The 72,089-nt window shown below is 32.6% G+C and overlaps 1 protein-coding gene across 2 annotated transcripts; it reads right to left on the bottom strand.

Moving 5' to 3' along the window:
• Positions 1-40,253: 40,253 nt before the first annotated feature.
• Positions 40,254-48,533, bottom strand: LOC127707905 (uncharacterized). 2 transcript variants are annotated; one of them, XM_052212668.1, is made up of 4 exons: positions 48,312-48,533; positions 45,143-45,307; positions 43,197-43,517; positions 40,254-41,074 (listed from the first exon to the last, which is right to left on the bottom strand). In XM_052212668.1, the coding sequence occupies exons 2-4, from the start codon at positions 45,239-45,241 to the stop codon at positions 40,466-40,468; spliced, it is 1,029 nt and encodes a 342-aa protein (XP_052068628.1). In that variant the 5' UTR covers positions 45,242-45,307; positions 48,312-48,533; the 3' UTR covers positions 40,254-40,465. The 2 variants fall into 2 exon arrangements, with proteins under 2 accessions (XP_052068628.1, XP_052068627.1); XM_052212667.1 differs by lacking the exon at positions 48,312-48,533 and adding an exon at positions 47,722-47,789.
• Between the last annotated feature and the right edge of the window lie 23,556 nt (positions 48,534-72,089).

Below are 72,089 nucleotides of genomic sequence, written 5' to 3' on the forward strand. Positions count from 1 at the left end.
TACATTTGTATTTTTGTCTATAAAGTTTTCATTAAAATCTGGTATAAATTTCAAAGATATTTTAATTTTTTGTGTAAAGCTTAAAAAAAAAATAATCATAGAACATTCATATTTTTGTCTAAGTTTTCATTAAAATCTAGTAAAAAATTCAAGTAATTCAACTTTTTTTATTTAGTTTACCAAAAAAAAAATCATAAAACTTTCGTATTTTTGAATATATTTTTAATGGTACGAGTTTGCAGTGGTACGAGTTCTGATTGGTACGACTTCCCAGTGGTACGAGTTTACGTTGGTACGAGTTTACGTGGTACAAGTTTACAATGGTACGAGTTAACTTGCTTCTGTACAAAGTATGCATTGCTAATGGTAGTTCATTTAATTATAAAAAAAACTTAAGTTTTATAACCTTTTTCAGGGCACAAACCCATCATACAGAGACTTAAGTCTACTGCCAATCCCAGCCTATTTTCCTGGACCAAGCAAGAGACTGAATCGTCCGCAAAAAGAAAAATCAGGGCAGTTTACTGTGAAAACAAAAGAACTAAACTTGATGAATATTGTAGTAGAAATCTAGAGGAAAGTTTTGATTGTAAAGTTGGTTTTCCTGAAGAAGTAATTCATACTGCAGTCAGGATTTATGACTGTCCACCACCAACTGCCGAGCTAATGTTGAGCTTCACAGATGGAATTACGCAAACACCATCAATGCCTATATTTTCAGCAGAGAATTTTGAAATGAAGACACGTGACACAGCCATGCATTTTTATACCGGTTTAGAGTTGTATACTAAATTTTTATTTGTTTTGACCACACTTGGTCCAACAGCACATTGTTTGAGATACATATATTTTCAAATTGATAGGGTGTCATTTGAAAATCAGTTTTTATACGACCGCAAAAATTAAAAAATTTTTGTTATACGACCGCAAAAATTAAAAATTTTTTGGTCGTATATTGGTATGACGTTGGCGTCGTCGTCGTCGTCGTCGTCGTCGTCGTCCGAAGACACATTGGTTTTCGCACTCTAACTTTAGTTTAAGTGAATGGATCTCCATGAAATTTCACCATAAGGTTCAATACCACGAAAGGAAGGTTGGGATTGATTTTGGGGGTTATGGTACCAACAGTTAAGGAATTAGGGGCCAAAAAGGGGCCAAAAATAAGCATTTTTGTAACTTTCAGACAATAACTTGTGTGTAAGTGTATGGATCTCTCTGACATTGTACCACAAGGTTCCATATCACAAAGGGAAGGCTGTAATTGATTTTGGGGGTAATTGCCTCAAAATTTTAGGAATAAGGGCCCAAAAAAGGGGCAAAAAACAAGCATTTTTCTAGTTTCATGACAATAACTTGTGTGTAAGTGTTTGGATATTTCTGAAATTGTACTACAAGGTTCCATATCACAAAGGGAAAGCTGGAACTGAGTTTGGGGGTAATTGCCCGAAACGTTTAGGAATTGGGGGCCAAAAAGGGGCCAAAAATAAGCATTTTTCTAGTTTCCAGACAATAACTTGTGTTCAAGTGTATGGATCTCTCTGAAATTGTACTGCAAGGTACCATACCACAAAGGGAAGGCTGGGATTGAGTTTGGGGGTGATGAATCATAAGGGGGTTCAAAAAATTTGGGGGGGGGGGGATTTTTTTTTTTTTTTTTTTCTTTTTTTCCTTTTTTTTTCTTTTAAAATTTTCCATTTTAAGTTGGTTATTTCTGATTTATATTTAAAAGCAAATAATAATGATATGGTAGGAGATACACACCAAACAGGATGTGTAAATTATTATATAATAAGTATTGTGCAATAGCAAGAAATTTTCAATTGCACAGTATTGCACAATAGCAAGAAATCTTCAATTGCACAGTATTGCGCAATAGCAAGAAATCTTCAATTGCACAGTATTGCGCAATAGCAAGAAATATCCAAAAGCACAATATTGCGCAATAGCAAGAAATTGTCAATTGTACAGTATTGTGCAATAGCAAGAAATATTCAATTGCACAGTATTGTGCAAAAGAAGATACTTCGTATAAATTGCTTATTTCTTGATCAATTTCAATGGGGTTTTATTCTTGAATTCTTGGGGTTCTTTAATATGCTGAATCTAACCGTGTATTAAGTTTTTGGATTTTGGGTCCCGTTTTTAAATTGGTCCACATTGAGGTCCAAAGGGTCCAAAATTTAACTTTGTTTGATTTCATCAAAAATTGAATTATTGGGGTTCTTTGATATGCCGAATCTAACCGTGTATTTAGATTTTTAATTTTGGGTCCCGTTTTTATACGCCCGTTTACGGGACGTATTATGGTATACTGTTGTCCGTCTGTCCGTCCGTCCGTCTGTCCGTCCGTCTGTCCGTCGTCAACATGTCGGACATTAACTCAAGAATGCTTTAACCAATTTGCATAAAACTTTGGTGAATTGTTTATATCTATTGACGTGAGCTCCCTTTCGTTTTTTATAAAATTTAGATTTTACGTTTCCGAGTTTACGGTTTTATTCATTAAAAAAAGGGGGATTTTCCAGTTTTCGGACAATAAGTCAAGAATGCTTTCACCAACTTGCAAGAAATTGTGGTGAATTGTTTATATCTATTAACATGAGCTCTCTTTTGATTTTTATAAATTTTAGATTTTACGTTTCCGAGTTACAGGGTTTTATCCATAAAAAAAGGGGGGATTTTTCAGTTTTCGGACAAAAACTCAAAAATGCTTTCAGCAATTCTTATGAAACTTTGGTGAATTGTTTGTATGTATTGATGTAAACTCTCTTTAGAATTTTATAAATTTTACATTTAACATTTCTGAGTTATGGGGTTTTATTCATTAAAAAAAGGGTGATTTTCCAGTTTTCAAACAATAACTCAAAAATGCTGTCACCAATTCTTATGAAACTTTGGTGAATTGTTTATATCTATTGATGTAAGCTCCCTTTTTATTTTCATAAATTTCTAATATGGCATTGAGAATTAATTGAACTTTATTTGTTTATAGTCTTGACAACAGATTTACTAAGTGTTGCACAACAGCAAGAAATTTTTAATTGAATATAAATTCAATTCATATAACCAATTTAAGTTCTTTGAATACATTTATTCAGAAACCTATAATATGTCAAATATTTAATTACAATCCAAATTCAGACCTGAATCAAGCTTGAATATTGTGTCCATTTCTGCCCCAACTGTTCAGGGTCGGACCTCTGCGGGCGTATCTAGCTGCGCTCAGCAAAGCAGTTTATTTTATGACTTTGATGAAATTGATGCATTATACAACCAACTTTGAACTGTCTAGATTCTAGATTGAAACTAGTGTTAAGAATATTGTGTCAACATGGATTGTTTTTATGTCTAAACAGTGGCGTGAGGCTAACACTTGGCCATTTAGTGGTTTAGTCAGGTATTTTTCGCCATCCAACTTAGAATTAAAGTTTCCTACAACTTGGATTATTATTGACAGCACAGAATATCCCGTGATAAAAGCTAAAGCTCCTAGAGCTCAGGCAACCTTTTCATCACATAAAAACAGAAACACTGAAAATACTTGTATGTTGAGACCTGGTGGTTTAGTCAACTATGTCTTTAATGCATATGTTGGTTGTACCAGTGACTGTGAAATAGTTGAAAGATGTAGAATAGTTCAATTATGTGATCCAGGTGACAGTGTGATGGCAGACAAAGGTTTAAACGTGCAAGATTTGTTTGCTCACTTTTTTCAAAAAAAGAAACAGAATTAGTTCCAAAACTCTTATACGGGATAGAAAAGTCTCCAATTAACACGTGCACATAGAGCTAATTATTGGACTTGGCAAAACATACAAAATTCTAATAAATCCTATGAATGGAACTGAAACAAAACTTTCATCTGAAATAACATTTAGTTGTTTTATGTTGTGTAATTTTAGAACTTGTATTGTGCCAAAGGATGCATAAATAAAAGTGACGCAATGAAGTTTGTTCTGATATATATATATAAATATTATTTACAATCACATGCACATGTAAATTGTAATGCATATAAAAATAAGGAGATGTGGTATGATATTCAGTGAGTTTATCGAACCAAAGTGCATAAGAAATGGGTTAAGCAGTTACAGGTGTTACTGTCACCATACAATCTCCAACAAATAGAAAAACTTGTACCGTGTAAAAAATTTCAGAGATCTTACAACTAAGTTTTGTTGTCTCACCTTGACTTTGGTGAATTGTTTATATCTGTTGATGTAAATATAAAAAAGAAGATGTGGTATGATTGCCAATGAGACAACTCTCCACAAGAGACCAAATGACACAGAAATTAACAGCTATAGGTCACAGTACGGCCTTCAACAATGAGCAAAGCACATACCGCACAGTGAGCTATAAAAGGCCCTGAAATGACAATGTAAAACAATTCAAACAAGAAAACTAACGGCCTAATTTATGTACAAAAAATTAACGAATAACAAATATGCAACACATAAACAAACGACAACCACTGAATTACAGGCTCCTGACTTGGGACAGGCACAAACATGTACATACAGAATGTGGCGGGGTTAAACATGTTCGCGGGATCCCAACCCACCCCCTAACCTGGGACAGTGGTGTAACAGTACAATATAAGAGCGAACTATAAAAATCAGTTGAAAGAGGCTTAACTCATCAGATGGATAAATACAAATACAAGTGGACGTGGCCGGGTAGTTGTACATCCAAACAACAAAAAGACACTAAGTACAGATCTGAGAGTACTCGCATTTACTGACAGCTAGTTCAAAGCCACAAACAACCGATAAAAAAATCTTGCATCTAAGACTAAATTATCAATCCGTAAGCTCCCTTTAGAATTTTATAAATTTTAGATTTTACATTTCTTAGTTATAGGGTTTTATTCATTAAAAAGGGGGGGGGGGGGATTTTCCAGTTTTTGGACAACAACTCAAAAATGCTTTAAGCAGTTCGCATGAAACTTTGGTGAATTATTTATAGCTATTGATGTAATCTCCCTATTGATTTTCATAAATTTCAAATATGACATTGAGAAGAAATTGAACTTTATTTGTTTATAGTCTGGCAACAGATTTATTAAGTATTGCGCAACAGCACAGTGTATTGCACAACAGCAAGAAATCTTTAATTGAATATAAATTCAATTCATATAACCGATTTCAAGTTCTTTGACTACATTTATTCAGAAACTATAATATGTCAAATATTAAATTACAATCCAAATTCAGACCTGTATCAAGCTTGAATATTGTGTCCATTTTTGCCCCAACTGTTCAGGGTTGGACCTCTGTGGGTGTATCCAGCTGCGCTCAGCGAATCAGTTTATTACCTAATTAAGAACTCCTTTTTGTCGAGCCTGCGACTTTTGTCGCAGAAAGCTCGACATAGGGATAGTGATCCGGCGGCGGCGTTAGCTAACTTCTTAAAAGCTTTATATTTTAGAAGGTGGAAGTCTGGATGCTTCATACTTTGTATATGGATGCCTCATGTTACGAAGTTTCCGTCAGTCACATGTCCAATGTCCTTGACCTCATTTTCATGGTTCGGTGACTTCTTGAAAAAAAAGTTAAGATTTTTTGTAATGATGAATTCTCTCTTATTATAAGTAATAGGATAACTATATTTGGTATGTGCATACCTTGCAAGGTCCTCATGCCCGTCAGACAGTTTTCACTTGACCTCGACCTCATTTCATGGATCAGTGAACAAGGTTAAGTTTTGGTGGTCAAGTCCATATCTCAGATACTATAAGCAATAGGTCTAGTATATTCGGTGTATGGAAGGACTGTAAGGTGTACATGTCCAACTGGCAGGTGTCATCTGATCTTGACCTCATTTTCATGGTTCAGTGGTTATAGTTAAGTTTTTGTGTTTCTTATACTGTATGCAATAGGTCTACTATATTTGGTGTATGGAATGATTGTAAGGTGTACATGTCTAGCTGGCAGGTGTCATCTGACCTTGACCTCATTTTCACGGTTCAGTGGTCAAAGTTAAGTTTTGAGTTTTGTCTTTTTTTCTAATACTATATGCAATAGTTCAACTATATTTGGTGTATGGAAATATTTTATGATCTATATGTCAGTCACGCAGGTTTTTTTTTACCTTGACCTCATTTTCAAGGTTCATTGCTCAGATTTAAGTTTTTGTGTTTTGGTCTTTTTTTCTTAAACTATAAGCAATAGGTCAACTATATTTGTTGTATGGAAGAATTGTTAGCTGTACATGCCTGCCTAGCATGGTTCATCTGACCTTGACCTCATTTTCTTGGTTCATTGGTCAATGTTTAGTTTACTTGGTTAATGTTAAGTTTATGTGACAGTTGTAATAAAGCTTTATATTTAGGACTATCAACATAATATCAATGATTAGTAAAGAAGGCGAGACATTTCAGCGTGTGCACTCTTGTTTCGTTCATAAATTACTTTATACTTGGAAATATAATTTTGCTTGGAGTTATAGTTTCTAAAAAAAGTATTGTCATTGAAAGAGTTGACATGTTGCAATGTACATTTATTCTACATAGTTCTATGGTACCAAATCAAAAGTTTATATTAAAGAAAGAAGTCAAAGGTTTCCCATCATAGTTTAGTTACATACATTTTTTTTGTACCTGAGGTCGTTGAATATAGATCATTATATAAATAAGGAGATGTGTTATGATTGCCAATGAAACAACTATCATCCATACATTGTACTTACCAGTAACAAACCACATTTGCAAAGTTGAATAAAATACAGTTGATAACATTTACTTATTACTTAAAAGAAAATGCCAAACTATTTTAAACAGTATTTGACTATAAACATAGATAAAAAAAGGTACAAACTGGACATAATGCACTAGTTCATAAACAAGTGAGAACAATCGCCTTCATATAGTGCTCAGAATATGACATTCATAAAACTTGTTCAATATCATTAGAGAACTCTAAATCTTAAATACTGAAAGCCACCTCTGATAAGTACAATGTACTATGCAAGATAATGATATAACTGGACTAAAAATACACACAACCTGTAATTAACTGCCTTTACAGCGCTTTCGCGCTTTGATTCTATGTTGTGATGTTATACTATTGTTTCAGAAAAGGGAGAAGGTTTGGTACCATTAAAACGTTTAATACCGCTGCAAATGTTTGCACCTGTCCTAAGTCAGGAATCTGATTACAGTAGTTGTCGTCTGTTTGCGTAGTTCATACGTGTTTCTCGTAACTCGTATCTATATAGATTAGACCGTTGGTGTTTCCGTTTGAATGGTTTTACACTAGTAATTTTTTGGGGCCCTTTATAGCTTGCTGTTCGGTGTGAGCCAATGCTCCGTGTTGAAGGCCATACCTTGACCTATAGTGGTTTACTTTTATAAATTGTAACTTGGATGTAGAGTTGTCTCATTGGCACTCATACCACATCTTCCTATATCTATTGACAGGTCCTATAACAAAGTTAAATGTATTTTGTGTTTTAGAAAAGTTTGAGAATCATTTCCTTTTCTTCTTCATGGCAACAGATCATGATGGTACTATTAAAATACACGTATTGCTGTGTGTTTGTTTATTCTACATTGGCTAGAGGTATAGGGGGAGGGTTGAGATCTCTCAAACGGCGCCGCATTTTTGCGCCTGTCCCAAGTCAAGAGCCTCTGGCCTTTGTAAGTCTTGTATGTTTTTTAATTTTAATTCATTTATATGTTTTGGAGTTTAGTGTGACGTCCATTTTCACTGAACTATTACACATTTTTATTTAGGGGCCAGCTGAAGCCGGATTCTGTGTGCGGGATTTTCTCGCTGTGTTAAAGACCCATTGGTGGCCTTCGGCTGTTTTCTACTCTTTGGTCGGGTTGTTGTCTCTTTGACACATTCCCCATTTCCATTCTCAATTTTATATGAATTTTATACGGTTCAATCATTTACACAGTTTAAATCACCTATTTTCTGTGGAGATATCTATTTCCGTTGCAATACATTTTTAACCTTATGGGAACATTAGTTTATTTTCACATCTTCAACAGACATTGGAAAATGCATATATAAAAAGGGAAGTCTGTTTTTTTTTTTGCTAGGTATTCTATTTCTATATATATTGGATCTGCAATGCAATAACCTGTTTCTGAGTTTTGTCAGTTGCTGGTCCGAAGGGAAAGCGCCCAAATAAGGGGACGACACTATATCTTAATAAAATATGCACTTTTAAAAAATAAAAAAAGTTGAGACACAATTGATTGTGTAATACATCAAAATACAAGCAACTATACAGCTTCAAAGTATTAGGAAACAAACCGGTTTATGCCATCGTGCTTTCAGCTCAGTAGCTGATCAATCTGCAGCCAAATATCCTACACGACCTCATTGACCATACATGGAAATGAAAAACAAATCATAAACTCCTACTTTGTCAAACTTTTCCAACTCTTTGAACTAAATAAACCATGTATGTTAAACAAATATTTGTTTTGGTATGACTAGGGCAGAGATCTAACCCACGACCTCCCACACTCAAGGCGAGCACGCTTCAAAGTGCACGAGACCATCCATGCGGTTCGTCCGTTTGGCTGTGTGGAATAATTAAAGCAACCACTTCCTGTCTGAATGGGGACCTTAAATCCGATACCCCTTTAAGGCATAATTCACGTTAAAGAACCCTTGTAACAACTCTTTGATTTTCCGTAGGTTGCCTGGTACGAGGCTAAATTTTACCTATCAACACACTCTTATTTTCCGGTTGCAGTCCACAGTTTCGCCCTTCATCCCAGTCGACCAACTTTTCAGAACTTATATTATTGTACTTATTTTTAATTTGTTTTCGTAAATACCAAAATATGCATGGGATATTTTCCGCTGGTCGTTAACCAAAGCAATAATAAATCTCACATTCCACTAGTCGTTGATATGCCATCGTAAATAAATCGAATTATGTACCGTGTACAAGATCTGAAGGTCTCATCTAAAATGGCATTCCTTGTAGTTTAATGTTAAATTGACTAATTTTGAAAAAAAATATCAAATAACAAAATGGAATTAACCTAGTATGGCCATGATACATATTTAACAGCTATACTTTAATTAACTGTTTGCTATTAATTTATTACCAAATAAGGAAAATAAGAAAAATTCAGTTTCAAATATTGCCGTAAACACGAGACCACTTTACACAAAAGCGTTTGAAATTTACTGCTATTTATTTAATGCGACCCTTGTTGCTGAACACGATTTCATGTTTTGTTAGAAATCATTACTAAATCTTTTATCTTTTTTACGATTTATGAGACGTATGGAAAATTAGATAGCTAATAAATTGGTTTCTTCTAAATACCTAGCAGCTATGAATTATTTTAGTATTATTTTCTAGTAAAACAGTTTGTGCAGCTATTTAGTGAGAGCGTCCAGATGGACATGCGGTTTCAATAAAAAAAGAATAATTATATTTTCATAAACGTTACATTTTTGTGTGTTAAACATGATATATCACCATATAATTATGCAGAAGACAATACTTTGTCTCTGAAATCCGGATTTTGATTAATTTTAAATATCTACTTTAAAAGCTGATTGGAATACATTCATCGGGTAAAATGCGTACAAATCATGATAAATTTCAAATTTTTGCAGTTGGTAAGAAAACCTGTGATAAAAATTGCTGTTAAACTTTTGAGAATTGACATTGACGATCAGCTGAGTTTTGATACACATTTTATTTCGATCTACATGGAGGCATCCCAGCAACTGAATATATTGAAACCGTTTTAACCTTATTTAAATAGCCTCGATTAAACCGACTTTTGTTCATACTTTATACAGAGTAATGCGCCCTATGGCATGGAATTTTTTAAAATGAAGAATTCCAAAAAAAATAGAAAAAGTGCAGGAAAGATTACTTCGTTTTTTTCCACGATGGCTTTACAAATTAATATGAGGATATTCTGAAGAAAACAATTCTAAAGTGCCTTCTTTGCAGAATAAATTAAAGCACTGTGAGCGGTGTGAGACAGATTATTGAAAAACAGGATACAAGTAATTATGATGAGCATCACATTATTATCATAGTTTAAAATTCATACAAAATTGAGAATGGAAATGGGGAATGTGTCAAAGAGACAACCAACCCGACCAAAGAGCAGAAAACAGCCGAAGGCCACCAATGGGTCTTTAACACAGCGAGAAAATCCCACACCCGGAGGCGGGCTTCAGCTGGCCCCTAAAAAAAATGTGTACTAGTACAGTGAAAATGGATATACATGTAGATCTAAACTACGTGTATCAATAAAAAATTGTAATGTATTTACGGCAATTATCTATTTTGCCTAATGTTTGTTAACCAAGGTACAACTATCCACCAAAGTTCAAATAAAGTGGATGTAAGCAATTATAGGCAACCGTACAGCCTTCAACAATGAGAAAAACCCATACCGTATAGTCGGCTATAAAAGGCCCCGACATGAAAAATATGAAACAAATCAATTAAGAAAACTAACGGCCTGATTTATAACAAAACAATTTACGAAAAACAAATATGACAGACGTCAACAAACGACAACCACTGAACTACAGGCTCCTGACTTGGGACAGGCACATACAGAATGTGGCGGGGTTAGACATGTTTGTGAGCGCTCAACCCTGGGACAGTGGTGTAACAGAACAACATATAAACTATAAAAATCAGTTGAAAAAAGGCTTAACTCATCAGATCGATACAAAGAAAAACATCAAACAAAAACACAGACAGGACGTGGCAGGCTATATATCCGTCCCGCATCCCTAACAACAAAAAAAGACACTAAGTACAGTTCTGAGAGTACTCGCAGTTACTGACAGTTAGTTTAAAGCCAATAACAACTGATAAAAAAAAATCATGTATCTAAGACTAAAATATCAATCAGTACACATTCAACATCCAATGGATTTAGTGTAAAGACGTCATTAACAGTCAGAGAAAAACATGACCTTGTGCAATGCCAAATATAGGTATCGACAGATTGTAGTATCTTGAAAGTACATATTTAGTATGGTTTTAATTTACTGATAACAAAATCAATATTTATACCAATAAAAACAATATTCAAAGATTTAATTATAGTGTTTAATAGGTAACCTTTTAGAATAAGTTTATTAAAAGGATTTATAAGTTTACCCAGATCGTATCTAAATTTGCGGGCTCGGTTAACAACATCACCGTAAAATTTAGGATGTGCTATTCCGTGTGAAATAAGATACTATCCAATTAAAATTATGAGATAGGTGTTGTTTCATTTTCTATTCTATTGCATTAATCGCACATTTTTTATTTCAGCAAGTCAACATGGCGACTCCTTAGTTACGAAATCGAATACGGAAAAAATTGTAAATAAAAAATTACATTTGCTGGTGTTGAAAATTAAAGGATTAAACACATTTATAAGAGGTTATGTAAGAAATAATTCATGCAAGATACATATTTATTGGAAATTTTCAATTTTCTCTAACAGGGGATATAACAGACACACACACACTGCATTCTTATTTTTTTGAATAACCGTATTTGTCCTATTCGAATCGAAATGAACCATGCAAACCATGAGTTGTTATCATTTTCACATGGCCTGGTCCATGTTTAAATTTCCAACAAATCTATGGCTGCATGAATTAGTTCTTCAACTACGGAAGCCGTAAGGGGACACACAATTTTATTTTTTTTTCAATTCGAGATCATGATAAAACATTACCGTTTTATCAAGATCTCGATAAAAAATAAATCATTATCTCGATAAAACGAAATTGTTTTATCGTGTTCTCGGATTATTATATTTTTTATCGAGATCTTGATAAAACGGTAGGTATGCCCAAGTATCCAAGTGTTTACCTTACAATACATGAAATATGTTACGTACCCACGTTGTGTTCGCGCCGTATTTACAACATTCTGTGGGCCGCAAAAGGTTAAAATCCAAAATACAGCACAATCTCAAATATGTAAAAGAAATATCATATTTAAAAATGTATTTTTATATCTTACGCTTCTCTTTAACCAGTGCATATATTAATGCAAATATTTAAAGATTATCGTTGGTCATCTCAATGAGATTGATTTTCTCGCTTGAGCCGGTACGGCGAAAGTTAGAAAAGCAATCGAGTTGAGATGACCAATGATAATCTGTTTATCGCTATTTTACCTATGACAACGTTGTTAATTTCATTGACAGCGGCATGTGCGCCCTTAGTTTTCATATCACTCTACTGTGCTGAGAATGGAAATTATCAGTCAGTAAGATCAAAGGAAAATTTCGTAAAATAGCGATTTATTCCATTCAATGATTAAATTACCAACAAAAATATAACTTATTTAAAGCGAAGAAATGGATATAAACAAAATAATTTACCTCATTAAATAACTCATCAAAGATATCATGCTTATAATTCTGTACGCCAGATGCGCGTTTCGTTTACATAAGACTCATCGGTTACCCAAATAAAAGTACGAAGTTTAAGAGCATTAAGGGCCAAAAACTCCTTAAGGTTTTGCCAAATTCAGCTAAGGTAATCTATTCCTATTTTACTTCATAAATGGTTTACATTTTTGACCTTTTTATCTATTCTTGTAGGCTTCTTTGGTATTGATAGAAGAAATCATCAAGCAAACAAGCACTACAATTAAAACCAGATCTTCTCACTGTCACTTAATAAAAAGCGCATTCGCTTCTCCCTATGATGCTAAAATAGTGTGAGCCCTATAAAGAAATGTCAGTCGATGCAATATCGGAATCCTGTTTTTGAAAATGACTTCAAGTTATTATTGTTGACGTTACCAAATCCTTGTGTTATCATTTAAAAGAAATTGTGCCCAACACAAATTTACATTTTTGGCCTGTCTTAAATGTCTTACAGAAGTTTGTATCATAAAAAAATATTGAAAAACATCAAAAAACATGGTCGGTGAAAATATCTGATCAGCTAAATAAATCGAGACCCTTTTCTTGATATAACAATCTTGTAGATTGCCAATTCAATCTCATGTATCGAAAATAAGGAGCAATTGACATATACAAATTGAAAATAAAAAAATGTGGTATAGTTGTTAAAAAGACACATCCACAAAAGATTACTAAACTGGTTATTATGCTTCATTTTAATAACAAATTCTGCTAGAATAAGATCTATAAATAAGGACGCATTTGAATCAAGTTACATGTTTATTCCTTTCGGTACTTGGAAAGAGATCTTCCAACAAGAGCTGCTTCAAATCACACATTGGAAAATATATTATTTATTCTTAAAGTTTACATTGTAGATGTTTAAGGTAGACTGGCTGGATCAAAGCTAAGTCAATACTTTGATTTGTGTGTCAAACTTTTGGACCCTTTGGATCTTAATGAGGACCAATTTGAAAACCGGACCCAAAATTTAAAATACAAATACACTGTTAGATTCAGCATATCAAAGCACACAAAGAACTCAATTTTTGTTGAAAATCAAACAAATTTTGATTTTGAACCCTTTTGTCCTTAATGTGGACCAATTTGAAAACGGGGCCTAAAATTAAACATCAAAATAAACAGTTAGATTCAGCATGTAAAAGAACACCAATAACTCAATTTTTGATGAAATCAAACAAAGTTTCATTTTGACCCTTTGGACCTCAATGTGGACCATTTTAAAGATAGGACAAAAAATCCAAAATCTGTACACGGTTAGATTTGCCATGTCAAGCACCCCAAGATTTTAAGATTTTGAATTGAAATTGGTCATGAAATGAGCAATTTATACAAAGAATAAGAAAAGTATTGTCTTTGGCCCCTTTTTCCTAAGCGGTTAGGGCCATAACCCCCAAAATCAATCACAACCTTTCTTTTTTTATATGAAACTGTGTGGTACAATTTCATTGAGAATCATAGACTTATACTCAAGTTTATTGTCTGGAAAACAGAAAATCCTTGCTTTATTTTTTTGTGTCTTTTTTGCTCCGAATTCCTAAACAGTTTGGGCCATAACCCCCAAAATCAAACCCAATTTTCTTTTTGAGGAACTTTGTGGTACAATTTCATAGAGATCGATAGACTTATACTCAAGTTATTGTCCTAAAACAAGAAAATGCTTGATGTTTCCCCTTTTTTGCCCCTAATTCCTAAACAGTTAAGACAATGACCCCCAAACTCAACACGGACTTCCTTTTGTGTTATGAAACCTTGTTGTACAATTTCATAGAGATCAATACACTAATACTCAAGTTATTGTCTGGAAACCAATTGTAAGTTGGACGACGGCGACAACGACGACAACGTCATACCATTATAATTTGTGATCGCATAAAATGGACAAAAATTATCCATCAAGTGTAATAACTACTATAAGATGTCGGTTGTCAATTTCTGACATGATGACTGATTTGTAGATCGCATTCTGCTGAACACTGGCTTATTTAATGTCTCATATCCAACTAAGTCAGACATCACGTGACTTTTGTGACGTATACTAGCCGCCATTTTGTATTATATTGCCCCATATAAAATGCATAGGTGCTTCAATAAAGTTGAGTTTTCTCATGAACCTGACCCGTTTTCTAACTTTTGCAAATCAATCCTTGATATTCAAACATATTTCTATCAAACAATGTTGGTCCTAACAGTTTAATTTTTGATTAAATTCTGTCACTGGAGAATCGTAAAAACATGTACTTTTTCTCGTTATTTCTCCGTTGACTCAATGCTAAATTACCGATACCCATGTCTACTTGTATAACAAATAAAGAAATTCCGTTAATAAAAATAAAACTTTGCAACTCGATTAAGTATATTCAAACATATATCTGGCGAAAAATACTATTTAAAACAGTTTAATTTCTGGGCAATTTCGGTCAAAAATCGATTTAAAAAAGTGAATATTTCGGGATTTTTCAAAATGGCGGATGATGTATATGGAAATGTTGCATCAAATCGAGGATTTGTATAGTAAGACTTTCCTTGATTTAATTTAATTTTCATGTAGAATCTCTGATGTTTCTGTTATTTTCTTTGGTGATATTTCGATATGATGGATTTCAAAATTTATTGATTAAAAAAATATTATTTTAAGTGTGACACGGGAAAATTTTATTTTGACAGATATCCAGGATATACTGTTACCAGAAAATAGTTAACAATAAAATTTATAATAAAAAATTTTTCTCTTCTTTTTTTAAAAGGTTTTTTTCCTGTTTTCTGTATAATTTATCTTTCTTTAGAAATATATTTATACATTCCTTTTAGAACAAAAAAATATTTACGTCCAAAGAGAGAAAAAAATCCCAACAATTATTATAGATAAATATTCCATACCTTCAAAATCCCATCACTTGACGAACAGGTGAACTCTGACTTTGGATGTAATGTTACATAACAATATATTGTCAGGTAGACGTGCAAACCAAAAGCAACCAGGTGACATTAAACATCCTGTGTATACATGTATTACCAGAGTTTAAATTTTGTGATATACAAAAGTTTTCATAACTGTACAAATAAATATCTTCTCTTCCCCGTGTCAAACCAGAAGAAGTATGTATCATAATAAACTTAAAGAAAATATGAATATTATAAAAAAAAATCTTTAAAAAAATAATTTTTGCTTTAAAAGATAATCAAACTAATATTTATGTTTCTATAATTATTTTAAAGAAATATTTTGATTCAAATTTTAATTTAAATGGATTTGTATTATTTCGTAAAAAATTAAACGAGATTTCATTGAATATGATTTTATTATTTATTTTTTTAATTCAATATTTTAAGCAAAATCCAGGCATTCAATAAATCGATATAAAGTTAAACTTGTGTAAAAAAAATTGTTATTGTATACATTTCAACAGAGACATATAATACAATTGCTCTGATTTCAACAACATTGTATACCCGACAATATTTATCGACAGAGTTATCGGTCCTGAATAGGACTGATATAGTTGGGTATGCAATCAATCTATTATAGATTGTACAGAAACTGTAAAAATGGAAAAATCTTCTTTTGAGGGTAAACAACCCTCTCGGCCGCAAAGTTCAATTGACAATTTCAACCATGTTGACCTATTTGTGCATCGTATTTTGCTATGTATTTTTGTTATGTATTGTTGCTTTCTATCTGTCTTTGTTTCTGCAAAAACTCCATAAAATGGGTAAAAATACGAAACAACACTTTATAACTTTCATGCGTCCGAAGTGCTTTTCTGGATTTCCCTAAGAAATTCCGGTCAGAATCTATGACAACCGAGACGATTTCAATTTTAAATTATGAATTTCCCCCACCTTAGACGCAATATACCAACTACACCTGCATATGGGATATACATTGTCAAACTCATTCGGTATTTAAGAACTTTCAGCTGCTACTCGGACTTTAGAAAACGCCACCAGTGTCTGAGCAGAAAGTTGATAAACCAGGGTTATTTCAAAGAACGTCTCGTCCTTTTTCTAAAAAAAGACGGATGATACCAAGACCTTTTGATAAATATTCCGTATCAACTTCACAAATAAAACATGATGGTCTTGAAGTATAGATTCTAGGTACTGACGTTACTTATCAACTTAATGGAATTTAAGTAAATAGTGATAGTCGAGTTTGGCATATTTTTACACCGTTATTGCTAGGATTTCAAACTCCTGTGGTCTAACAATTGTATTTGCGCTGTAACAGATCATGCAGGTTAGTAACGTGTCTTTAATGTTTATGTGTTGTGGGGCAGGCGTTATCTGATGAACTCCCGAATTATAATTAAATTTTCCTTAAAAGGGTATACATCGGTAATTGTGTATCTAGATCTTTCATAGCACATATACAGCAAATATTCCATGAAAGGATATGAACGTACAAAGGTGTAAAAGGGACGTACCCTTTGGGGCGAAAGGACCCAGGTTCGTAACCGGAAGTTCAACTTTCGATACAAATAAACAAAAATCTTGGAAATCTTACACATAGACCATGCCCAGAGTTAAGAAGCAGTAGCCAAAAATCGTCATGTCTAAATATTAGCTTGCTGGTGGAGTTAAGCAAACATATATCATTATCTGTATATATCCTGCTATAAATTTTGCGTGTACCTTCTTTCTTTTCTTTTCTTCGTATAAGCTTCCTCTGTTAGGAACACCCCTCTTTTGAGGGTAGTATGGATAAAAAGTCTTTTAACTATGTACACACTCCGTGAATATATATACACTTACTAAAATCTAAAATAGACTAAGTTTCTAAGTTGAGTGATAATTGTCAACAGCCATTACACACTTATCAGTTTTAGTCTCGAGTTATGCATCTTGTAGCACATATCTCTTGTGAGCATTTCTAGTTCTTCTATTTTGAGCTTGCTTTCACTAAATATATATGTGAAGTTTGTACAGTCAATTATAAGGACTGTAATTTTATGTCTATCAATGAATGTCTCTTTCCACTTCATTTCTCCAATGAATTTGGTTACATAAGTTTTTATTGGGTTGAAAGTTTCTTTTCTTGTCTCACTTAATGCTGAGCAGGTAGTAAGCATATGAATAAGGTCTTCTGGTTCTTGGTTGCACATTTGACAAGTTGGAGTAATTTCATATCTGCTGAATTTATGCCGATCAGCTTGTAGTGTATACGTTCGTGTCATCATCCTACTTTTGATTATACCTTTTCGAACATCAAGGATTGTAGGTTGCAATGTGGTGTAGGAGATATGCGGATTTCCCTTCTTAATTTGGTTTATAGATAGATATTTAAGTGATGTCTTTTGGACTGTGTCAATTTGAAGAGCATTATTCCAGTAATTTGACATATTAAAATTCACTAATGTTTTCCACTTATTTTTAGTAGGCAGACTGCTTTGGAGTTCCCATATATTTGGAAGCTTGTACAATTGTAGGGTTTCCATTGCACAAAAGAAGAAGCTTTTTGGATTATCAAAATTGATTGATGATTGGCGTTGTACAAGATCTTGAATAGTTTGGTTTTTAGCCGATAATAAAGAGTAGAGCATAGATAGTTGCCGCTTGTGAAGCTCTCCTTCAACTGGTATTGCTCCTAAGAGTAGATATATTGCTGATGTAGCTGTTCTTTGTGGCAGAGATTGAATATGTCTCAAGGTATTTTTATGAAATTTTTCCAGTATTTCAATTTGTCCTTTTGTAAGTGGTAGTATTTCTAAACCATATAAAAGTCTAGGGAGAATATATGTCTTATAGATGTTATATCCTGTAATTGGGTCAACCCCATTTGTTCCATGAAGACCGGAGCTCATTAAGGAGTATTTTGTTCTTCTTGCTAATTTAATGCGGTCATCAATGTTAATTTCATTTTCTCTTTTGTTTGTTCTTTGAAGACCTAAATGTGTTGTGGCATCTGTTGGTTCTATAGTTTTTCCTTTTAATACCCAACTGTTATCTTTTTCTTGCGTATTACACTGTACGACTTTAGTTTTTATTGGATGGATGTTATATTGATGCTGATCAGCATATCTACCTATAATGTCAAGCATTAATTGCATTTCTGATGTGTCCGAGCTCAATAAGGCAATGTCATCTGCACAAGTAGGTGCACCTATGTAAATATTTCCTAGATGGAAGCCAATAGAGTTGTTTTTGAGTTCTTCAAGTAGATCTTGGACATACAATTTATAGAGGTGTGTAGATAAAATGCCTCCTTGTCTTACTCCTTGTTTTATATTAAAACTATCACTGATATCCCCCATCCACTTTACTTTTGATTCTAAATCTGTATATAGGCCCTTAATAAGTTGTAATAGATCTGGAGGAATATTTTGGTCTAGTAGTTTGTCCATTAGTATAATATGTTTGACTACATCAAACGCTGATTGTACGTCAATTGTTGTTATAAATAATGGTATGTTGTTTTTTAGTTTTTCACATTTTGCTTCTGTTATAAGTAAGCTTGCCATAAGGGGACATAATCCTTCTGTGAAGCCAAATTGTAAATCTGGACCCGGGTGTAATTGGAGTTTCTTAAGAATACACAGTTCATGTACTTTTCCAATGATGGGAGTAACAGTAATTCCTCTGTAACTCTTGACATCTAGAGGGTTTTTGCCACTCTTTATAACAGGAGTAAGGATTCCTGTTTTAAAGGCTCTTGGCATAGAGTTGGTCTCTTTGATTTTGTTAAATAGAGTTGTTAATACTGGTGTTAATACTGATTTGGCATTCTTAAGATGTTCGGCAGTGAGCCCGTATTCATCTGGTGATTTCCCTACATTTAGAGTTTCTATTGATTTTTGAATTTCTGTTTCTGTGTATGGGTCAGATGTTACTGGATTTTCTTTATAAAATTTTTCAATTAGATTTTGACGTGTTTGACAGAGATCTAAATAGGAGTTGTCATATTCCAAGTTTTTTGGCGTACTTAAGTCTTCATAATAATTAGCAAATACTTTTCTTTGGTTTGAATGACAGTATTCCTTTTCACCATCTATTTCTATACAAGTTGTAGTACTAGTTCTGGAATTTCGGTTTCTATTTATCAGTCTATAGAAAAGTTTTGTTGTTGGTTTTTCCATGATTTGTTGGTAGAGTTGTTTTCTAGCAATAGCTTGCTCTATTCTTTGTGAGTTTCTCAAAAGTTTCTTTGCTGTTTTTAATTCAGTATGTGATGGATGGTTTTGTGGCCGTCCCTGATTTTTCCATTGTGAATATAGTAATTTACATGATTTCAGATGTTTTCGTACGGTTGGCGTTGCTTTCCATTTTGGCCCTTGTAATTTGATAGGTTTTGCTGGAACAGCTACCTTTGTTGCTTTCAGTAATTCATTTGTAATGGTTTGAAGTTGGTCTGAAGTTGAATCCTCAGATTTAATTTTAAGGAGCCCCTCTGATAAATTTGAGTTATATATTTCAGTGTTTATTTCATCCCAGAGAAGTTTTTTGTATGATGTTCCTTCAGATGGTTTTCTATTTGCAACACTTGGAATTGTTACAGTGGTGTTTGTTTCTACTGGCACATGAGCTGAGCTATTTGTCGCTGAACGGTCCCAAATTTTGTGTTCTTTGAAGATTGATATATTTCTTGTTAAAATGTAATCAATTTGAGAGGATGATTGTCCAGAGTGATGAAAGAAAGTCATTTTTGAGTCATAATTTCCAGCTGTTTGAAGGCCTAGTTCCTGTACAAAGTTTTTCAGTAATTTATCATGCTTGTTTGATCTTGAATGTAATAAAGTTCCATTGAGATCCCCACAGAAAATTATTTCATAAAGGTCCTGATATTTTTGTATTATATCAAAGATTATATCTAGACATTCTGAGTACTCATATGCCGAGTCTTTGTCATTTGTTGGAAGATACGCATTGATTATGCAGATATCATAGTTAGAGGATAGGGTGATAGCTACAATTCTTTCGTTTCCCTCTTTTAATTTCTTAACGTTCCCACTCCATGAATCTGGCCATAAAATTGAGACCCCTGATTGTCCTTTTGGTAGTTTTGATCCGTCTAGTGGATCGTTTGAGTCGTGACAGCGTGTGAAGTTGTCAAAATTTGGTAGTATATCAGAGAGAAATTGTTTTTGAAAATCCCACAAAAAATGTTCTTGAATACATATAATCTTGTTATCCGATGCCAAAGAGACCAGAAATGCAGTGTTAGATTTAACGCCTTCAATGTTACATGTAACTATATCGATCGTCTCTTCCCGGATTCCATCATTTCTTCGAGTAGAGTTGTATTGTCTGGTGGTTTGTATTTGAGGCCTTTTTGCCGAAAAGGATGACTTTGGATTTGTGTGATTTTAGTTAGTTCATCCTGATTGTTCATGTCTTCCAAATGGGTGTGTGAAATGTGATCTAATATTTCAGCCCCACTATTTTTAGTCTGATGCTCGATGTTAATCTTTGTAGTACTGAATGTATGGTTTGAATTGGTAGTTTGTAGTTTTTCCTGTTGGTTGAGGTAAGTAGTACTGTCTTTGAGTTGTTCAGAAGTATTTGCTATATTTATACTTGAACTACAGGCATTTTTGTTCATAGGCTGAATATTTTGGCTTACTTGAGGGGTTGATCTCAATGTTGTTGTTGGTTGAACAATTGATGATGATTGCCTTTGTTGGTAATTTACATGAATTGGCCTAGTTTGCTGTGAATGTTGTTGGTCATGTTGATATATAGGCGGTTGATGTGTTGGCGGACGGTATGCTGGCGGACAGAATGTTGGCGCTTGATGATATGTTGGTACTTGTTGAACTGTATGATGTCTTAATACATTGATATTATGATTTGGTAATGTGCCAGAGTGTGGCATCCCTCCTTGATTTAAATGGTAGGGGTTGTTGTATGTAGGATATACAAATTGTGGAACACCTTGTTGGTACATCTGTCCTCCATAAAAATTGTTAGGGTGCTGTGTATTATACCCCATTTGATTTGGATAGGCGTAATGTCCTTGAAATTGTGGGGGTTGCGCATAAGGTATATGAGTTGGTTGTTGGTTTACTATTCTCGATTGTAATGAGATATGGAGATTTAGAGCCGTGCTGAGACTAATGTGGTTTTCTAGAGAGCGTAGACGTTGTTCCATTAGCTCTTGTTGATGGTTGGAAGATTGTTGTCTATCATTGCACGAATGGTGGTGGCAAGTATTACAGCTACTATATTGCTGATTTGGTATAATGTTGTTTTGGCAGTTGTTTGTTATAGAGTTGTTTCCATGTATAGTGTTTGGAGCTTCTATATTGTTGTTTGTGCCATTTGATGTGTTTTGTATAGTCTCAATGACTCTCTTCAGTTGTAGAATTTCGTTTTCTAGACTCAAAATTCTTGCTCTTTGAGAGTTAGTAATATTTCTTTCCTCTATTTTTGATTGGTTTTTCCTTATGTTCTTCCTATTTTGGACATTCGTATTTGGTGTAACAGTATTAGCTGGTTTGAATGTGATACCAGTTGTATTATTGTCTTGTGATATTGTGGGCATTGTGTCTGGCTCAGAAGATATATTTTGTATCAGTATCTCTGTGTCAGGATTTTGTGATACCCGAATATTTGACTGTCTCAAATTTTCTAATTCTCTATCCTGCTCTTGTGCAGGACAGTTTGGCATATTATTGTCTACATGCTTTGGTGTTGTTTCATGTGTATCTAGATCTCTATCATGCTCTTGAGTAGGACAATTTGGTGTGTTTTTGTCTAAATGTACATGCTTTGGTGTAGTTTCATGTATATCAATGTTATCAAACAATAACTGTTCATTACACTGTGCACAGTGAAATCCAGTTTCTTTGTATATATTATCAACGGCTGATGGAAGTATATTGGCACAATTGAAGTGAAACCAGTGATCACAGGAGTCACATGCTATACCCTCAACAGTTACATCGGATTCACAGATAGGACATATGCATGAATTGTTACTGTTCGTATTTAATGTTGTATTTGTATCTATTATACAATTTGTGTTGTTATCCTTGTATTCTAATAGTTGTCTAGATTTTGACATTGTTGTAACTGTTAGTTGCTCTTGCGAGTCGTTATCTTTGATAGCTAATTGATCAGATGTACTTGTTCTTGAAACAGTATTCTCTTTAATATTTTGGTTGTTCAACTGTGTTGAGATGTTTTGGTTTATCACATCCAATGTTTTCAAATTTACTTTAAGAATATTGCATAATATTTCTAATATGTCATTGACAAATATATCTACATGATTTCCATTAACGGTCATTGTATTGGTGGAATTATAACAGTTTATTGTGAATTTTAACTGATTTCCAGGATGACCGTTGTTTTTTCTATTGAAAACTTTGAAGCAATGATCTATGATTGAGTTTGAGTTGTCTATGCCAGTTTGTGTTTGGATAGTATAAGGGTCACTAAATTCCTCTGAATTTAAGATATCCATAATAGATGTTCTTGCTAGCTCATATGCCGCTGTACTATATATAAGGACAAAGTTTTTGCCTGCTTTCATTTCATATTTGATATGCTCACGGTGGCAATTGTCATGCTTTTTATCTAGAGCTTTTTGTTTGTTCAAGTTGTATGGTCTGTTATGGGTTACAGAGTTTGTAGGCAATAGGCTGCTTGTAGATAGCGCTTTTGAGAGCTGTCTAGTCATTGAGCGTGACATCGTGATACCTGATGTGGACAATATATTAATTGTGCAGGGACGTAGTGGAAAGTCCCACGGTCGCCCTGCCAATATATATGTAACAAAGAAATCAGGAGATTCACTAAATGGTTCTTTTTCAGGGTCGTAGTGGAAATCCCACAGTCGCCCTGTGAACAATTGAATTGTCTACCAGCAGTCAGCTTTTATTTGAGTGCTAAATTTTCGCAGCCAAACCCTAGACAGGTTTCTATTAGGATGTACACCGTCCTTATGAAGTGTCCAATTATATTGGTCTCTAATCCTTTTATGTTGATTTTTAGAGCTTTTCAGATTTGAGCGTTTTAAATCAGCATTTATGTTTGGAGCTCTACTATTTAAGGTTGTATTTAATTCTCTGATTTTGTCATTTACTCTAAGGACTTTTTCTAATAGTTTTTCGTCTTGAGCTAGAAATTGGTTTGGGTCAGTATGATTTCGACTTTTATTCCATTCGTATATTGAATAAACTGGAATTTCAATAAAAGTTATTTTGCTCTCTGGATATCTTTGAAATAGTTCAACAATTTTATCTAAATTGCTCAGTAGTGAGTTGATTGCTTCATCAGATTCAGTTTTAAGAGAAATCACCCCTTTGTTGTATTGGGTTAAATCACATGTCCCTAGCCAGACGTATGCAGAGATGTTATGTAAATGTTGTATTTTCTGGTCAAGATTTTGTGTGAGCCAACTTAACCCTTGTGCGGAAGTTCTTGATTTTGCGCACCACCACTTAATTTGGGTCTCAAAGTTAGATGTTGTTGCTCTTTGTAAATATAAACCCTTGCTGTCTGAAATGACCACAGGGGTCAATTTTCTTTTTCCCGTAGGAAGTTCAAATGGCTTGCTCAAATATTTCAATAGTTTATGCTCAGTCATTAATTAATCTTTGGTGTTATAATTGTTGTACTTAAATGTCAATCTCAAGGGATAACTTAAATGTTTTCTGAAAATTCCAAGATGGCTGCCGACAACGATCACTCACACATGTTCCATAATAAAACTATCGGGGTAAAAAATATTTAGTCATAAAAGCTAAGAGAAAAAGTTTGTGCGTTGGTAATTATATACACTGGTACTTAAAAGGAAGTGTGTAAATGTTAAAAATGTTCGTGATAAAACAATACAATAGGATAAAATGCGCTCCCACAATTTTCACATCCACTCTTCTTGCTGCCTCGTTTTCATCTCAAGCAAGTTAACTCGTACCTACACACTTGTTACTAAAAACTGTCAAGAGTGTCGAGTCTGTCACATCAGACATCACAGTGACATGTATAGTTGCTACTACTCTCTAGCCTAGACTAGGTCGATATGGTATGAATAGTTCAGATAAATCACAAATTTAGTCATAATGTCATCAACAGGCCACAGCTTAAATTATTGTTGTAATAACTTAATTATATACAAATATTACACTATGTCACTATCAACTGACTATGGATTTAAGAATTAATAAATATATATATCATGTATATATACTAATTTTAAATTAATTTTTTTTTCAAATTATTGTAACTATCTTCGACACAACTAGGAGTATACGTAATATTTTTATTGTTATTGTTTCTTTGTACAGTCATTTGATTTTGTTATGTCAATGCTGTAGCATGGTGGAACTAATATTTACTTTTTGTTGAGTTGTAGCACAATGTTGGGAAGATCAGTTAGAAAGCGAAAAGTGCGACCTTGCTCTGCCACAGAACACCACCAGGGTTGTAACAGTTGGACCAGAGACATAGACAACAATGACACACCAGTTTTTACAAATGAGTCACCAGACTGAACTGGATTCACGACTCATCACGCCACTAACTCAACTCCTTTAGGTCACATACATTTGTACATTGGATCATCATCAGACGTCATTTATGCAAACCCCCAGAGCTCTGCATTAGTATGTTCCAGTTCACAGTTGATAATTTACCAGGTAATCATCATATTTACAAAAGCAGTATATTACTTTTAAGTTAAACCCCTACATGTACATGTGATTCTAACATATAACAAACATATGTATAAAGATTAAGCAACTTTTATTTTTTTTTTTTATTCCAATCTTATGGTTTAGATTTAAAAGATTTGTGTAATGATTATATCTCAGTTTCTAAACTTAAATCCACAAAATATTGCTGAATGTGTTATTTTTACAATTTATAGGGGATGCCACATCATGCGTTAGAAATAAAAAACAATTCTTAAATATAAGGTTACAATTATATATTATTATAAATATATTACATGTGAAACTTTTAAATGTTGTTTTGTATATTATCATATGATTTGTGACATATGATTTGTAATGGAGAACACTATTGACTAATATAATATTATTTATCTTGATACATAATCTGAATATAACAAATCGATATGCATGTACTGCATGAATACAGATGTTGCAATAAAGTACAACAATTATAAAGGACAAAATTTATAGAAGTGTATATTTATTGATCACTATTTTAGGACAGACTGCAAATATTTCTGTTTGCCCAAACCCTACCAACCAGTCTCAGGTGTGTGGGAAATTTTCATTATTTTTAATTTTATTTTTTTATATATTTAAGGGAAAATAGGGGCCAAAATGGTTTTATCTTGTAAACATTTTTAAAATGAGACAATTACAGAGTTTTGTGTAAATTGTCAGACGCAGATAAGCGAGGATATATACATGTATGTACATGTAATATTAGCACTAACTAGTACAATTTAAGTAATTAGGTCTTTCCACTTTTCTGTGGAAAGACCTATTGTATTTGTTCTGATTATTAGGTCTTTCCACTTTTCTGTGGAAAGACCTATTGTTTTTGTTCTGATTATTATTATTATTTTCTTCCGCCAAATTTTATTCTCGCGTAACATTTTTGTTTCGCAATATGTCGCTAAGATATTTCTTATATAGTATCATACAGTTTATGCGCTTTTTATTTTCACCCATTCTAAGCCGAACAATTTTCTTTGTAAGAGTTATCTCCCCAAACACTGTTTTCCTTGTGACTACATCTACTCCGTAACGGCAAAAGAAAGCGACAAACTTATTTTATAAAATTGCTCGTTATATCCTTCGCATGATTTGTCCTATTTTGACGGAAGCAATATGAACACTCCATATGAGAGTTATTTCCCCTTATGCATGTGATATAAGTAATATGCATTTCTAACTGTTAAACCATAAGTGATAGAGACCTAGGGTCTTTTGATTTGAGGTCCTTGGTCCAAAAAAATGAAAATTAGGTCAAGGTCAAAGGTCAAGGTCACATTCTAAATTTTGATTTTGGCTTATTTTCACTTACTTCCAAAAACCGTACAAGATATCGACAAAATATTTTTACTAAATTGTAAGTTGCGACATGTCGTAACACATGATTTGGTTGAAAGGGTACGTTGACCGTAAAAGAGAGTTTTCTCCCTTTTTATATTTAAAATTACATGTATGGTGGTATAACTCATTTACCAAGTATGATAAAGACCTAGGGTAATATGATTAAAGGTCCTTGGTGTATGACCTTGAAATTGAGCTCAAGGTCAAAGTTAAATTTGATGTTCTAGATTTTGACCTTTGCTTTAACTTCATATTTAAACACGATAAAGCCATGGGACTTTTTTTATTAGGTTGCAATTTACATGACCTTGAAAAGCCAACCGGAAGTGACCTTGTGTAAACCGGAAATAGCTTTGTTTTGTACTTATTTGATGTAAAGTGTATTGAACAATATATTTTTGGAATCAGTATCAAGTAAACTATCAAATAAAAGCGGAAGTGACATATTTCAAACCGGAAGTAACAATTTATCTCCTTTATTTAGAAAAAAATGTATAGAAACCATATATTTTTAGAATCAGTTTACAATAAGCTATCATTTGACGCTGGATATGATATTTCAAACTGAATTTTCATAGTTCTATTTCAAAATTGATCTGTATGGATGGAAAGACCTTCAATTGTTCTCTGAACAATTGGTTTTTATACGACCGCAAAAAAATTTTGTGGTCGTATATTGGTATGACGTTGGCGTCGTCGTCCGGCGTCGTCGTCCGAATACACAATGGTTTTCGCACTCTAACTTTAGTTTAAGTGAATGGATCTCTATGAAATTTTACCATAAAATTCAATACCACAATAGGAAGGTGGGGATTGATTTTGGGGGTTATGGTACCAACAGTTAAATAATTAGGGGCCAAAAAGGGGCCGAAAATAAGCATTTTTGTAACTTCCAGACATAACTTGTGTGTTATTGTATGGATCTCTTTGACATTGTACTACAAGATTCCATATCACAAAGGGTCGATGATGGGATTGATTTTGGGGTTAATTTCCTCGAAATTTTAGGAATAAGGGGCCAAAAGGGGGCAAAAAACAAGCATTTTTCTAGTTTCATGACAATAACTTGTGTGTAAGTGTATGGATCTTTCTGAAATTTTACTACAAGGTTCCATTTCGCAAAGGGAAAGCTGGAATTGAGTTTTGTGGTAATTGCCCAAAACGTTTAGTAATAAGGGGCCTAAAAAGGGGTGAAAAATAAGCATTTTTTAGTTTCTAGACAATAACTTGTGTTCAAGTGTATGGATCTCTCTAAAATTGTATTACAAGGTACCATACCACAAAGGCAAGGCTGTTATTGAGCTTGGTTTGGGGGGAAGGGGGGTGATGAATCATAGGAGGGGGGGGGGGGGGGGTCAAAAAAGGGGTAATTATTTTTTTTCGTTTAAGGAATAAGGGGAAAAAAGGTTAAAAAACTAGGGTTTCCATTTTAATAGACAAATAATTGAGTAAAGAACATTATTTAAAAGCAGTGTAAGGTTGGTAATTCAAACTCATTTAAATATCTCACCTGCACTATGTTTGAATTATGTAAATTGGAAATTTGCCAATTATTTTAGTATAATAAACTTCATTGGAAATTTGCCAATATAAAATTTTGCTGATGAAGGTTTTTTGTTTACCTTTAGTCTGACTATGATGTCATTTTCTATTTAAATAGCCTTATGATGTAGTTAAATTTTTTTTAATACTTTTATGATGTATTTTAATGCGCTTTTATGGTTGCAAATTTATTGTTTTAATATAATAAACTCCATTGGAAATTTACCAATAGTTTGTTTATTTTTAGCTATGACTATGATGTCATTTTCTATTTAATTTTAAGGTTACAAATTAATTTCAGTTTTAAATATTATTGTAAAATGTTTGCCCAAAACATTTATTAATAAGTGGCCAAAAAAGGGGGCAAAAATAAGCATTTTTTTAGTTTCCAGACATTAACTTGTGTTCAAGTGTATGGATTTCTCTGAAATTGTACTTAAAGGTACCATACCACACAGGGAAGTGGGTCAAAAAATTTGGGGGGGGGGGATTTTTTTTCCTTTTTTTTTTCTTTAAAATTTTCCATTTTAAGTTGGTTAATTCTGATCACAAAGAGAAAGTTGGAATTGAGTTTGGGGGATAATTGCTCAATAGTTTAGGAATAAGGGGCTAAAAAAGGGGTTAAAAATAAGCATTTTTTTTTAGTTTCCAACAATTAATTGTGTTTAAGTAATTGGATCTCTGTGAAATTGTACTGCAAGGTACCATACCACAAACTGAAGGCTGGGATTGAGTTTGGGGGGCGTGATGTGTGAAAATTTTCCACTTAAAGTTGGTTAATTATTTCTGATTTAGATATAAAAGCAAATAATAATGATGTGGTTTGATTTTATCAAAAACTTAAATTGAAGTTATGTATATTGTAAATTTAGGTTACATTGGAATTTAAGAATTGGCTTTGGGGTAGGGTTATGGCTCAAACCTTTAAATAATAAGGGGAAAAAGGTGAAAAAACAAGGGTTTCCAGGTTAATAGACAAATAAGTACAAAACATTATTTAAAAGCAGTGTAAGGTTGGTAATTCAAACTCATTTAAATATCTCACTTACACTGCTTTTAAATTATGTAAATTGGAAATTTGCCAATAACTTTATTGTTAATAAATGCATTGGAAATTTGCCAACAATTTTAGTATAATAAACTTCATTGGAAATTTGCCAATATAAAATTTTGCTGATGAAGGTTTTTTGTTTACCTTTAGCCTTGACTATGAAGTCATTTTCTATTTTTATAGCCTTATGATGTAGTTGAATTATTTAATACTTTTATGATGTGTTTAAATGGGGTTTTATGGTTGCAAATTTATTGTTTTAGTTTAATAAACTCCATTTAAAATTTGGTAATAAAAAAAATTTTTGTTTATTTTTAGCTATGATTATGATGTCATTTTCTATTTTACTTTTATGGTTGCAAAGAAATTTTTATTTTTAGATATTACTGTTAAATGATGCTGATTAAGGTTTTTGCTATGTTTAGCCATGACTATGATGTCATTTTTATACGACCGCAAAAAAATTTTGTGGTCGTATATTGGTATGACGTTGGCGTCGTCGTCGTCGTCCGAATACATATTGGTTTTCGCACTCAAACTTTAGTTTAAGTGAATGGATCTTTTTGAAATTTGACCATAAGGTTAAATACCACAAAAGGAAGGTTGGGATTGATTTTGGGGGTTATGGTACCAACAGTTAAGGAATTAGGGGCCAAAAAGGGGCCAAAAATGAGCATTTTCTAGTTTCCAGACAATAACTGTGGAACGGTGTATGGATCTCTCTGAAATTATACTACAAGTTTCCATACCACAAAGGGATGGTTAGGATTTGCTTTGGGGGGTTATGGCTCAAACCGTTTAGGAATTAGGGGCAAAAAAGGGGGAAAAACAAGGTTGTCCTGGTTAATGGACAAATACTTTAGTACAAAACATAATTTAAAGCAGTGTAAGGGAGATAAATCAAATACATCATTGAAATTATCTCCCTTACACTGCTTTTAAATTATGTATAAAGTAATGGTTAATGAACAATAAAGATAATCTAAAACAGTGTAAGGGAGGTAATCCAAATACAACGTTTTGGTTACTTCCCTTACTCTGCTTTTAAATTATGTTTAAAGAAATGCATATTTATAAAGGAAGACCAGTAAAAATATCTGCAAATGTTTTCATCTTTTTTTTTTACCAAAAAATCCATATGAAAGATTTGACACTATATTTTTATTAATTCTATTATAAAATAGATTAAGTTAGCACTATGGTAAATTTAAATGGGTAATTATGGTTGCCAACTCCATTGGAAATTTGAATTGAGATTATGACCATATCTTGAGGGAAAGAATTTTTTTGGGGGAAAAAGGGGGGGGGATAAAAAGAAATTGTGGGGGGCCAATTTTTTCTCATTTCAGATTTCAGAAATTAAAAAGAATTATTCTTCAAATATTATTTTTTTTTCAAATTTTAAATATTGAAAAATTTCAAGAAGTAATCTTTAATTGCACAGTATGGCGCATTAGATTTGTAAAATCTTTGATCACATTTATTTATTTGTTATGCCGAATCTAACAGTGTATTTAGATTTTTAATTTTGGGTCCAGTTTTCAAATTGGTCTACATTAATGTCCAAAGGGTCCAAAATTAAACTTTGTTTGATTTTAGCCAAAATTGAATATATGAGGTTCTTTGATATGCTGAATCTAAACATGTATTTAGATTTTTGATTTTGGGCCCAGTTTTCAAGTTGGTCCAAATTGGGGTCCAAAATTAAACTTTGTTTGATTTCAACAAAAATTGAATATATGGGGTTCTTTGATATGCTGAATCTAACCATGTATTTAGATTTTTTATTTTTGGACCCCGTTATCTAATTGGTTCATATTGAGGTCAAAAGGGTCCAAAATTAAACTTTGTTTGATTTCATCTAAAATTGAATTATTGGGGTTCTTTGATATTCCAAATCTAACCGTGTATTTAGGTTCTTAATTTTGGGTCCTGTTTTTTAAATTGGTCTACATTGAGGTCCAAAGGGTCCAAAATTAAACTTAGTTTGATTTAAACAAAATTGAATTCTTGGGGTTCTTTGATTTGCTGAATCTAAACATGTGTTTAGATTTTTGATTATGGGCCCAGTTTTCAAGTTGGTCCAAGATAGGGTCCAGTATTTAAACTTTGTTTGATTTTAACAAAAATTGAATTTTTGGGGTTCTTTGATATGCTGAATCTAAACATGTATTTAGATTTTTGATTATGGGCCCAGTTTTCAAGTTGGTCCAAGTTGGGGTCCAAAATTAAACTTTTTTTGATTTCAACAAAAATTGAATATATGGGGTTCTTTGATATGCTGAATCTAACCATGAATTTAGAATTTTTATTTGTGGGCCCCGCTATCAAATTGGTTCATATTGAGGTCAAAAGGGTCCAAAATTAAACTTTGTTTGATTTCATCAAAAATTGAATTATTGGGGTTCTTTGATATTCCAAATCTAACCGTGTATTTAGATTTTTAATTTTAAGTCCCGTTTTTTAAATTGGTCTACATTAAGGTCCAAAGGGTCCAAAATTAAACTTAGTTTGAATTTAGCAAAAATTGAATTCTTGGGGTTCTTTGATATGCTGAATCTAAACATGTGTTTAGATTTTTGATTATGGGCCCAGTTTTCAAGTTTGTCCAAGTTGGGGTCCAAAATTAAACTTTGTTTGATTTTAACAAAAATTGAATATATGGTGTTCTTTGATATGCTGAATCTAACCATGTATTTTGATTTTGGACATTGGACCATAATAGGTAAATTAAAAAAATTCAAGTTCTTAGACCACATTCTTTCTGTGTCAGAAACCTATGCTGTGTCAAATATTTAATAACAATCCAAATTCAGAGCTGTATCAAGCTTGAATGTTGTGTCCATACTTGCCCCAACTGTTCAGGGTTCGACCTCTGCGGTCGTATCAAGCTGCGCCCCAGCGAAGCATTTTATTAATTATTATTATTATTATTATTATTATTATTTTTTTTTTTTTCTTCCGCCTAATTTTGTTCTCACGTAAAATTTTTGTTTCGCAAGATGTCGCTTAGATATTTCTTATATAATATCATACAGTTTATGCGCTTTTTATTTTCACCCATTCTAAGCCGAACAATTTTCTTTGTAGGAGTTGTCTCCCCGAACACTGTTTTCCTTGTTACTGCATCTCCTCCGTAACCGTAAAAGAAAGCGACAAATTTATTCTACCAAATTGCTCGTTATATCCTCAGGATGTTTTGTCCAATTTTGACCGAGGCGGTACGTAAACTCCATATGAGAGTTATTTCCCCTTCTGTATTTGACATAAGGGATATATAAATGTATAGCATGAATGGTAAGTGATAGAGACCTAAGGTATATTGATTTGAGTTCCTTGGTTCATTTAAATGAAATTGAGGCCAAGGTCAAAGGTCAAGGTCATATTCTAAATTTTGACTTTTCCTTGTTATTTGATCTCCTCTGTCACTTTTAAAGATACAAATTAAAGAACAAGTGCAAAATGTTTGCCTAATTGTGATTAAGATATGATACATTTGGTCTGAAACAATCCAATGACATTTTATAGGAGTTATTGTCCCTGAAATGATTCAATTTAAGGTTAATTGATTATTACTCCAACTTGTTACATGATAAAGCCATAGGGTCTTTTGCAAACTGTTGGTTGACCTATGACCTTGAAAATGTCCACCGGAAGTGACCTTGAGTGAACCGGAAGTAGTATTTTTTGCACTTATTTCATGGAAATGTACCTAGAAACCATATATTTTTTGAATGACCATAGGTTAACCTATCTTTTGAGACCGGAAGTAACATTTTATAAACCGGAAGTAGCATATTATCTTCCTTATTACAGGCATAAGTATATACAAACTATATATTTTTGGAATCAGTGTGAATAAAGCTATCATATGTGACCGGAAGTGACATTTTCTAAACCGGAAGTAGCTAATTATCTCCCTTTTTACATGCAAAAGTATATATAAACCATATATTTTTGGAATCAGTATAAATAAAGCTATCATATGAGACCGGAAGTGACATTTTCTAAACCGGAAGTTGGCAATTATCTCCCTTATTTCAGGCAAAAGTATATAGAAACCATATATTAATTGAATCAGTATGAAGAAACCAAAGCTTGGACGCCAATAGTAATTTTGAGTAAACTGGATGTAGCTTCTCATCAATAATTTAGAACATTGATGTGGAAAGACCTTCAATTGTTCTCTGAACAATTGGTTTTTAATTATTTACAGCTTTTCTTGCAGTCTGCTCCAAACCAGTTAAAAATCTTTAGTATTTAGGTGTCGACAACAGCTTTAATTTATATATATACTAGAATTTATTGTAATCTTCATCCTGGAAGATTCTAGGAGTTGCTCAAATAGATGAGTATCTTACGCTGTACATTTAGGTGCCAAGCTTTGTTAATTTTAGGCTGGAAGCATTATGAAAACAATTTCATTTGCATAAAACCATTGGCCCTACTGGTTGCTGGGCTACTGTTGAATCCAAATTATGGTTGATATTTATTAATGAAAATTATAGTACAGGTTGAATTTCAGTTAGCATGAACACTGGGACTAATTTGAAATGTTATGCTTTTAATTATGAGGGTACCTAGATGTTGTTAAGCAGCTTTTTTTTTTTTTTTTTTGTTTTTTTTTTTTTTGTGTAACACAGGTCATCCTTTATAACTTGTTGGTTGTCCTAACAGGAGACAATTACCATGTTTACTTTGCATAATCTAGGCCTTCTTATGATAATCCAAGTTTCAGGTCACCTAGACCTCAAATGGAAATAAGTTTTCATTTGGGCAACCTGGTTCAAACCCAAGACGAGACAGAGAGTGGTTGCTGCTGTTATACTAAATGTTTGTTTCTTCTTACATGGATTTATACTTTAGTACACAGGTCCTCATAGTCATTCTTTGAAATTTGCATTTGCCTGAGTTGATCCAGTTCTTCTTGCCTTGTATTTATGGGCAGTTTTATTACATTATAAGAAATTCACTTCTACATAGACATCTTACACATTCAGGTATTTCCTATCCAATCTTTTATGGTAATATACTTTACAAAGTACAAAATGTCAGTTTACCTCAAAAGCTAACTAAACATTAAAGCAAACTTATAAAGAAGGAATACTGTTGCCTGCATAAAAAATGGCATATTTTGGCTTCAATATTGATTCACTTGCACAGTCTTTGCATCGGACAAAAACTCATTTATTCTTAAACCAGTTGCTGGTTGATACGGGTTATGTTCCTCTAATATATGTTATGATGATATGATACTAAACCCCCATTGGAGGGATGGTGCTAGATATTTCATATAATGAAGACATAATCTTTCGAACTGTTAAATTGAGGTCTGGAGCTGGCATGTCAGTAACTGTTAGTAGTCCATTGTTGATTTATGTAATGTCGTCATTTTTCAATTTTTGTTTTGTTTGTTTTGTTACCTATTCTGATATTGGACTCGGACTTCTTTAAACTGTGTGATTTTTACTGTGCGTATTGCTGTGTGTTTGTTTGTTCTGCATTTGGTTGAGATTTTAAATAACTTGTTTAACCCCTCCGCAATTTAGTACCTGTTCCAAGTCTGGAGCCTCTGGCCTATGTTAGCCTTGTATGCATTTTTATTTTAGTTCATATATTTGGGAGTTTAGTATGACATTCATTATCACTGTTCTGGTACAAATTTTTCATTATGGCTGAAGCCATTTCTGGTTTTTAGGTGGATCGCTTCAGATGCTTGGTCCCAACTGCAGATGTTTATCCTGCTATAACCCCACGGGTTTTATTACTGTTATTTCAGACCTTTAGTAACCATTTAATTGTAAGTTCCACAGCACCCAGTACATACAGATGTATCAGAGAGGACAGTCTTTCTTTTTTCATGAGTTCAGATCTCTAATTGTTTTAATGAATACATTTCCTATCTCTCTCTATGAATTGTTAAGGTCTTGCTTTCTTGTACATTTTGTATCTCTCTCAACAAAAATTGCGACATTACTTTTACTAGGTTTGGATATTTTTTTAGGAAAATTTAACAGATGTGTCAAAAAAAAAAACCAACAAAAAAATTTGAGGTTTGTCAGTTTTTAAGAAGGTATTAAACACTCCAGGCCTTTACATTTACCTTAACCAGAGTCATGCTGAAGTCTAGCAAATATTTTCTTATCTTGTTGTTGGCTAAACTTGGTATGAATTCTGAGTGTTTGAAGCTGTCTTTTCTATTGTTTTTGAGGATTATTAAAGGGTCGGAGATCCAATGCTGACAACTTAAGACGGGTTACAGAAGAATTATTATTTTTCTCGATTAATTATGCTTTAAATTGTATTGGTATTACATATGTAACATATACTTCCATGTAGCTATTTGCTGTACAAGAATTGTAGGAGATCCTATTAGCTTTAATGTTTGGATAGTAGATTCCTCAATAGTAAGTATGTTTTTGTAGCAGACTGACATCCTCCAGATGGGGTTGACTTAGGTCTAGGCACGGAAATGAATCTTTGTGGTGGCGTGATTGTCAAGCATGTTAAAAGTTAACTCAGAACATGAAACTATGAGGATCCACCATATTTCTTAATAAAACATGTAGCAGGTAATGACACAGGTAGTTCTAGAGCGGGATTTTTGCACAATGAGATGAAGAACATGATCAGATGGATTATGCGGTTCATCAATTCTTAAGTAAGTATGGTCTCAAATTTGACCAGGTTATTGCAAAGCATGGACTTGTGTTGCTATAGAATATACAACTATATTATTGCCTTTATAATTAGCTGTCAGGGTTGCTACATAAATATTATGATTTTCGATCAGACCAGAAATTTTTCAACTGGATGTTTTTCACTTGTCACCCTTAACATGCTTATAAATGAATTGTTAAACATCTTGAATATATATTTGATGATATACTATAATATACTATATTTTATGGTATACAAATACAATCAACTATCTTATGGTTTGGTGTAGTTTTGGTTAGTATTTTTATCTGTGTAGGTAAATATGTTTTTGCACAGTTGTTCGCAAAACATCATATAGATTATTTAACATATATATGTACCAAGTTGTACTTTGAATAAAGATATCTATCTATCTATCTGTAGTTATCTCATACCTGGTTCACAGCTTTGCAGCGAACCGCCCTTTTTATGGCGGTTGACAGAGTCTCTGTTTTCCTCCGTCAATGTGGCAGAATTCGCTGCATAGAATCTTAATGTTAACTATGAAATTTTAGGTTTTTGGATAATACAGACTACACTTGTGTATCCCACGGTGTTTTCTAAATTTAAAGCACCAGTTTATCCCACGGTGCATCTTTACATTTTCATATATATCTATCTATCTATCTGCATTTTGCAGCAAGGTTGCCATATTATCTTCGGGTAACCAACCATATATCTATCTACATATACATATACATCTATCTATCTATATATATATATATATCATATGAATCTATATTATGAATAAAAGCTGTGGCCAGATATCGCCAAACCATATATGTATTTTGTTTTAATGGCACCATCTGAGATAATGGAATTTAAGTAAATAGACTTAAATTCAGTTATCGCTGGGGCCACTGACGGATTGTGTTTCATGTTTTAGATTTACCTAACATGAGTGACGTTATATTCTGTGACGTAATTTAGTCCTTTACAGAATTTCAACGCAGTAAGCAAGCTGTTTAAATTTCGTAAGCGGTAAAATTGAAAACCCGCCCTCTCACTCCTTTGTTTTGTACGAGATACTGCTCTTTTGTATTTATTTTTCAGGTTTTTGTCGGTGACAGTGGTAATGCAGATTTGACTGATGATGTTAACTTGTTTGCGGTTGAGAAAAGTGACTTTTATTTGAACTTTGAGCATCATAAATAGATTCCCAGTAATGGCAGAATTCGCTGCATAGAATCTTAATGTTAACTATGAAATTTTAGGTTTTTGGATAATACAGACTACACTTGTGTATCCCACGGTGTTTTCTAAATTTAAAGCACCAGTGTATCCCACGGTGCATCTTTACATTTTCATATATATCTATCTATCTATCTGCATTTTGCAGCAAGGTTGCCATATTATCTTCGGGTAACCAACCATATATCTATCTACATATACATATACATCTATCTATCTATATATATATATATATCATATGAATCTATATTATGAATAAAAGCTGTGGCCAGATATCGCCAAACCATATATGTATTTTGTTTTAATGGCACCATCTGAGATAATGACTTGTTATAGTGTTCTTTGTATTTGTTTTTGTATATTTTTAACATTAACTGTTTAGTCCATTTTTATAATATCTTTTTGCCATGGTTCGGTATTTATACATCCCGCCATTGTGTTATTGTGCTGTGGTTATTTTTTGTACTCTTGTCTTTCATTTTTGCTTATGTACATTTTCTATTGAGTGTCTATATGCCATTTTGTTTTTCTTTGTTGACATAGTTGTTTGTTTTATAGTGATTAAGATTATAACACAATGTTGACTCCTGTACCCTAATTTTTGACATTTTTACCTATTGTGTCTGTTTGTTTTGTTCACTCATTGTTGTCAATATAATGGTGCTCAACATAATTGCATTTTACAATTTCTCTCCAAACAAATAAAAACGGATAAAAACCATCTTTCATGGGCAATGACTCCTATAAGCGGTAATTTGACAATTTCAGCCAAGTTGACTTGTTTGTAGATCTTATTTTGCTGAACACTTGCTTTTACAATTTCTGTGTATCTATTAGTTTCTGCAAAAAAAAAACATAAAATAAGTACAGTTAAGTGTTTGAAGGACAAAAACTCATATAAGGAGTCAATTGACGATTCATCCATGTAGATTTTTCTGTAGACCATAGTTTGTTAAACATTTTACTATCTGAAGATTCTTTCTGTCAACTTTTTTAGGGAGCAGGAATTAACAACAAAAAAATGCATAAAGGTACAAATCATCATTTAAAGGCAATAACTCCTATTAGCGGTTACTTGACGGTTTCTGCCAAGTTGACTTATTTGTTGATCTTACTGTTATGGTTATTTTTACTGAACAAAACATCTCTATCTGTATTGTTTTCAAAATAATTGGCAAAAACTGCGACTGTGGCAGTCCGATTTTTCTGAACATTCCACAGGAGATAGACCTTGATCTACTGATAATTTTTACCAGGACAGATTAATCTTAACTGCTTTTGTTTATGAGATACATTTTGTGTATTTGCCAATTATTTTTGAAATTTCTAAAACTTGACTTTTCCGGGGAATTTCTCCAAAATGGGTCGTCAAATTTTTCTGAAAATTCCGCAGGAGATAGACCTTGACCTGATGAATAATTTAACTAACATCAGATTTGATCTTACTGCTTTAATTTTTAAGATGTAAGCACAAATTTGCATTTTAACCCCTATGGTCTATTTTTAGCAAAAGCGCCCATGTTTGTTGATGGATCAAATTCCTTGATACCTTTTTAAACTAAATACCGTAAGCAACATTGAGGTAAAGTTTGGTAATATTTGGACCAGTAGTTTCAGGTGATTCTTTTTTTTTTATTTTATAACGATGGACGCCAAGTGACGGCAAATTAAAAAAGCTAAAATCTATCTAGGGCTCTAAAGAGCCTGTGTCGCTCTCATAAGGTCTGTGTGCATCTTCAACAATGGACACTCTCCAACATTGTGGACTAGAATGGAATTGATGACAAAAATCTCTTTTTTGTTGATTTTTATTGCTGATCCTTTTTTTCTGTTTTCAGTTTCTCTCTACTTTCTTTAGTTTTCGCCAAAAACACAAAAAAGGGTAAACAAATTGTAATTTAAAGGCAATCACTCTTATAAAGGGTCTACTAACGATTTCGGCAAAATATGATTTATTTGTAGATCTTGTCTTGCTGGTCATTTTATTTTATTTTTTTTTTTCATTTTTTGCTGGTAAAAGTGTCTATCTTTTATAGTTTTCAAGATGATAAACAAAAACGTAAAATATTGGTAAAAAATCGTCATTAAAGGGACATACTTCCAATAAGGAGTCGACTTATATTTTCAGCTATGTTGACTTATTTGTAGATCAAGTCTTGCTGATAATTTTGGTTATTTAAAGTGGTTATCTATCGATAATAGTTTTCAAGATAAGAAGCAGAACACTACAAATGAGTAAAAACCGTCATTAAAGAGCAATAACTCCACTAAGGAATGAACTGACGATTTTGGCCAGTAAACTTATTAGTCGATCTTGTCTTGCTGATCATTTTTGCTTATTTGAGTTTTTATTTATCTATTATATTTTTTCATGTATTAGGCAAAATCGCAGACAATAGGAAAAAATCGCTTTTTAAGAGTAACAACTACAATAAGGTGTCGGCAGAAGATTTCAACAATAGTGACTTATTTGTAGACCTTGTCTTGCTGATCATTTTTGCTTATTCATGTTTCAATCTATCTATATATGATAGTTTTTTAGATATTAGAAAGGAAAACTAGAAGCGTAAAATGACGCATTTTTGGCGCAAAGGGATTTCTTCCAATAAAGATAACCAAACTTAGGAAAGGTTGATCGCTAATAATCAAGGTCATTCTTTGTAGTCTTCATTGGCATATCCCAAGCCTTCAGTTCAGTAGTTGTTGTTGGTTGATGTCTGCCATATTTACTTTTCGTTTATTATTTTAGTATGGCTTCTCCTCTAAATTGTCTCTTATATTGTTATGCCGGGATATTTTACACCTTGATTTACGGTGTGAGTTTATTGAAGGCCGAATGGTGATCTAAAGCGGCTTTCATCTGCATCCTTTGGTTCTCTGGTAGTCGCAGTCTTGTTGGCAATCATACGACATCTCCTTTTTTATATTTATACATAACTAAAACAAACAGTGACTTTTAGAGGAAAATTAACATATGGTGAGTTAAAACTATTCATTCGACCCTCAACTTTCGGAATGTTATTTCGATAAGCGGAACACTATAGTAGAGAATAGAAGATTTGAAGAGCGTACAATATAAAATCAGGAAGCACACACTATACACGTACAAAAACTTTACATCAATGAAACAGATAAAAAAATATATCATTTCATAGACGGCTTTCAGTAACTGAGAGCAGATAACCTGATGTTGAAGTAAAAATAATGCTGTCTGTCTCGCCCCTCTTTTTCGTCCACTTTACTTTTGGGTAGGGTTGATGTATTACCATCATGAACAGTCTAGGACAAACTCATCTTGTACAATGCCAAAAGTTTACTTGTACAAACAGATTTAAAAAACGGAAAGAAATAAAATAAGATAATAGTTTGTTTCAAACAATACAAACAAGCGAATTGATATCAATAAAAACATACAAGAAACACTGATTTCTCAACCAATGTTAAAACCATATCAATATATAGGCTAAGAAAGTTTAAAAGAACGATTTTTAGGATAGTTTTTAAACGTTTGTTTTTTTTCAGCTTACTTAACAAATAAGTTGAATTGAAAAACAAAAATGTCTAAGATAGGTTCAATGTTTCATGCGAAATCAGATTTAATTTATCTTCAATTGTGTTTTATACACCTCTAGAAATTAATTGCTGTATGGTATGAATCAGTCGTTCGTAATTCTTCGCATTACCAGCAGAAAGTTGACCAGATTCAAATATTTCCCAGTGACCTTGGGTGTTCCTTGACACTGAACACATGATTACGGCCTGTGAGTTTCTTGCATGATGGAACGTTGTTTTGCAAAGATCCTTTCCAGGTTTTGAAGCATCATAAAATTTCAAACTTGGATTTGGATACTGAGCGATATTTGTAGAATTATATGCACTCAATGTGAAAAACAGATGTGTGATATTTGATGGAATTTTTTTCAATGAAACATTGATTTTATGGTGTCCAATCCGACGCCTATTGTCCATCATGTCTCCTGAATGACTTACTGCAACATAATTTATATCCCTGTAATCTATTACTCTTTTGTAAAATGTGCCTTGAAAAAGAAGACATGACGCATCGAGGTAATCGGTTCTGTTGTATGGATATCCCCAATAGAGGTCGAAAACAACATCATCAAAATGTTCTGGTATGCTGTATAAACAAATAACTACGCAGATAGTAGAGTTAGGCTTAACTCCATATTCTGAAAGAGTAGCCATCCCACCGTTTGTTTGATAAACCTGCAATTATAAAGTCAAATAGATTTTTAAAAAAAATAAGTGTTGACTTGAATGAATTTTTCGTCATACACATGATTTACAATTTTCTTACTTTCTGCTGTAAGTTTTCACATTTGTGAAAGTGATGAATACAAACATGTATTCATACAGAAAGAGCATCAAGAGCATTGTTGTTTTGTAATGAATATAGATATAAAAAAAAACTACATAACAGTGTGAACAGTAAACCAAACAAAAAAGTTAATAGTGACCGTAAATGAAAACCTCCAACCTGAAAATTACATGGATAAGTTGCACTATTAATCCTATGTTTGGTCGATACAATATAACATTATTAGTGCTTATTCCTTTTTTATTGAATTATTTTTAATTGTGTTGCATTTTTTACGAAAAAAATTAAAACCAAGGACACAATATATGATAATATAAAGATGGACGTGGGCTTACATGTAACTACACTATAACATTTTAAGTCATCACTTGGTGTATGAAATGGCACTCACAAATTGTCTGTAGGTCTGTCTCTTATATTTTATTTTGATGTGTTATCCCCTTTCAGTCAGCATATACTTATTGTGACTTTCCCAGGACATAAACATATAGTTCAGTAAGTGTTGTTTTACTTTCCGTTTTATGATATATTCTTAACTAAAAATGGTCGATTGTTATCACTTCTTTAAGTACACAATTGATTTCTTTTCGGCTTATATATAGGTCTAGGTTAGTCTATAAAAAGGTATATACTATGAAATTTAGAGCGAGGGGCTTGCCCCGAGCTCTTAATTTCATAGTATATACCTTTTCATAGACTATCCAATTTAGCACATATTTACAACTCGAGTAATCTTTTAATTGGTCTATTGATAGTTTATTTTGGCTGACTACTTGTATCACAGGTGTTTGTAAAACGGAGCTCATTAACGAAGTTTTGTAAATCTACTCACTAGTATCATTGTAAAATATGTTATTCCAAAAGGCCCTTGACTCCAGAATGAAAAGATGGTAGCTGCTGGTGTAAGTATGTATATTGATATAATGCGGTGTTTTACTATACATGTTCTTCTTACATGGTAAGATGACCAAATAAATTGACCAAAAGCAGGCATTAATTAAATTGCAGTGGAAGCTTTACATGTTTTGAAAACATTTTTTTAATTTCACAGTAAAACTAAAGCTATAATAAATTTGAAACATATAGATAGTTTGTCCCCATAGATATAGTCTAGCAGATAGGCATTAAAAAGCAACTACCAATAGATCACAGATTATAGGTTTTGTGTTTTTTTTGTTTCTTTGTTTTATTATTTCAAAGTAAAAACTAAAAGATTTATCAGAATATGTTTATATATATATATATATAATTGGCACATTATCTTCGGACATAATCACAGTTTTTCAATTCATGACATCGTCCTGAACATGCATGAAATATTTGCCACTGGAAATTAAGCAACCGATAATCAATAAATCAATCAATTCATGACGAAATAGATCACCTTCCTTAAGAAAGTTTAAAAAATTATCACCAAGTTGCTTTAATTTCCCCTTCACAAGGTTTCATAGTACACACTTTTTGTGTACAAAGTAATTGCATGGATGATACATTATCATAATTTTAAGATATCGTTGTACTCTAATCAAGGTATAAATAACCATATGTATAACCCTTTATTTAAATGAAAGAAATTTGCAATTGTCAAAAACATTTTTTAGATCCAAAGATTTTAATAGGAGGATATTTAAAAATCAACGTGAAAACTAATTACAAACTATTTAATTTAATTTGGAACACAGCATTTTATTTCAAAATAGCCAGTGGCAATTTTTGTTTTAAATATCTTGATTACGATACAATGAAATCTTACCCTTGTGGTCATTCATGCGTAGTTACTTAGTACACGGGAAAAGTATGTACTATGAAAATTAGAAGGCAAATATAAGCAATTTGATTGGACGAGAAGTTGTAAGTATGTGCTAAGGAATTTTTCTTTACCCTTTATTGCATGCTGTATAATGATCAGTTGATGTGTAGCTATTCATTTGTGATTAATCATCATCATGAATACTAATTGCTCTTATTTCGTAGACGCACACACTCCTTATATATACTAGTAATACTTACATTCATTTCTTTTCCTTCATAGAGAAGCTTCTGTCTGATTTTTTCATGTTTCAATTTTATTTGTATTTGGCTTTTCAATTGGTCAACTGTCATCGATGGGGAGAATAACACAGTGGTGGACTCGCCGGTTAGACCAGTGATGTTGATATACTGATTACTGCCACCCATATCAACCAGTGGTGTGTATGCAGACTCGTATTCTTTGAACTGCTTCGACAAGATAGCTTTAAATAGCAACATAGTTTCAGATTGATTTCCGATGACTAGACCACATTCAGGGTGTGGACACTGTTCTTGCTCGTCAATATACTTCACTATACACTAAAATGATAATGCTACATTTTTATTAATTTTCTAAATAAAAAGTATACATTCAATATATTATACGCTTATATCTTTAAAACAAAGATGAAGGACTGGATCTTCCTTTACTGCATTTGATACCTGTATTACATAAGTGTCCACACAAACAACGTTATATTGCTGGGTCCAAGAAACCTCTTTCTAAATTGTTAACATGAATTTTATCAGCAACCAAAGCCGGGCTTCAAAATTATTGTAAAAAAACTTCTTTAGGGCAGGCGTGAATCAGATGTTGATACTTAAAAATTCCAAAGATCTGTTATCTACATACAATCTAAGTTTCTAACCTCCTGTAATAGTATTCAAACATTTGACTTTTCTACCCTTTACACAAGTATTACCCATTCATAACTAAAACACAAATTGAAAGAATCGGTCCTATTTTGTTTCATAAAAAAGGATGTCCAACGTAGAAACAAGTATCATATCTTAGGAAGGAATAAATGGTACTGTGAAAAAAATCACTCTGATTCAAACAAAAAAATCTCTGAAACTGACATTATCAAGATACGTGATTTCTTGATTGGCAACGTATTTGTTGCGTTTTGAGGCGTGTTTTTCAACAAACAATAAGCATTCCAATGGAAACCAACTTTGCTTCTCTTCTTGTCGACTTGTTTCTCTATTCATATGAGGCTGATTTCGTACAGGAGCTTCTTAGAAAGGATTAAAAGAAGCTAGCATTATCCTTTAACTTCAAGTTTTGCTATAAAGATGGTGGCTATGTTAAACGCATCTATCACAATAGAATTTGAAATAACGGATACAACAGATAGTTAAGTCTACCTCATATATTGACTTACATCTAGAAATTGACAAACAACGAGGGTCGGTTGAGAACAAAATTTTACGACTGAAGAGATGATGTCAGTTTCACAATGGTGAACTTTTCATTTCTATATAGCAATATAGATGATGTCCTTTCACTGAATGATTCAAAGTTTGGTGACTACGGAACGCATCTTTCCAATCGAACTTGAAATAAAGAATACAACAGATATAGTCGTGTCTGCCTCGCATCTTGACTTACATCAAGAAGTAGACAATGAGGGTCGCTTGAAAACAAACTTTACGACCAAAGAGATGATGTCAGATTCACAACGGTGAACTGTTCATTTCTATATAGCAATATAGATGATGTCCTCTCACTGAATAATTCAAAGTTTGGTGACTACGGAACGATTCTATTCAATCGAACTCGAAATAAAGAATACAACAGATACAGTCAAGTCTGCCTCACATCTTGACTTACATCAAGAAGTTGACAATGAGGGTCGCTTGAAAACAAACCTTTACGACCAAAGAGATGATGTCAGATTCACAATTGTGAACTTTTCATTTCCAAATAGCAATATAGATGATGTCCTCTCACTAAATAATTCAATGTTTTGTGACTACGGCACGCATCTATACCATCGAACTTGAACTCAAAAATACAACAGATATAGTCAAGTCTGCCTCACATCTTGACTTACTACCGTTTTACCTCATCTTTATCGATATTTGTACAATTTACCTATATAATATCAAAATATAAAAAAAGCTGTTGGCCATTATTATGGTAGGTATTATATTTAACTTACCCTTAGACAAGTAAGAGATGGATGATCACAGTCTTTCGAAACGTTGTGAGATGGATATTCGTTCCTGAGCTTCTCAATTTTACATATGATACAAGCCATCTTGGTTTCTTTCAAAACGATTTTAAACTTGGTCTGTACTCTATACTAACTTTTCAACAAGGGTTGCTGAAATTGAAAACATATTCATCTGTGATATGATAACATTTACCTCGATCTCCGACCAGTGAAAATACTTTCTTCCTTCATATCTTCCGTCCCTTTTTCAGCTAATACACTCTTTTTAAGAGTTTATATCCTATGAGAACAGCCGGCAACGATTGCTTCATATTAAATAAATCAGACACATGTGAATGAAAAACTCAACGCCAATGAAATATTCGATTAAAAAAAATGACATATAGAAAAGAGTGAGAGACAGAAACTGAAATCAAACCTTTATAAGTAGTCATTGTTGAATAACCAAACTGTGCACACAAATTAATTCTGTAGATCGGCGATTATCTTGTCTGAGTAAGTTAGAAAAGGAGGAAACGAGTCTATCATTGAAATATAGATATGTTTGCATCTCACATATCTTGGCAAACGTTTTTTTTTGTTATTCATTTTGATATGACAAAAAAAGAGTTTAATTTGTAATGAAAACAGGCAGGATTTTTTTTTTAATATCTACAAATTAAAATGAGTGAGATAAATATTCATTTAATAGCCCAGTTGTGTATAATTTGTGACAATAGTTAAAGTCTGTTGTTATCTTGCAGACTTGTCCATTTTTATATTAACATTATTAAGAGGAGGAGACTTCCTTTTTATATTTTTTTCAATTAATTCTTTACATATAAGGATCAGGAAGTGTTGATAAGAAAGTATATCATATGTGCCATATATGACATAGGATAATGCTATACGGTTTAAACCATTTGACTTGCTGTAGTCTTAATTCACGGATGGCATTCGATTTATTGAGAAAAATATCGTGAAAGAATAAGTAACTGTGGTCAAGTATTGCGATCGAATCATGTTATATCTGACATCGGGTAGTGAAGGAAACCTTATCGAGAAGACACATACAATGTCAATAGTTAATCTAATTTGTTGAATTATAATAACAAACTTTGTAAAAAAATAAAACTGTCTCTCGAAATGCTTCAACCACATGATCAGTATTTGTGTGAAATAAACGTTTTCACTGTTTGTAGAAAATTACACAAGTCCGATTGATAGTCAACATTTTGATGACATAAAAATGTAAAACTAGCATGAATTTTATACATTATTTGAAGGACTAAATTAGAATTCTCTGAACAATGTCGTTCTATATTACTGTAAAATTATTGTGTAGTAGTTAATCACATTGATTGTAAAAAAAATGGAATATTTAGTTAAATCAGATAGTTGGATATTTCTGATTGGAAAGATCGGATACCTTTTTTTTCTAAAAAGTGTACTGCATGTTACCTTAATAGATATGGCAATGCTTTATCTCAAAGTTTCTGGTGTTACTGTCATGGGAAATAATTTCCTTTATAATGTTAGTTCTTAATGGAAGAAATAATGCAGTATTTGATACTACCGGAATGGGTCGTATATAATATTTTTCCAACAGGAACAGTTAGTTTAGTATTGTTTATAACAAAGTTTCCAGAGGAATTTCTGTTAAGTGGAACAAATATATATATATGTTTTTATTGCTACTTTTGAGCGGCCTCAAATAGCAAGATGCAAGTTTTCAGTAACAATTTTTCACGAAAATATAAAATTTTGGTCGGTATTTTTATATGAAGTATTATTCGTCGCCTATTCTTATCTATTCGGTTTCATAATCGAAAACTAGATAAAAAGGAAAATAAGGGAATTAAGAATATTCGGACCTGCACAAAAATGAATATGTTTGGTTAGTGGAAGGTAATATCAAATTAACAATAGTCTTGATTTGGCTTGCAGAGCTACATGTAAAATACCTACTTCTTATTTTTATCAAAATTATCAAATTAGTCCTTAAGGTATACAATGTCTTGAAAAAATATCAATATAGCTGACACCATAGCATAACTAACTATAAGATTTTTATTAATGTTATATGGCAAATTTTAACTTATTTTACAATTTTGCCTATTATCTTTAAAACTGTTATAGATATGAAGAAAGTAGAAGCTGTAGACAGCAAAAATCATAAGCCTTACAAGAACTACAAAAATTCTTATACGACCACATTATTGGATGTTTCCATGAAGAGCTATTGCCTTTATAATGATTGATTTCATACTTTTCCCCCGTTTTGTCCAAAATCTATAGTAGATAGACTGAAATATGATCAACATAACAGTAAAGAAGATATTTTGGTCATGCATAATGTAGTAGTCTATAATGTTTGAGAGCTGCTATTATTGAAGAAGCACAAAGATCCAGATAATCTACACAGGCTCTTTAAAGCCCTAGTCTAGTTAAGTGAAGTTATGAACAACATTAAATCATAATGGCAAGTGCCATTAAAGTATCTTTTAATGTTCTAAACCATTACATACAGTTGTCGTGAAGATTCTACCAACTACATACAGTTAAATGTTTATTTGTTAACATACCTGTTTCACTTTTGCCAGCTATTTTCCGACATTAGTAAAATGAATTTTCTAAAAATATGATATATGATCGATTGACCCGATTTTACAATATCTTACCTGTGTATTATCTATTTATATTTTGTAAAGACACGATGGCGTCGACTTCACCAGGGGATACGCTTTATCCAGTATATAGTAAGTTTTATCTTTTATATTCCGAGATTGATCCTTTCATCTATTATGAAACTGTATTTCTAATTCAACTACATTGAGCCCTCTCATGATAGTGTAACTTTTAATGTTCGAACCATTCGATTTTGTTCTCATTTGAAATGTTTCTTGTTTTTTGGAGAATTTTGTTTTCATGACAGATTTTTTCTCGTTATTGTTTAATTTATTCGCAACTTTATATACTCGGGGCGATTAAAAACTCAAAATATGTTGTACACATCTCGATATTTAAAAAAAAATGTATGATGTCCGCTAGATGTTTTTTATTTTTTTTATTATGTTTTTTCTTAGAATGTTGTCTGATATAGATGCATTTCCACATCTCTGTTTATTAACTTTTAATTGACTACATTCAGTTCCAGGTGAATTATTAAACATACCTGTTTCATTTTTGTCTTTTATTTTCCAATATTAGCAAGACTTCATTTTCAGAAAATATAACATACGATTGATTGACCCAGTTCAGTAAATTACGTGTTAGACTATTATACTCTGTAGTTTATCTGTATTAGAACATTATGGCGTCGAATACACCAGGAATTATGAACATTCAAAATCCAGCATATAGTAAGTTAATATTTCATATTCATAGAAAATCATGCACTTTGAAGAGACCAACTGTTATGTAATTGGCATGCGCAAAAATATCGACAGTGTATTGAGACGATAAATGTAACTGATGTTTCTGTAATAGAAATATCTCAAGCATAGAAAGGCAGAAATGTTAACATTTACAGAAAATCATTTACATGTGAGACAGTAAGATGATTTCCCTCTATCAAGTGCCTTTAAATTTTCTTCTGTTCTCTTTATCGGCACTAAAATTTAAATATCGATATGACTGTCTATCTAGATTTCACGCAATACTGCCTGCCTAGTAACATGCTATTGTAATATGATATTGATTATTGGTAAATCACTCACTCCAAGTAGAGATATTGAATTCCAAGCGAAATTATTTTTCAAATTTCAATTCAGCAATTTTTGTTCATTGAGTACATTATATATTTCAAGGTATGCTAACTGTCAAACATGAATGAATGAAGGGAAACTCATATGCCAAGCGTTTTTGTACCGCAAGGTTTTATTCCAAAAAAAGAAGGTAACAGATTGGGATTAATTTTGGGGGTTATGACCCTAGCCGTTTAGGAAAAAGGGGCCATAAACAATACTTTTCAAATACTTTGTATTAATTACTTATTTCTTGACCAATTTCAATGGGGTTTAAGGCGAAGTATACGTAATTGCACGCCTCTAGCGGAATTTGGGATAAAAAATATGCGTCGTTAGTTACGCGAGTTATCTCCCATACTCCAAGAAAGGAAAAATGTCTTAAATGGGCACATGAAAGAGAAATGACTTCGTGCGGTCTATCACGAATTCAAACAAGTATTCCTGTGCTATCTCAAAACTTCAAAGAAATTATCAGAATGACTCCAATCAGAAATCTGAGTATACTATTGTGAGGTAGTCTAACTCTATTTAATACCACTGCTTTTGTTTTAGACACGCAGAAGCAGGTACACAATACGTCTCGTGTTTATTTCAACAGAAAGTTAAAAACGCCTAACAACAAAATTATAACCAAATAAAAAAATAAACCAGTGACAATTCTGCTTCTTTTCGTATCAAATTCATTAAAATCAAACCAGAATTGACCCCACAATATTTTTTGAAAAACCATAGTTTTGAATGAAATTCACAGTGTAGCGTAAAATTGTAGGTAACGAATAATTATATTGCATGTGAATTTGTGTGTTGAACTAGAAAGACGTTGGCATGTCCGTTTTTTATTCAATTGAAAATGTTAGGACATGATTTTATATATTTATGTAAAAAGTATAAAAGATAATAAAGGGTAATAGACCACTAGTGCAACTTTTAAAACATATATAAGTCGAAGAACAAAGCCAACAGTAAAAACAAATACATCAGTTTCCGTCCACAAAACATTACACAGAAACTAAGAATTGAGCACTATAACATTTATCTCAGAATAAGTAAAATCTATGTCATCCAAATCTCAGTTTTCAAAGTGCAGAAGGAAAAACAGATGTCTTCTATTCCATCGGCAATTTTTGAGGAAAGTAAAATCTAAATTTAGAACCATAGTTGAAACTTAAATTACACATGTATGATAAAAATAGAACATGTTATTTTTTTTCTTATCAAATTCCAATTTTAAAGGGAAAGCGAAAATTTGTTTTCTTTTGTTGTGCTTTTGTGTCATTCAGAACAATTTTGAAGTATTTTTTTTGTTCTCAAGTCTCCATTGAAGATTATGATGGAATAGAGTATAAAAGTATAAGGTAGGGGAAGAAGGGGGAGGGGTGAAGAAAATAATGTATACAATGTCGGGTCCTTTTATAGCTGACTATACGGTATGGATTTTTCTCATTGTTGAAGGTTGTATGGTTGCCTATAATAATTGCTTACATCCACTTCATTTAAGGTAGCTGGGGTGTCTAAATGTTCAACGATAGATTTTTCTTAAACTTCTGTAAAAGACTTCTGGGTCAATGTAATTTCACAATTTCAAATTTCAATATAAAAACTGGGGATCACGGACTTTGTTTTTTCGTAATAATACATGAAATTGACGAAATTTGGGTTATTTTATATTGTATATTTAGGGGAAACTAAATTTTACCTTATCGTGGAAACATTAAACGATAGAATTGGCTAAAATTCGATGAGAGAATTTCTTTTCATTAATACTTTTGAAATATCAAATAAAAATAGGGGGTCACGGACCTTATTTTCTCGAAAAATCCCTAAAATATTTAAATTTACTTTACGACACTTAATTTTTTGATAGCTCAGTCTTTAAATTTCAAGTTTTAGGCATTTTATTGTATATTGAATGATACTTGGTAAAATATTTTTAAAACAAAAAAAGTATTTTTGCAACATGACCAGAACGGACGCTCAGAAAAAGACACCCGATCTACTTTAAACTGTGGCAGATAGTTTTCTCATTTGCAATCATACCACATCTACTTATTTTTATATCATATTAACAAAAAAGCAATTCATTTGCATTAGATACAGGCAGAATTCGTGTGGCACTACACTAGGTAAACTCGTATAGCATTACATTGTGAACAGTCTCCTTGCATTACACTAGGTACATTCTAATAAAATTACACTAGGTACATTTTTTAGCATCATACTGGATGGATACATCGCCCTTGGTACATTCTTATAGCATTACATCAGTACATTTATAGCATTACACCAGTACATTTATAGCATATCACTATACACAAAGCTTTAGCATTTCACTATACACAATACTATAGCATTACGATATATACACAATTCTAAGGCATAACACAGGGAATGATCTGTGCTACGGGAAGTTATATCAAAAACTCCGATATGTTTTATTTTGCTGAAATTTATATGCGGGTTCTTCTTTTGACCTTATTACAGCCATACAAATTCTCAAGATAATATGCAGATGCAGTTTTCTTATTTTTTGGATGTGGATATTTACCAAATAATGATACTAGAAATTATTTCCTTTGTTACTGAAACTCCAGCAAACATTATATCATGCTTTGTCGTGTAGTTAAAAAGAAAAGGGAAGGCGATCGAGACAAGCAATTTTCAAAATGAAATTGCAGAGTTGTGTCACGTGCACTTGTAAATAGAATGGGTGTTGTGCGCAATACCTCGAATAGCGCCGGAAATGGTGAGGATGAAAAGATGCAGAAAATTATATTTACTTTTTTTAAATACAAATATGCAGAAAAAGGATTAAAAAAATACGTTTATTCGCGATCCCAATATTATAACCGATTATTTAAATATGTATAGAATCATGCTGTCAACGCTTACCGGGGCAATTTCAAACTCGATATTTGATTCATAAAAATTAGAACAATACAAGCATTTCAAAAAAGATCGATGTGGAACCCTGTCTAATTCAGAAAAGAGGGAGTTAAAGTCTATACAGTAACTTTCTTTCACTTGCAGTATATTTATTTGCCAATTTGCACTTTTTTTTTGGCAGCAGAAATATCCTTAAAAATTAGTCAGTTTATTTCCTTAAAATTAAAGTTAGTTTGATTTTTTACAAAAAAAACCCCAACTTCTTGGGGTTTTTTGATATGCTGAATCTAAATGTGTATTTTGATTTTCGATATGGGGCCCAGTTTTCAAGTTGGTCAAGATCGGGGTTAAACACTAGACTTTGATTTCAACAACAAATAAATAGATGGGGATCTAACCGTGTATTTAGATTTTTGATTTTTTGTCCTGTTTTTAAATTAGTCCATATTAAGGCACTCTGTTTGATTTCAACAAAAAAAATGTATTGAAGGGGTTTTTTGATATGCTGAATCTAACCGTGTATTTAGATTTTAAGTTTTGTGGCCTTGTTTTTTCTAATTAGTCCACATTAAGGTCCAAAGGGTCCAAAATTAAAGTTAGTTTGATTTTTTACAAAAACTAAATTCTTGGGGTTCATTGATATGCTGAATCTAAACATGTATTAAGATTTTTGTTTGGGGCCCAGTTTTCAAATTGGTGAAAATCGGGGTAAAAAATAGACTTTGATTTCAACAAAAATTGAATAGATGGGGTTCTTTGATATGCTGAATCTAACCATGTACATGTATCTAAATTTGGATTTTGGACCCTTTATCAAATTGTTCCATATTAAGGTCCAAAGAGGCTATAATTAAACACAGTTTGATTTCATCAATAATTGAATTATTGGGTTTTTTTTATATGCTGAATCTTAACATGTATTTAGACTTTTATTTTGGGCCCAGTTTTCAAATTGGATCAAATTGGGATCCAAAATTAAACTTTGTTTGATTTCAACAAAATTGAATATATGGGGTTCTTTGATATGCGGAATCTAACCGTGCAATTAGATTTAGGATTTTAGGCCCCGTTATCAAGTAGGTTCACATCGAGGTCCAACGGGTCCAAATTAACCTCTGTTGGATTTAAAAAAAAAAAAAATTCTTGGGGATCTTTGATATGATGAATCTAACCATGTATTTAGATTTTGGATATTTTATCAATATAGGTAAATGTCCAATTTCAAAATTTTTATACCACATTTAATCTTTGTCAGAAACCTATGCTGTGTCAAATAATTAATCATAATCCAAATTCAGAGCTGTATCAAGCTTAAAATTGAGAATGGAAATGGGGAATGTGTCAAAAAGTAAAATAACAAAAATACCGAACTCCGAGGAAAATTCAAAACGGAAAGTCCGTAGTCAAATGGCAAAATAAAAAGCTCAAACACATCAAACGAATGGATAACAACTGTCATATTCCTGACTTGGTGCAGGCATTTTCTTATGTAGGAAATGGTGGATTGAACCTGGTCTTATAGCTAGCTAAACCTCTCACTTGTATGACAGTCGCATAAAATTCCATTATATTGACAACGATGTGTGAACAAAAAAACAGACGTAATAGGTAAAAATAGGGGAACAGCAGACAACATTGTGTTATAATCTTAATCACTATAAAAACAAACCAATATGTAACAAAGAAACACAAAAAGGCATATAGACAAAGCACATTAAAAAAAATGAGACAACAACCCGACCAAAGAGCAAAAAACAGCCGAAGGCCACCAATGGGTCTTCAATACAGCGAGAAAATCCCGTACCTGGAGGCCGGCTTCAGCTGGCCCCTAAACAAAAATGTGTACTAGTTCAGTGAAAATAGACGTCATACTAAACTCCAAAACATAAAATTGAACTAATTGAATGTTGAGTCCATATTTGCATCAAACTGTTCAGGGTTCGACCTCTGCGGTTGTATCAAGCTTTGCCCTGCGGACCATTTTATTATATTTTATCAATTTTCAAGATGTCTTATGAATTTAAAAAGCTATCTTTTAAACTAAATTCGATGTCTTATAAACTAAATAAATATCTTATAAACTAAATAAGATATCTTTTTAACTAAATGAGATATATTATATATTAAATGAGATATCTTATTAAACAGTCTGTAAACACATTTTATTTAATTTGACATCTTATTAAATTCATAATATATCTTAAATTGGTTTATTAGATATCTAATTAAGCTTAAAATATATCTTGTTTATTTTATAAGATATCTTTAATATATTTTATTCTAAAGATATCTTATAAACTTATAAGTAATCTTATAAACTAAATAAGATATATTTTTAACTGAATAAGATATCTTATAAAGTATAAAATATCTTATAAAGTATATTAGATATCTTGTATTCTTTTTGAGATATCTTATTTAATTTAAAGTTAATAAGATATCGTATATACTTTATAAAATATCTTACATATTAAATCAGATATCAAGATATCTTATAAACTTATAGAGATATCTTATAAACTTATAGAGATATCTTATAAACTTATAGAGATATCTTATAAACTCATAGAGATTTCACATAAGCATATAGAGATACCTTTTGAACTAAATAAGATTTATTATATTCTGAATAAGATATCTGATAAATAAATTAAAATATCTGATTAATCAACCATATAATATATCTTGTATGTTTATAATATATATTATAAAGTTAAGGAGATGTCTTACATGTATACTAAAAAAGATATACACTATTTCTCAGTAAGTATGTGTTAAAAAGATATCTTATAAACTATACAATATATCTTAATAAGTTTGAAAGATATTTTATAAAGTTAATAAGATACGGTATCTTTTAAAGAATATAAGATATCTTATTAGCTTCAAATTAAGCAAGATATCGAAAAAAGAATACAAGATATCAAATATTTTTTATATGATATCTTATTTACTTTATCTGTTGCAAAGCTAAATACGTTTGATACTAATGGTTATCATCATTTAAAATTGGTAAAAAAGGCTTCATATCACTTTCAACTTATATTGCTTTCCATGGAGAGCAGCCCATATAGTCCGGTGTGAAACCAGTCTACAATTTGCAAAGGGAAACAAATTGTGTTAAAAGTGTGTAAATTAAATAACAGAAACAAATCAGTTATTGGCAAATAGACTATTGTGGTCACGCTAAGTGAAACATGTCCTTAGTGGTTTGTGGCACAGGTATTCCCTAACGTTCGACTAGATTATAATGGCGTCTTCAACTTTTCCTTTTAGAACCAATATTTCTATAGCTTCCTCGTGAGCAGCGACCCTTTCTTAAGAAAATAATGGTGGCGATGCAAACCTTAAATAGTATATCGATGGGTGACTGTATACTTCATACGCAGGTGCTGTATGTATGTTATTAAGCAGAAATAGAAAGTATTTTATCGTAATGAATAGTGTTCAACCGAATTTTAGTTCAAACAGGAATCAAACTTTTAAAATTGATCCTTTTTTTTAATGTGATAAATATAATCACCAAAGTTTTGAATTAATTAGTGCAATAACTTCATGTTTATTGGAGGTAGTTATGGGGTATTTTCAGCTTCGTTCGATCTTCTTTAAAAGCTGATGTTTTTGTACGTAAATATTTTAAATGGTAGGGACGTTTTTCATGACGACGCGCCCGGTCTTGTTTCTTTTGGAATTATGTGATTCCTTCCAATTTTGTTTTACCTTGATTTATACCTTCTTAATTGATTTATGAAATTTGAACATCGGTAAACTACTGTTGCCTTGAATTCATATATTTATAATGTTGCCGTATTACATTTCCCTGAAATCCAGTAAACAATCCTTTCTTACATTGTCCGTAATTTTCTTAATTTAGGCATTTTGGAAAATGACTGAATTGTCAGGCAATTTACAAAATCCCTAACCTTGGCAAGCATTATATAAAATTACTAAAAATAACTAGTCATTTTGTAAAATGACTGGAATTATTAAACAAATCCAGTTTAACAGAAGGACAAATTGTTCTTGCAATACAATAAAAAGTACAAACATTTTATTTAAAAACTAGATTAAAAAAACAAAAGTGTGAAATATGAAGCACAGAAAAAGAAGGATGTTGTTTGATTGACGGATTGTTGTTATTTGCGTTCAGTGGAAAATATTTTATGCTTACTTAGGACGAGAACAAATTGATGATAAATCAAATACTAGGTAAGTTCTGCAATGGGTTGCCATATGGAAGCGCATATGGTACACCCCTTGTAAAGTTATTTTGTTGCAAATAAGTCGGAATTATTAGTTAAGTTGTATGTTATAAGCTGGAATCAAATCATCGTGTGGAATGATGAAGAAAAAATTGCATTACAATGTCGACTTGCTAATATAAATGTAATGACATAGTAATACGAAGTCGACATGTTGAATTCAATTTGTTAATTGATTATGTCGACAACTTGTTTATTTGATGATGAGGTAGAACCACGTGACCATTTTGGAAAAACATTATTCTATTTTTAAATCGATTTCCATATGTCGTTTGTTTAATGTGCCTCGGATGAGTGTCGCTATCCATTGAGTTCAAGTTCAAAGTAAAGGTCGAGTTGTTGCTCAGAGTTATTTGGTATGAAAAGGGGGAACGGCATTCAAATATCAGAAAAAAAGTACTAAAAAATAACAATATTTCGGACATAAGGGGGATATCCCCACACCACTTGGTCCGGCGTTTATTTTCCTTAGTTCTCAAACGGAAGAAGTATTTCAATAAATTCGTAAAGGTTTCCAGGGCACCCTCTGTTTTGCATGACATTGCTGCTGTCATGAGTGTCGCTATCCATTGAGTTCAAGTTCAAAGTAAAGGTCGAGTTGTTGCTCAGAGTTATTTGGTATGAAAAGGGGGAACGGCATTCAAATATCAGAAAAAAAGTATCAAATATCAAAATATCAGAGGCACCCTCTGTTTTGCATGACATTGCTTCTGACATGAGTGTCGCTATCCATTGAGTTCAAGTTCAAAGTAAAGGTCGAGTTGTTGCTCAGAGTTATTTGGTATGAAAAGGGGGAACGGCATTCAAATATCAGAAAAAAAGTACTAAAAAATAACAATATTTCGGACATAAGGGGGATATCCCCACACCACTTGGTCCGGAGTTTATTTTCCTTAGTTCTCAAACGGAAGAAGTATTTCAATAAATTCGTAAAGGTTTCCAGGGCACCCTCTGTTTTGCATGACATTGCTGCTGTCAGTGTAAAAATTGTAATGTTGACTGTAAATAGTTTATTTTTCAGTAACATACAAACTTTAAATAATTCATGGAAATTTACAAATTTATCAGGACAAAACAGTTTTATTAACTGCAAAAAACTGAAAGCTTATATAAAAAGAAGATGTGGTATGATGGCCAATAAAACATCTCTCCATCACATACCAAATCACGGAGAACTATATGTCACTGGTATGGTCTTCAACAATGAGCAAAATCCTTACCGCATAGTAAGCTATGAAAGATCCCGAAATGACAAATGTAAAAAAATAAACCTAAAAACAGAACGATCTAAATGACGAAGTTGCCGACGCCATTACCGACGACGGAATAAAGGTTTGCTGTGTCTCACTTCCGCGACATTAATGTCGCAGGTACTACACAAATCAAATGACTTGTACTTTGTTGTCAAAAAATGAAACACTTTTAATCAACTCACACTCAATTTAAAGGGAAACAACGGATAATATATGTTCCAATTGTCGTAACCACAATTCCGTCCTCTTTTCCTCGAGGATGACCTACCGCATTAGACCAAATAACTGGGTTTGTAATTTCACGAATAACACGACAGGCGACTCACGTTGAGCAGGATCAGCTTACTCTTCAGGAGCATTGAGATCTACGCCGGATTATAATGAATTTATATTGGCCAGTAATATCGATCTATTGAGTTAGCCAGCTGCAACTGTTTTTTATAGCTTTTGTTATGCTGTTACACGGCGGTCCAAGGTTAGGGTTAGGGTTGAGCGCTCACAGACATGTTTAACTCCGCCACATTCTTCATATGCATATCTCAAGTCAAGAGCCTGAATTGTCGTTGGTTCATGTGTTTCATATTTGTTTTTCGTGAATTGTTTTGTTATAAATAAGGCCGTTACATTTCTTGTTTAAATGGTTTCACATTTCAACGTGGTGGCCTTTTATAGCCGACTATACTTACGATTTGCTGAAGGCCGTACGGCTGCCTATGATTGCTTACATCTTCTTCATTTAAACTCTGGTGGCTAGTTGTCTCATTGGCAATCACACCACATCTCCTAACTTTATTCGGTAGTGGCGTCGGCGTCTTCGTCATTTAGATCGTTAGGTTTCTCGTTTGAGTTGTTTTACATGTCATTTCAGATTCTTACTATGCGGTAAAGGTTTTGCTCATCTTCTTATTTTTATTTAGCTTGCGGATCCTTTCCCGTGCGCTTTCTTTGTGTATACCGGCAATTCACTGCGATTCTACTCATGTACTTAGATATTAGGGAACAGGAAAATTTGGTTTATTTTGCAGTAAGTAAAACTGTTTTGTCCTGATCAAATTGTAAATCTCCATGAATTGTTGTAAAACTTGTATAGGAGTTATTCTTTCAGATCAAGATAAAGCATCTACAGAAAAAAAATTAACTATTTTTAAAATTTTGTATGTTACAGAAAAATGAACTGTTTACAGTAAACATTACAATGTTACACTGACAGCAGCAATAGCATGCGAGACAGAGGGTGCCGTGGAATCCTTCGCAAATTTATTATTTTACTTCTTCTGTTTGAGAACTATGGAAAATAAACGCCGGACCAAGTGGTGTGGGGATATCCCCCTTATGTCCGACTTATTGTTATTTTTTAGTACTTTTTTTCTGTTATTTGACTGCCGTTCCCCATTTTCAAACCAAATAACTCGGAGCAACAACTCGACCTTTAATTTGAACTTGAACTTATAGCGACACTCATCCGAAGCACATTAAACAAACGACATATGGAAATCGATTTAAAAATAGACCTATGTTTTTCCAAAATGGTCACGTGGTTCTACCTCATCATCAAATAAACAAGTTGTCGGCATAATCAATTAACAAATTGAATTCAACATGTCGACTTCGTATTACTATGTCATTACATTTATATTAGCAAGTCGACATTGTAATGTAATTTTTTCTTCATCATTCCGACAAGTTGACTCCACACGATGATTTGATTCCAGCTTATAACATACAACTTAACTAATAATTCCGACTTATTTGCAACAAAATAACTTTACAAGGGGTATACCATATGCGCTTCCATATTATGGTTGCCATGATCGGACAAAGGACACGAATTTTTACTGCCGCTTGAAAAAAAAAGTATGTTGGATAGGTACAGATGTTACAGCAAAACAGGTTCAACTCTAAAGAATTGGTTTCACCATAAAAGGTCGTGTTTGGTTGTAAAGTAAAGATATAAGAATCTTCATCGTCACTGCCTCAAGGACATTCCTAGGTTTATAATCTGACGAATTAAGGCGACAGTGTTGTTTTCATTTTTTTATATATAAAAAATATATATGAACTTCAGATTTATTTTGAAATCTTATATGTTTTTATTGAGTCGAATTTTGTTTATATCTTTTAATACATATGACAATCGAGACACTGGTAACTACCTATTTTCTGATACGGTTGTGCTTTTGTTTTGTTAAAAACTAAACCTTTAATTTTATTTGTTCGAAACATTGAAAAGGCATTCTGATTAAAATCAAATCGTTTACTGTGCTCCAATAAGTTTATTTGTCGCACGTATGAGGATCTGAAGATATTTTTTGAGGAGTCATCAAAAAGCAAAGTTGGTGACTCTAGGAGAATTTTTTTTATATTTTTATATACTTTTTTTTTATCGTCCAAACGTAATTTTCTGTAGCAAACATATATCAATATTGAAGAAAAATCTATGCATTACTTTTCGAAAAGTAAACTGAGAATCACTTATTGCGGACCTGTTTCTGTATTGTTATGAGTTATGATGTATGACTAAAATCAGCAAAGACCCATCAAGACAACATCTGATACAAAAATTTAATAACACTTTTAGATATTTTGATGATATATTGGCTCTCAATAATGACGACATCAGTATGTACACTAAAGAGATTTATCCTGCTAAACTAACTTTGAATAAAGCTAATACTAACAATGAGCACTGCCCTTTCCTGGATCTTGATATCTATATCTTTAACGGGAAGCTTAATACCAAAACTTATGATAAAAGAGATGATTTTTCCTTTCATATATGTTGCGCTAATATGGTAAGGTTTTGGTGGAAACACAATGCCCCAAGTCTGTTAAAGACATACAAGTTATCATATTGGTATTAAAAGAGGAAATACATGCTATATGCCTTGAAATCTCGATGTCCGTAACATTCAAAATAATTGATTTCAGACGCTCTTTTCGTCCAATTTCAAACTCGGACACTAGTTTTTTGTCTAAATCGTTTTCAGTCAAGCAGTAACCTAAATTTTGTTTTTCTAAGTCAAGAGAAAATTCATTGAATTACTAATGATAACTTGATGTGGCGCACCCTGGACCGAACCCGATGAAGCAAATGGGAAAAAAAGGGGGGTGCAATTTGGCACACAAATTCTTTTAAAAACAAACATAAGTATTTCGTTGGTTTTTCTTTTTGAAATTGAAAGTAAAGTTAAGTTAAGTTACATTTAATATAGGAAATAATTTTTCCACCTTCGGCAGTGAGAATTGAACACGCGATCTTTCCGCCTTGGGTTTGTTCAGCATACCCCTGCACCACTGGCATCGTTAGGAATATATTGAAATTTAAGTACTTAAGTCTACAGTGATCTGGAAGGATTTTTTCTCTATGGGCCCAGGGCCCCCCAAAAATAAATTCAATGGGCCATTTTTAGAATTAATGGGCCATGTTGTCAAATGAGTGGGCCATTCGTTTACAATAAAAAAAAATAAAAAAAGTGTATATTTCACTGTACTTACAAGTATGATTCTAATTAATATCATGGATATTGTCCCTGTGATTTTGTAATTTCAATTTCAATGAATATACAATAACTTCTTCCAAACCGGGCAATATTTACGATAACCTTTATTTACAATGTTAAAACTGGTACTGTTCCCTTGTTCATGTTCATGTTTTTTTTTACATTAAATTTGGGTCTTCGTCGATACCATACTTATTCCAGACATTCCGTATTAGAGGACGTTTCTGACATTTCCTCTGCACTTGTATTATTATTACTTCATCACGATGACAAGAATAACAGTAGAGAGCAACGTTAATTGATAAGACACAACAACAATTCGCTGAAGGCATGTTTACAAGATGTCAAAACGAGCCAAAGACCAAAACAATTGACAAGGACAGTTATGCCCCTTTTATGGAGACAAATACTATACTATTCATAAAAAGGCTTTTGGGTTTTTCAATCGAAATAATAGCAAGCTTACTTACATGACTTAAAAGATTATAATAAGGGAAGAATTCTCGCCTGTACTAGCCAATTTTCACAAATATAAAGTTGTTTATAAAAAATTATATCATGAATGATGGTTAATTACGTTTTTTGGGTAATCAGTCATACCGCATATTGCTATTATTACCATAGGAAAACACCCGAGACATCCCAAAAATATATAGGTGCTCCTATCATTGGAGTAAACACTACACAGTTGTGTACTCACACATGGCGGCACGAAATACGATCGGAAATCCATTTGACGATATCTCAACGTTTCAAAACGAAGTGAAATATATCATGCGCCACGCGGGCGCTTACATTTGTCACTTTATGCGCCATTTCTGGTCGATAAGCGCAATTGGCGCAAGGCGCACGTCCTTCCCGATCACTGACAGTCTACTACTCAAGACGTGAAAAAAAAAAGAAAAAACACATGAAGATCCTCACCCAGCTTGTTTTCTTTTAGAAATTATGTGTTCAGATGATATATTTTTGATATCAAATGGCCAGCATGATTTTTGCGCAAATATAGCAGGAATCCAGTTCTTAGTCTGTCTTGTTTCCATTGACATATACATTTTCCTTCATTTAAACAAAAGTGTTTTCAACTTTATCATACCCAAACACTTACGAAACCATGTTTTGTTACATCTATTTCAACTTTGCTAAAAAAAATTCAGGACATTTCAGTGGTTTTTTTCTCTTTTACGATAAAATCTTTAAGAAATGACTACGGATTTTTAAGCGCATTTCAAGTTTGTGATTGCGCTGGTACACTAAAAATTACATTTTTAACTAGTGTACAAGTTAGAACTATTATTTAAATACCATTCTTCAAAAAATCACTGCACAGTTATTAAAAAAAGTCATAATTCCCCCAAAAAGGACAGTTTTCTATGCACTTCTTTTTAAAAATATTCTTTAAAATTCGAAGAAAAAAAATGGTTTTTACAGAAAAAATACATGTCAGTAAGAGGCGAATTGACTATAAACTGATAATGATAGAAGTTTGATGCACATTCAATCATATTGCTGGTATTCTGAGGATTAATTTGAACCCTTAACCATATCTGTACGTCAGCAAATGACGATGGAACAAGACTTAATGCCCCAAAAATATCTTAAAATTTGCTTCACTGGTAAGCTGTACCGGTGTGAAAGGGAAAGGGTTAAACAGACTTATTCAGAAGGGATATAGTTACGATACTGTTGTCAGGTCATTGAAGATGGCATATTTTGGTATTAATATTGATTCACTCATAGGGTCTTTGTACTGGAAATAAACATATTTATTCTAAAACCAGTTGTTGGCATGATAGGGGTTATGTTCTTCTCATATATTTTATGAGGTTATGATACTAAACCCCTAACGGGAGAGATTGTGCTTGATTTTCATATGATGAATTCATAATCTTTCAATCAGTTTAATTGAGGTCTGGAGCTGGCATGTGAGTAACTGCTAGTAGTCCTTTGTTAATTTATGTATCATTGTCATTTTACTTAGTTTCTTTTGTTACCTTTTCTGATATCGGACTCGGACTTCTTTTAAACTGAGTTTTACTGTGCGTATTGATGTGTGTTTGTTTATTCTTCATTTGCTAGATGTATAGGCGGAGGGTTGAGATCTCACAAAACATGTTTAACCCAGCCGCATTTTTTGCGCCTGTTCCAAGTCAGGAGCCTCTGGCCTTTGTTAGTCTTGTATTTTTTTTAATTTTAGTTCATTTATATGTTTTGGAGTATGGTGTGACGTCCATTTTCACTGAATTAGAACACATTTTTTTGTTTTAGGGGCCAGCTGAAGCCGGCCACAGGTGCGCGATATTATCGCTGTGTTGAAGACCAATTGGTGGCCTTCGGCTGTTTTCTGCTCTTTGGTCGGGTTGTTGTCTCTTTGACACATTCTCTATTTCCATTTTCAATTTATTTCAGCATTTTATTTTATTTTCGCATAACAGAGTAGGAGTGACGTTGGATCAAAAGATCAAAAAGTTCATCACAAATACATATGAAAATTAATAATGAACTGGTTTAAAACGCAGATATAAGCAATAAGTTAATGATACTAAATATAGAGGTACGAAAACAGTCATTATTTGGCTTCTTAAATTGAAAAAAAATACTCAAGCCTTAAAAAATTATTTGAACTATATTGATAAATAAACTGGTTAATATAACCTACTCCACATTTAAGTGTACAGAGGTCATTGGTGATGTCATAAACATGTTTTACCTAAAATGACCATTTTACACAGTTTTTAGACAGAGTAGATATGAGCCAAAGCCTTGTTTAATGAATATCTTGAGGATGTTATTTTTGTAGATTTATAATACTTTTGAATTCAAGGTTTAAAAAAGTGGCTCAAAACATCCACACACAACCTTATTTTAAAAAAGAACTGTAACAGTATCAATACCAATCAAAGCTATATTTACAGTATCATTTCTTTCACTCATTTTTGTAAGCAACGGCTTTTTTTAAAACATGTTGCTTACGTAAACATAGAAAAAACAAATTCTAATAATAGCGTTAATTATTTTACATGCATGTTTCACTCTTGCCTCGAATGTTCAGATTTTAGAAAATCAAACACTTCATTTTGCCGTCAAAAGTGTTTTGATTCGAGCTCCACTGATGAGTCTTACGTAGACGAAACGCGAGTTTGGCATATCAAATGATAAGCCTGGTTGTATCTTTGATGAGATGTTTCAGTATACAATAAACATCAATTCATAATTATATAAAAAATCCTTCATACAAAAAAGTAAAAGCAATAATATATTTTTATATTGAAACCAAAAATAGGGAAATCATTGGATTTTATTTGTCTTACATAGTATGTCTTAGAACATGATTGTAACTATGTTGAATAATCCTATACATAACGACCATTTCTTTTTATTGTGAATGGTAAATTATTCCGTAACTTGATTGCAGATCAATGAAACTGTTTCTCATAAAAATTAGTCATCATTTGATCAGTCATCTATTAGGACGTCATTTATTGTAAAGACTAAAGCAGTGTGACAATAAGAAAAAAAATATTGCATCCATATACATAAATAGAATAGGCAACTGTAATAGAATAAGCATACACGACGAATTCCATAGTAAACCAAGTATAAACTAAATACCGATCTCCAAGGCAAATTCAAACAGGAGAAATCAATAAAAACTGACAAAAAAAAATGCTATCAATCAATGGAACAAGTGAAAAACAACTGCCATTTTCCGAAGAAAATAGTGGGTTAGACCTTGTTTTATAGCTAGCTAAACCCCCCACTTGTATGACGGTTGTTTATACTTCCGTTATATTGACAAAATTGGGTAAACAACCCAAAAACTCCGAAACAGGCATAAAAGGTTAATGTGACAATAATTGAGATCCCAAAACTGTAAACATATACAATACAGACATACAACATGTCTAATTACTAGCTGCAAGTTCTTGAATATCGTTGAGAACGATATCATTCCTTAAAACAATCATTCCATTACTTACTTCAAGTGTCAGATATTGTTTTTTTTCACATATCTTTCGTGAAATTGTGGAATTATCATCAAGCTGAACTTTTTATAATCTTCGATTAAATATTGACCTTTTATTAATGCAGCATTAGGGGTATATTCTTACAAAAGCAATATTCTTATAGGTCTACAATTTTATATTAGTGGAAATTTCTCATAGATTATTGATCTAGTGAAACATATAGATTGACACACTTTTGACAGACTTTCACTTAAAGTATACACTATACACTGATGTAGATGTAAATCTATAAAACAGGTCTCAAGTCCATATTTGAATTTCGTATTGTAAACTGATAATTTGACAAAATTTCAGGATTAGATTTTCTGAAAACCACTTTTAGTTTTAATTTCGTTTTGAATAGTTGGATGGAAACATTATATGAAGGGGTCTGTGTTATTGAACATTTTGAATTAGTTACTTTTTTTTAAAATTTGGTCATGTTTTTGTCATTTCTATAACAAGGGGCTATGTGTATAAAATTAAGATTATTGTGTACATTTAAGTCTGCAAACATGTGTATTTGACAATACACAAAGTCACTACTGTACCCACCAAAACATAAAGGTCGCTCTTTGATAACCCCTCAAAAAATATCTTCAGATCCTCGAACGAGCGACTAACAAACTTATCGGACCGATAAGTGAACGATCTGATTTTTATAACGAATGCCATTTTGAATTATTTAAACCGAAAATAAAACTAAACGTTGGTTTTCAGAAAATATAAGTCATCCATTTTGTCAAATTCAATTATGGACTTCAGACCTGTTTTATAGATATTATCTGAATGAGTGTATAGTGTATACTCTAAGTTTGCCAAAAGTTTGTCAACCTATATATTTCACTAGATCAATGATCTATGGGAAATTTCCTCTAATCTAAAATCGTAGCCCTAAATATTTGCTTTTATAAGAATATATCTCTAATCATGCATCCATAAAAGGCCAGTATTGAATCGAAGATTATAAAAAGTTTCAGCTTGATGATAGTTCCAGAATTTGATGAAAAATATGAGGAAAAAAAACAATATCTGACATTTGGAATAAGTAATGGAATGAGTGACTTGATGAATGGTATCGTTTCAACTCTTACGATACTTCAGAGCTTGCAGCTGCTACTAAAAGTCGTAAAACGTCATCTGTGTCTTAGCAAAAGATTAATGAGCCGGGTTTTTGTCAAAGAACATCTCGTCCTTTTTCTCATAGTTCATCGGAAAGTATCATGACCTAATACAGTCTTAGCTCAAAATTGTTTCACCTTTTGGAAATTCCCCTATTATTTCATATAAAATTCTACTAAAAGTACTTCTTCCTCAACTGAATGATGTTTTTTTTTACTAAATACAGGCATGTCTGCAGTTTCTTGAAAAAAAAATATGAAATATATTTATGATTTATAATTTTAGAGAAATTACTGTTTAAAGACAAATATGAATTTCTGCACCAAAAAAAACCATATGGCTATATAGTAAAAAAAAATTAACTTTTCAATATATGTATATACATAATGCCATATCTCAGAAATGACATGTCGTAAAAATATTTCATAATAACCATTAAACACTAACCATTTGTAAATAAGCAATAAAAAATTCTTCTAAATCGGATCACAAATTAGTTTTTGACAATGTTTTTAAAAAACGTATTTTTATATGAAATAATACGGGAATTCGGGATAGTTGAAGAAAAACTTTTGACCTTATACTGTAGATAGCTATACAGGGTCTACTTCACAAAAAGTACAAGATGGTCTTGAGTTAAAGATTCTAGGTGCTGAAGAGTGTGTCTTTAATTTTACTTTAGTTTCCCCGTTATATGTCTTCGTGCTATTATGTTGCATTGGTCTTATGACTTTTAACGTGACTCGGTATTTATACATCCGCCATCGGGTTTTTGACTTTTTAACTTTGGGTATTCCCAGTGGCGGATCCAGAGGGGGCGTAGAGGGCGTACGCCGCCCCTTTGCTTGCACTTTTTTTTTTTGTAAAATGATTAATCAGACTAGACTTCGCGAACTTTGCCATTTCCCGTGTATTTAATTTTTATGCGACAATTCTTTACTCATAAAGATATTTTTCGCTCGTATTTACTGTAATATATTATTGATTATGTCAAAGTCATGTGATTCGCTACGGTGGAGTTGACCAGTACGTCGAAAAAACATCACTCAGTCATTTTGAAATTCAAATTACAGTAACACATTGCTTAGGCTGAGGATGACAAGCATATGGCGCCTTCAAAGCGACAAAGTATTGAGCAAGAACGTATTGACTTCTATTTCACAATTCCACCCAACAGAAAGTGATACTCTATTACACTCTCATGAAAAAAAAAGTTCCACAGCAATATTATTTACCTACGAAAACATGTTTAACCCCACACGCCCCAGCCCATTAATAACATTGCTGAATAGCGATCCCCAGTCGGTAAGCTCTAGATATAGATTTAAAGTCTAAGGTACGGACTATTTGATTTGAGGGGGCAGTCTGAGATATTTTAGAGAAAATATTCTGACCCTGATTTTTGTCTTAAACAAAAATTCTGGCCGTATCTTGATTGAAAACAATAATGTTGTCCACTTTTTTGCTATTAGAAAAAAATGTTTTCAACAAAATTATTTAGCATTAAATGAACATGATGAATAAAAAACGGGCGTAATTTTTTTTTTTTTTTTTGGGGAGGGGGGGGGGGGGGGTTGCATGTGAATCCCATATCTGACCGGAATGTCTGTTTCGCCGAACTGATATACTGAATACTTTTTTCAAGGCCCGACTGCAACCTGCCTGCTGGGTGTGGCCTATATGTCTCCATGTGTCGACCGTCATTCACAACTTCATTGTCATTTCCGACGACTCATTCGTAGCCTTTGGTTGATTTGGAACGCCTCACTTCCCTTGTTGGTTGAAACATTTGAACCAAACATTTTGATAAAAATTGCTTGTTTGTCTTTCTTCGTGTCGGTCGTATTGTAAATTTCATTGAATAGCCGTATATCTTGTTTACAACAAGAAATCTGTGAAGTTATGCTAACTAACCATACAACAAACGAGAATTTTCCATGTCCAGTTTTTACTGACAAATCCCACATCAAATAAATTAATTAGTACATAGCTTTGAAACCATCCAATAATTTTATAATAGACAATTAATGGAGAGAATACGGCACCAAAAATGTCCAACCATTACACTCAAACTTGTGGCCTTATGTCCCACTGGGGATGAAGAGGATAAGTAAGTAAGTAAATTACACTCAAACTATAAAATGCATTTTACACTTATTATTTGTTTTTTAGCCAAAAAAAGGTCCAAAAATTTTATCGCCTCGCTCCGCTCAGCGACCTTTAATACTACGCCCCCCCCCCCCTTTCCTAAATCCTGGATCCGCCCCCGATTCCTAAGGACGATGTTGTCTCCCTTACTTGCAGAGTGAGTGTTTTTTTTTAGCTCCGATAAATTTTCGATTTTCTATTGTAATATAGTCTTGGAGTCTAAAACTTTTTGGATTTTCGTATGCATAAAGGATTTTGCTATGTGTTTCCTGTGTTTATAGACTTTTTCAGATAGGAGATAGTGAGATTCTATTGACATTTTTATGTGTGCGACATCTGAATTCTGAAAAAAATATAGAAAATGGTTCAAGATACATTCAAATCATTAATTGTGTTCCGACAATACCAAACAAAACAACATTAGGGAGATATGATGTCCGAATGTTTGCCGACAATGGTCGTACAGAATGTATACATTGTAAACAAAGAAATCACCCTTCCTATGCTTGCAAAGATAAACCAGATCATAGTAAGCGCTGCTATAACTGTTCAGAAATTGGGCATTTTGCAAGAGACTGTCTTAACAAAGCTAAATGTTCCTTCTGTAAAAAAAACGGGCATGTCAGTAATGACTGCGTTGACTTTAAACACCATGCAATGATTAAGTCTTGTGGTAATTATGCTAGCGAAATTCTAGAAGGTACAGAAGCACAAGAAAACGACAAAAATGAAAGCCAGTCCATCGACCCCTTACAAGTAGCAACCAACCATCTACAGACACCTGATAAATACTGCACCAAATCAAAAGGGAAAAACGTAATGTTAGGAGCTTCAAATTGTTTGAGAGTTGGTCAATTTGAGGACAGTTTAATCAATGCCTCTTTTAGTGGTGCCTCCCTAGAAAAAAATGATTAGTGTTTGGGTGCGGCTTTTGAAAACCATCGTGTGAAAAGCAATGGTTCAAATGTAGGCAAGGTCATCATAAGCTTGGGTACTAATGACTTGAGTAAAAACAAACACGACAGTGATCAGGTGAATGTTTTTGCAACACAAGCTATAGCCAAAGTCAAACAAGCATTTCCGAATGCGGATATTGGACTTTGTGGTATCATTCCGAGAAAAGGGAACAGTAACCATATTCACAGTAAATGATACAGCTACAAATGTGAATAAATTTTTTGAAAAATTATGTCTCAAAGATGAAGTGCTGACCTATATTGATGTAGAACGCATTTTCACAAAAAATGGTACCGTGATTAAGGCGCTTTATGAAAAAATAGATACTAGTGGAGTTCATATCACAATTGAAGGGGCTCAAACATTTCGAGTCAAACTACGTGAATTTCTTCACCCTAAGCTGTCACAAATCCAGCACACCCCTCGTCCTGGTGACACCAAGCGCAAACTTAGTGACATAACGCTGACGCCAATGTCTGAAGAGAAAGAGAGTAAACAAAGCAAACAAGGTTCTACGGATGAAACTGAGTGATAATACACAAACCAAAATTATTATCGTATATGTTACTTTTTATGTAAAACTATAAAAAATAAATCCAAAAATGTTATTTGTACATATGTTTTATTTTTCTGAATTGCAGTTTTTTAATTATCATTATAGATTATTTTTCAATCTATTGCATTTCAAACTGAATCAATGTAATTGTATTGTTATATTTTTAGAAAGACAATTTGAAATGTGTTCACTAATAGTGTATTGTTATAATTGGTCAATGACTCGTAAAATTGAAAGTAAACATAATAATAATACTTTATTTCCGTAAGCAAATACAGCTTATTGGATTTACACAATATAAATATCCAATAGATAATATACAGCATAATATAACATTTATACACAAATTATACAAATCATTATCCCCGGCTTAGTATATTTCTAGGAGTTTGATTGGTTAACGCACGTCGTTACAAAACCCATAGCCCCTGGGTGTTGCTAACCCATATCCCCGGACGTTGCTACCCATTACATCTGGGAATTTCACGCGCGTTTTCCTTAGTTCCATGGTTGTTCCTTATGAAATATCGAATTCTGTAGATTTTCCATGATGTCTGTATAATTAAATACTTAATCCAATAACGATTTTATCTAATTATATCGATTATTTGCACTCATTTTGGTAAATGCATCACTGTGCAGCCACATTGTCAATGAATGGTACTACTGACCTAGCTATGCAAATGACCCACGTTGACGTCACACCGTTTATGATGTAACTCTCACAACATTGCGCGCCAAATTCGACCCATTTCAGTTTCTCTGTTTCTAGTTTAAAAACGTCTTATATTTGTCTACATGTAGGGTTCTACCAAAGGTAGTACCCTACACCCCGTTAAAAATATGTCAAATTCCCAAATTTCAATAAAAGATATTTAAAAAATGAAAAAAACGTTGCTTTCACGTTAAACTTTGTGGTCAAATTTCTCTAAAAATCGCCAGATTTAGACTAAGACCGGGGATAAATTCATTATCTACGTTCATATCCGTAGATATGGATATTTTAACACCCTTCAGTACCCTATACACCATTCGGCTGCGCCTCAGGGTGTACTTGGATACTTCAGGGTGTTAAAATATCCATATCTACGGATATGAACGTAGATAACTTATAATGAAACGGTGGCGTTGATCGTGAATGTTAATACTGTTACTTTCAAATTAAATCAACGAGGCATAGCGGTGTTAAAATGTTACAGTAAATCAAATCGTGTACTTTAAAAAAACTACTAAAGAATGTCGATCCAAATCATTACTTTTATTTGAATGTAAACGGCTAACGTGATAAAAAGAAACGTAATATAGTTTTTTTTAAATTGGTTAGCTAACAAAAAATATGATTTAATTTGTCTACAAGAAACACATTGCACAGTAAATGATATAATACAGTGGCAAAATGAAAGGAAGATAAATGGGAGCAATAAAAGTGCTTGGAATTGCGGAACCAGTGATTCTCGCTGTGTCTCTATTTTACAAACCAAAAATTGTCCCGGCGAAGTTGTGTTTGATAATACTAACTCGCAAAACGGTCGAATAATAAAATGCAGCATCAAAACGGAAAGTGCGATTTATCATATATCAAATATATATGCCAACAATTGTGGCATCGAGAGGAAACGGTTTTTTGAATCGTTTCATAAATTTTTTGGTAATTTTACAGATGATAGTGTAGATCATTACAATATCTTGGTAGGGGATTTTAACTGTACACTTGACAAAAAAAATGATAGAAATCCTTTTATTCTCGTGATGATATTGGTACGAAGGAATTACTTTTTTTATTGTCTCAATATGATCTAACAGATATATGGAGGGACAGATATCCAAAGGACAAAAGGTATACGTTTCAAAGAGGAAACTCTTAAGTCTAGAATCGACTATATCTTTTGTGATAAAAGTCTTACAAATAAAGTTTACAATGTTGGTATCTCACATTGTCCTTTTATCGATCATGATCTTGTGTCGTTCAAATTAAAACTTGACGAAATACAAAGAGGCCCGGGTACATGGATAATGAATATAAATACAATAAAAAGTGAAGAATTTAAGAATGCATTTGAAATTTGGTGGGAAACCTGGAAAAATGAAAACAATAGGTTCGAAAAAATTCAAGATTGGTGGGATGTCACAAAATTACAAATAAAAAAGTTAACAATGAAAGTAAGTAAAACCTTAAACAAAAATTCTCAAAAAAATTATATTATTAACCTTGAACAAAAATTAGAAAAACTCAAATTGAATAGTATCACGTCTGGGGAGGTTGAAAATAAGATATCAGAAATGGAATAACTAATTAAAAACTATTATGAGAACAAATCAGAGGCGTCAAATATAAGGGCGCGTGTTAAATGGGCGGAAGAAGGGGAAAAATCGTCAAGCTACTTTTTCAATCTCGAAAAGCAAAACGGAAAAAAAAAAATTATGGAGTCGAATAACAGAAAATGGGCATTATAGATACAATATAGACGAAATACTAAATGAACAAGTTAAATTTTACTCAAACTTATTTAGCTCCG

The sequence above is a fragment of the Mytilus californianus genome, unplaced genomic scaffold (assembly GCF_021869535.1).
Source record: "Mytilus californianus isolate M0D057914Y unplaced genomic scaffold, xbMytCali1.0.p SCAF_7, whole genome shotgun sequence".
Classification (NCBI taxonomy): Eukaryota; Metazoa; Mollusca; class Bivalvia; order Mytilida; family Mytilidae; genus Mytilus; species Mytilus californianus.

Excerpts from the sequence above, each read along its gene's own strand:
- LOC127707905 (XM_052212668.1), bottom strand. The coding sequence starts at position 45,241 with ATGGCTTGTATCATATGTAAAATTGAGAAGCTCAGGAACGAATATCCA. Across the intron at positions 43,518-45,142 it reads CATCTCTTACTTGTCTAAGG|TGTATAGTGAAGTATATTGA; the intron begins GTAAGTTAAATA and ends TTATCATTTTAG. Across the intron at positions 41,075-43,196 it reads ATGAAGGAAAAGAAATGAAT|GTTTATCAAACAAACGGTGG; the intron begins GTAAGTATTACT and ends TTATAATTGCAG.